Genomic DNA, 72,089 nt, shown 5'->3' on the forward strand with positions numbered 1-72,089 from the left:
ACAGGAACATCCCTTTTAGTGACGTTGTGCTGTCGATAGGGACTTCACCTTATTTAAAATGCAGCGTTAAGCCACTTGGCTTAACGCTGCCCTGTAAATAAGGCCCCCTTTCACGCTGTGCTAAGCGTGCATGGGAGGGTAATCAGTGTTGCGGTGGGCGTTCCACCGCAATACCTATTAATTTTCACGCTTCCCCCTATTTAAAAGGGTGCTGTAAATAGGAGGCAGCGCCAAAATTAAGACCAGGGAAAACCTTGTCATAAACAGGCGAAACAAGGAGAAATGCTCGCAAGTGATCCTTTCTGCAAATAAACAATCGAAAAAGTGATACAAAACACCATTTAAAGGGAGACCTTCCTGCCCATAAACAATCTTCCCCTCAATGCAGACACCCTTGCACTCTGGTGCAAGGGTGCCGGCGTTGGCCCTAGGCTGTTAAATTTAGCGCCAGCGCAGAGCGAAACACAGGGCTGCACCATAGAGTTGCAAATATGGTGCAGCCCTGCATTTCTGAAGTGGTGCAGAGTGGCGTTAATCTATGGAGGCTAATGCCGCGCTCCGCCACTTTGTTTTATATATTCCCCTTTGTGTCATTTGTACAAAATTTCGGATCTAGAGTTACTCGAAACTATAACCAAGGTAAACCCCTCAAATCACTACACTGAGGCAGGGACTGACACATATGTTAGGAACTGGCCAAACATCTGTCACCCCACTGCACCTCTCTGGTGAACCCTACACTTGTGCAAGGTTTGCTCCCAAACTGAAAATTGTTCAATTAGCCACCCTTTTGAAGACATCCTCTACTAGTGCTAATGGCCTAGCAACTTCTGCCCTATCTCAGGGCTACCGTTCCTATGGAAAGTTCTGCAACTCTCATTAAAAAATCTTCTTGACAGCCTTCAATCTGGGTTTAGACAAGGCTGTCGTGCAGAGGCTGCTCATCTTCGGACTGCTGAAGAGGCTGCTCATCTTCAGACTGCTGAAGAGGCTGCTCATCTTCAGACTGCTGAAGAGGCTGCTCATCTTCAGACTGCTGAAGAGACTGCTCATCTTCAGACTGCTGAAGAGGCTGCTCATCTTCAGACTGCTGAAGAGGCTGCTCATCTTCAGACTGCTGAAGAGACTGCTCATCTTCAGACTGCTGAAGAGGCTGCTCATCTTCAGACTGCTGAAGAGGCTGCTCATCTTCAGACTGCTGAAGAGACTGCTCATCTTCAGACTGCTGAAGAGACTGCTCATCTTCAGACTGCTGAAGAGGCTGCTCATCTTCAGACCGCTGGTGGTGCACCCCGCTTCGTTGACTCAGGTAACGCTTGCCTTCTTGTGCTTCTTGACCTCTTAGCTGCCATAGACACAGTCATTTGTCTTTGATTGACATCCCGCCACAATGAATGGGCACAGGAGCTATGGTTCTTAACAGGTTCACCACCAGAACATCTACTTTTCGGGGATTAGGTTTGACTTCTTCCTTGTATGGAATACGAATCGTATTTGTCACCCGTTTTCAACACTGTCCTTCCTTTGTAAAGTGCTCAATCGCCTTTGGGCCATGATCGTACCTCAGTCGTGCAATAGAAAAACATGTATTTAACTAAAATATTTAAAATTCAAGATGCTCCAACTTCTGTCTTTTTACACGTGATGTCCCACCACCATGATGACATTTCTTGGTGTACATCATGGTCTATAAATAAATAAAGAAACACAATTTCTTAATGTTTCTATAATTATTGTTCTGTCTATATGGTTGCGCTTTACTTTGTGTTTGGAAAAGAGTTGGGATGTTAAACATAGTCCATGGAAAATTTGAGGTCCCTGAAAAACGTTATTTGTTTAAAAGCTTCTCTCACAAGACGTTCCGTATGAAAACCGAGGCTGCATGCTTTAAATGCCTGCTTTAAATGGGATATTAACCTGCCTGGAACCGGCGGGATGAACTGGACCATTGATACCGCTTGGGTTCATTTTATGCTGGTCGGAGACTTCGTGAAAATGTATGCTGTCGGATTATTGTGTCGTACAGCTTTAAGAGAGCAGTTATAGCGCGCTGTTTGGAAAGTTCAGACCACGTCTGCGTCTGTGAGTCATGCTTTAGGCAGACTCGAGGAATGCACCGGCACCGAGCCCCTTGCCTGGCGCTCGGAAACAAATGACTCCCGCGGTAATATTCCTTCTAAGTTAAAGCACCAGCCGAGCTGAGAGTTGCCCCTAACTCCGAAAACGAGAAAACTCCAAATGTTTGGATTGGAACGAGATGATGGACAGGAAGACAACCCGTTTGAACATCACTAAATTAGCATAAAAGGAAAAAAACAACACACCTATAGCCAATGCCCGTCACGTAAACAGCTCATTGACAAGAAAAGGGAAACAGAAAATGATACAGCTAATCACGCTGCGGTGACTTGAGAGATACAGGCGCTATAGCATCTTTCTGGCTAGCCTCTGATAAGATGGAACAAGCAGGGCACAAGTCCTAAAACAAGCATTGGCATAGCCAATAGGTCTCGCCTTTGGGACCTGATAGGTGTTGGTTTTAGCAATGTCTTTCAGTTATGATGTTAAATAGTTGTAATAAAAAAGTTTTATAAGCATTTTTATTTTTGTTACCATATATAAAACCAAGAAGACGTTATATACAACTGAACGACCCTATTAACAAACAATGATCATAAAAAATGACTTCTAGCTCTTTTGGTACAGCTTTTTAGGTCTCGCTGAGCCCAGCGCATGCGCTGGCTCGAAGAGACATTTTGTATGTGGGAATTTCAAAGTGCTGCTGGCTGGCCTAACGCTTGCGTTCACGCGATCGTGCACGCGCGCAGCCGCCCGCCAGCAGCACTTTGAAACATGCATACTAAATAACGAACAACCCCTGCCACCTCCCAAATAGCATCGAGCCGTGCCTTGTTATTTAATTCGTAAGGCGCCCGTAATGCTTGCCTGCAAAAACACACCCCTCCCACCTCCCAAACATCACCCAGCAGCGATGCCGTGGCCTTTTAAATAAACTTGTAAGCAAACATGTTTTGCGGCTCCCGGGGTGGCTGGGGACTGTTGGGCCTCCTTTAACTAGCTGAGCTCTAGAAACATGCTTTCAAGGTTAGCCTCCCCTTCAATATTTTATAATCGGTCAAAAATACCTGCTCCGGAGAGGGCTGTTAACTCCGAGATGCCAGCGTGCCCGAGGCAAACAGGGAAGCGCCCGAGGCTCGGTCACACATTTATCTATATTAAGGAGCCTCAGTGCCAACCCCTTTACCTCAGCCCTGACAGGTTCACAGCACTCGGCCACAAAAGCCGACATCTCAGGTTCACAGCACTCGGCCACAAAAGCCGACATCGCATTCCTGTTGTCTATGTTTGATTGGGTGACCAGATTTTAAAAACCAAAAACCGGGACATTTCCCAAAAATAGAAGAAGGACTACAATTTAACATCATCCGGCCTCCACAGAATGCCAGTGCTCATCAACATAGAAATGCAGAACAGGTACTAAGAAAATACATAAAATATTTTTTTTTAGCCCAGTAAGATACCTGTTAATTAAATTGCTTTTGTATAATATTTGCTAACTAGCCCTGCTTTGTAGCACATAAAAATACGTGCATACTAAATAACGAACAACCCCTGCCACCTCCCAAATAGCATCGAGCCGTGCCTTGTTATTTAATTCGTAAGGCGCCCCTAATGCTTGCCTGCAAAAACACACCCTTCCCACCTCCCAAACATCACCCAGCAGCGATGCCGTGGCCTTTTAAATAAACTTGTAAGCAAACATGTTTTGCGGCTCCCGGGGTGGCTGGGGACTGTTGGGCCTCCTTTAACTAGCTGAGCTCTAGAAACATGCCTTCAAGGTTAGCCTCCCCTAAATATTTGATAATCGGTCAAAAATACCTGCTCCGGAGAGGGCTGTTAACTCCGAGATGCCAGCGTGCCCAAGGCAAGCAGGGAAGCGCCCGAGGCTCGGTCACACATTTATCTATATTAAGGAGCCTCAGTGCCAACCCCTTTACCTCAGCCCTGACAGGTTCACAGCACTCGGCCACAAAAGCCGACATCTTTCTTGTTTTTATTTAGAGGGAAGCTTTCTGGGAATGAATTGAGCCATACTTTTGGATCTGTCTTTTTCTGCCTTGCCTGAACCGCACAAACTTATTTATTTTTGCAGATTTGCACTTTTGACCTTCCCTTTGAGCTGGTGTGTACTTCGGCTCCAAACACGCCAACAGAAACCATTCCTTCCAGTTAGCACATACACCATCATAATAAACTGAAGAGGGCAGTCTGACAATGGGAATCCCACACTCCACTCACTGGGTGGTCCTCGGCCTGCACTTAGTTCTGTTGTTGAACTGAACACCCCCATGAGCAGTGTTTACCCCGCGTTGGTGTTTTTGAAGGGCGCAGTACACTGCACATTAAACAAACAGCTCCTCTAATGGCAGTGTACATGGAGTGCCACATCAGGTTGCTGGATTAAAATGCACAAACACAAAACGGCCAGGCGAATGCTTTAAAACATGTTTTCCCTCAGTTTGTGATGGTCTCTATAAAGGATATTTTCAGCTGCAGTGCCCATCAAAGAGTTTCACTTGTGATCCTCTTAAGATGATAAACAGCACTTTAATGACACAGTGCTCTGTTTATTAGGTCGAGCCTGGCCAGTGCATGTGCTGCTGTGCATGCTTTATTAAAAGAAATGAAGCTCCGCCCACTCTCCACACATTTTTCATTGGCTTGTGTCATTGTCCTTTGGAAACTGTGGCTTTTCATTGGTTAATAGGCTTAGTAGTCCCTCCTTAGTACCGCCTTGTCGCATTTTGTAACCTCCCATCAGGACACCCCCTGTTACATGTGCTACTCGGTAGGCTTTAATTACAGCCTCCGAGCACTATTTGGTTAAATGTTTTTCTCCTGCCCAGGACACCTCTATCACTAACGCTTTATTTATTTTTTCCTTGCATGGCACGCTGATGTATTGGTTGCCGTGACTTTCGTTTATTTGCTGCCTGAACGCGGCCGCATATTTTTCGCATTCACTTGACAAACAGATCCTTTTTTAGGTCTCGCCTGACCCAGCGGATGCGCTGGGTCTGGCGAGACATTTAGTAGGTGGGTTTCGAAAGTGCTACCCACATTTTTGTGCTGGCTACAAGCGTCAGTGCGCGATGGCGTGCACGCGCACAGCTGCTCCCCGCATTCCCCCCTCCTTTCTCGCCCAGCCATCTGCCTTTCCTGCGCCAGCCTTCAGCCCCATACCCCTCCCCCGATGCTGCGCGCGCATCCCTAGCATGCGTCATCGTGATCACTTTTGCTTTTAGAGTGATCGCGATGAGGGATTGATAGCTCCTTCACACTGAGACCCACTGTGTCAACCGAAGGCTAACGCTCTGCTCTCCTCTGGAAAAGCACTCTTCCCCCTAACCCTCGAGTCTGCATCAGAGACATTCAATGTCCGCACTTTACAAAAGTCTCAACTTGGGTTATACTACCTGTTTTTGACCATTCACTACATATCGAGCCCTGACCCCTCCCTCTTGGAAGATCTCTTCTGACATGAGGGACCACCTAATGGACTATAGCCAGCCTCACCCTGTTCTCCGTATCTGAAACATTCCTTCATTTGGCCAGACATATCCGCCCCCACTCCCCCCAGCGGGTCCCTGCTGCTCCTTCCGTTTTTTTGTGTGCATCTTTTATATAGCACGAACTCGTCCCGAATGTATTGGAGTGCTGTACATGAGCACCGTATTTACATTACATTGGTCTCTGCCCTGTGTTCCAGCCAACCCGTGGAGAGCCCAATGATTCCAACCTGGCCTGAGGAGGACCCCCAGGCAATGCACCTCTACAGATGTTCACTTGCGCCATTACCGAGGTGCTGCATTTCATCATATTCTTCGCACCCTAGTAAATATGAGCCAATACTCTAATGCGAGATTAGCCCCCGCCTCCAAAGAAACAACAACATTCTCACCCAGTGTTGCTGACTGCAAAGTACATGAATGTCCTTAACTAACATGATGTATTTCGAAGTCGCTCGTAGAATTTTGTCTCACTTCATGTTACGTCATTACTTCAAAGCGTTTTTTGCTACGTTGATGCAGCAAAGTGATTCATATTACGACACTGCCTCAACGTATTTTATTAAGTTCCACTCTTGCAACGCACTTCACATCATTCACTCGCTACTAAGTGCTTAATGGTACTCTGCAGCAAAGTGCTTTTTCTTAACCCTCTGTAGCACAGCACTTTGTTACTCAATTTAAAAGGGGTCAAGTCTGTGGGTATTGTAGAGTGTTGGCTGTTGAGGCTCAAGTAAACACAGGTAATACTGATGATCTTCCCACAGTCAAATCGCACTTTGAACTCAGCACTCCATGTACAAGTTATATCTCGATTGTGTAGCATGCAGGATAAGTTGGTCACGGTGAGAAGGTGAAGGTGATAGCATCTTCTCACCCTCAATCTGTAAGTGTGCACAGTGGCCCAGCTGCACTGACATGCATCAGGCGAGTTTCTTGATAGTGAGTGTAGTTTCAATGTACCCCTCACAGATGTCAACAAACTCATTACTACTTTTATTTTCTGTGGTCAAATCCAGTGGCGACCGGCATCTACGGGGGCAAGCAAATGGGAAGTCTGCAAGCTCTTACAAGCACAACAGACCTCTCCGCTCCAGCCTCAATCCCAGGAAACCCGATACCTTTACGCCCAATTCTTCTGCCTGACAGGAACTGCAATGTAACACATCACGCATTTACGCGAGTTTGAGCAATTGGCAATATAAATGACGATGCCTTTTATTTATGGTTTGGTTTTTGAAACCTAAATAAAAGGCAATGTCATTTACAATGCCAATAGTTTAAACTTCCGTAAATGCGAGACCTATTGCATTGCAAATGCTTGTTGTTGTTGTTGTTGTGATTGGGGTGGAGGAACTTTAACAACGGGAGGAGGAAGGTTGGGAAATAGTACCTGCATTACCACACGAGCAGCATATGGAAACTGGGGGAGAAACAGCAGATTCCAAATTCCGAGGCAGACGGCACCTGTGGCAATTAGAAACTGTGTGTACAGAGTCTGAAATCAGTATGATATATACAGAAGCACTGAGGCCATAGATAGAGAATGAAACACTGAGGTAAGAGGGTGTGTGTAAGGGGAAGACATAAACATGTGATAAACATGAGTTCCTCTCATACTAACTCATGAGTTCGTATTAGAGGAGAGGAACAGATAGAAATAATTATATCCACAGGAAGGCCATGTGGGACACAGAAAGAGAAACGAGAGCAAGACATTGTGTGTGCATGTGCTTGAGAAAGTTAGAGAAAGTGAGAGTTAGAATGAATGAAACAGAGAGGCGAAACAGATATTGCGTGTCAGAATGAGAGCGACCACAGGAGAGATTAAAAGAAATGGAGGATAAGTGCCTGGGTGATGCGCAGACAGAGAAAGAGAAGACTAAAGGCAGAAGACTTGAGTCAGAGAATAAAAAGAGCAACAAAGAGGAGAGGAAAGAGGAGAGGGGAAATGGTGAGAGGAAGAGTGGAAAGAGATAAACAGAGGAGAGAAGGAGGAAGAAGCAAAAGGTGATGCTGCACTGATGCTGAGGGGGTGCTGTTTTGCTGCTGAGGTGGGGCTGCGCTGGTGGTGCTTTGCTGATGCTATGATGGTGCTGTACTGATGAAGTGGTGCTATGCTGGTGCAGAGTTGGTGCTGCACTGATGAGAAGGTGGTGTTGTGCTGATGCGGAGGTGGTGGTGCGCTGTTGCTGAGGTGGTGCTGAGTAAAACTCAGTTGGTGGTGTGCTTGTGCAGAAGTGGTCCTTAGGTGGTCTGAGTGATGCTTTGGTGATGGTCAGGTGGTGCTGAGTGATGCTGAACTGTTACTGAGGTGATGTTGCACTGGTTCTGAGGTGGTGCTGTGCTAATGCTGAGGTTGTACTGCGCTAATGCTGTAGTGGTGTGAGGTAGTGCTGTGCTGATTATGTGGTGGAGCTGCATTGGTGCTGCACTGATGGTGCACTGATGTGGAGGTGGTACTGTGCTGATGCTGCACGGGTGCTAAGGTGGTGCTGAGTGATGCTGTGTTGGTGTGCAGATTCTGAGGTCGTTTTGCCTTGGTAGTGAGGTAGTGCTGCACTGGTGCAGAGGCGGTTCTGTGCTGGGGCTGAGTGATGCTGAGAGGTGCCTGGTGGTGCTCAGGCGCTGTTGAGTGTTGATCAGATGGTGCTGAGGGACGCTGACTGGTGTTTCAGTGCTGAAGTGGTCCTCAGGTGGTTCTGAGTGATGCTTTGGTGGTGCTGTGCTGTTGGTCAGGTGGTGCTGAGTGATGCTGAGCTGGTGCTGTGCTAATGCTGAGGTTGTACTGTGCTAATGTTGAGGTGGTGCTGCATTGGTGCTCAGTTGGTGCTGCACTGATGGTGGTACACTGATGTGGAGGTGGTGCGCTCATGCTGAGGAGATGCTGCGCTGATGCTGAGTGATACTGGGTTAGTGTGTTGATGCTGTGGTGGTGCTACAATCGTAGTGAGGTAGTGTTGCGCTGTTGCTGAGGTGGTATGGCGCTGATGCTGAGGTGGTGCTGTCCTGATGTGGAGATGGTGCTGCACTGATTCTGTGGTGGTGCTAAAGTGGTGCTGTGCTGGTGCTGAATAATTGTGAGGTGGTGCTCAGGTGGTTGTGAACTGGTGCTGAATATTGGTGAGGTGGTGCTCGTGTGGTGCTTTGCTGGTGCTGAGTAATGGTGAGGTGGTGCTCCGGTGGTGCTGAGTAATGGTGAGGTGGTGCTCAGGTTGTGCTGTGCTGGGGCTCAGTTGGTGCTGTGCTGAGGTGTTGCTGCGCTGGTGGTACTGCTGAGGTGCTGCGCTGGTGCTGAGGTGATGCTGCACTGTGCTGAGTTGGACTGAACTGGTGGTGCACTGATGAGGTGGTGCTGTGCTCATGTTGAGATGGTTTTGTGTTGGTGCTAAGGTTGTTCACAGGTGGTGCTGAGTGATTTTCAAGTGGTGCTGTGCTGATGCTGAGTTGGTGCTGAGGTGGTGATGCACTGGTGCTGAGGCGGGTGCTGCGCTGCGGCTGAGGTGGGTGCTCAGGTGGGTGCTGCTCTGGGGCTGAGGTAGGTGCTTCTCTAGGGCTGAAGTGGTGCTGTTGCTCAGGTGCTGCCGAGTGAATGCTCACGTGGTGCTGAGGTATTGTTGCACTGGTGCTGATGTGCTGCGCTTATGCTGCGGTGGTGCTCAAGTGGTGCTGAACTGGTGCTAAGTGTTGCTGAGGTGGTGCAGAGTTATGCTTAGGTGTTGCTCCGGTGAAGCTGTCCTGGTGCTGAGTGATGCTAAGGTGGTGCTCATAAAATACATGCTTAATATTGTGCTAAACGAGTGATCATTTGACATCCACTGCACATGTCCACAAAGAGTTGCCTTGAAAGTCACAATTATTACAACACAGGGACTTGGTTAGAATGTCCATGTGCAGAGTTTATATTCTGAGAAACAAATAATTTGGTTGGTACGAATCTCAAATGAGGATGGAGTGGGCAAAGAAACAGAACCGTTATTTTAATAAAGATTTTAGAGGTGGTTATTTTGACACTTAAACAGTAATATCCCCTTGAATGACCATGCTTAGTGCATGCAACCACTGAAAACATCTCTCACCCCGTCATCACCACATTACCACTCGAAGACAAACTGGTTCTGTGATTCTGACATGCCAGTGATGCGTGCCATAAACAATTTTATGATTCAAATAGCATCATACTGGCACATTTATATCATTTTCAGCTCAGGTTTACAAGCTGTGTGTGTTCAACATGCATTTATATACAATAAATGTAAACAAAATTCATTTACATAGTGGTTGTTCAGAAATTTTGGGTTGAATCCGGCCCTTTTGGACTTGTGTTGGACACCGATCATCCATATGGTCTAACATAATAAGAAACTTTGAAAACAGCTGCAAATCACATGTGCAATTTTACACCATTGGAATGTACACTTAAAATGTTGTTTTGTAGGCTGTATTCAAAAGAAACGTTAAGGCAGGGTATTTGGTTGTTGCATGCGGTTCAGCACTTTATGTAATACCAAGAAAACTCCTCAAAAATGGAACAGCAGTTCTGTATTTACTAAACATGTAGTGTGCGAGGTCCACAAGCAGCCAAAATAGCTTGATCGATCCCATAGGGCTAACTATAATCATATTGTGCTCTATCCTGTGGAACCTTCAAACAAACTCTGAAGACGACAGTAATCCCTAAATCTAGAGTTACCGACTTGAAATGCATTAAAACAAAGCAACACTGCTCACCAACAGCAAGAACTTACCAAAAATCAGCACAACAAAGTTACCTTGACCCTGCTTAGGAGCCTAAAGTACTGTTTTTAAAACTACGCTTTGAACTTTTCGATGCGAGGGAGGGAACATGGAAATGTAAGAGCGTGAAAACAACCTGTCGCTTTTGATCCTACCACTGAGAGGCATTTGCTCACATTCTCTGTGTTTGCCTGAAGTTTATGACTGAAAGAAAACATGCTTGGCATGACAGAAGAAAAGTAATGATTCAGGAATACATGCTTGCCTCAGGAAACATTTACACAGTTGTTATTGCTGTGCAAGTATATGGTAACCAAAGGTGCAGTGTTGGGTCTAGTTGCATCCAGTATATTATATAAATAGTGCAATATTTATAGTTCACGTGTTGGGATGCATTGGTCGCATAAGACAGTTAGTGCAGTATTTTGAGTATGCCTGAATTTATCACGTGACACAAACTTTGTAATGGTTACCCAATGTGTGGGTTGGTCCATACCAACCATGATGCACATAGTGCAGCCTTTTCATTATTCTGGTATGTCTGACTACAAATAAAACATGGTGATAATGTTTAGAGTCTTATGGTATGTAACAAAAAGTGGCCACTTTCTGACTGGGATCAGAGAGGAGCTGCTGTCTTCATGATTACTGCAAAAGGAACAATTGATGGACGGAATGCTTAACAATGCAAACATTCACCCCCAGTTACAAAGATCTGGGTTGAATCCATCATTCTTTTGCTCACCACACCACCCCAGTTTGAACCCAGCCATATGCAAATCAGTCTTGACCCTGTTCCTTGTGGGAACAGTCCACCCCGAACTGCCATGCCAGGTCGTCCCTGGAAGGGAAACAAGCATCCTGGGACCTGGCCTGGCAGTTCGGGCTGGACTGTTCCCATTGGGCGCAGGGTCAAGACTGATTTGCATATGGATGGGTCCAAACTGGAATGGCATGGTGAGCAAAAAAACGATGGATATAGGCCCAGATCTCTGTACTGTGATGAATGTATGACATTGTTCTGCATTCTGTCCATCAACTGTTGTTTTTGCATTTGTCACCCGAGTGGGAAGGGTATGCCCAGACGTGGGTCCCATGCTCTCCATGCCACTGGAGTCAAGCTATCCTGGCTGATGAGGGCTGAAAGCCCGAAACTGGTCCTTGTATGCTTGTTTCCAGTTCAGGGAGGACCTGGCCTGGCAGAGGACCTGGCCTGGCAGTTCGGGCCGGACTGTTCCCATTGAGAGAAGGGTCAAGACTGATTTGCACGTGGCTGGGTCTAAACTAAAATAGCATGGTGAGCAAAAAAACGATGGATTTAGGCCCAGATCTCTGCACTGGGGTGAATGTATGACACTGTTCTGCATTCTGTCCATCAATTGTTCTTTTTGCAGACTGCATGAATACAGCATGTATTGTGGCTGTTTACAAATCCTGGAGTCACGCTGTTTGCTCGTGGCGATTGGGGTAGTATGTGACGAAGAAACAACAGTACAACAGTCTGTTGCACAGCACTGCGACTACCGGCACATTCACAGTGCAGCTCATAAATAGGCATCGGGAATAATGGACTCTAACGAAAATATAGGCAATGGGGAATCTTACTGTAGTAGAAGGCAGCTGCAATCCATGTAAGAAAATCATGCAAACTTGCTTACACCCCTCATGTATGCCAACTTCCCCAAATCCCCCTGGAAATCATAACAGTCTGAAGATGGGTAGCACATCAGCTGTGATTCCACTCGGTTAGCGCTTCCTACGAGGCTGTCTTGCATCAAAGAGCATGTGAAGTCACTTCCGGTATCCCTGGCCAACTTATGACGTGGTCAGGTTGAAGCATAGGTAACTTGCTTCTATAATACTGAAACCCCATTGTGTGTAGCATCGCAGTTCCAATACATTTTTAAATGCACTTCGACCACTGCAGTGTCCCGTCAAGGTGGTTGTGTTGCAAGTGCCCAGAAGCAGCGAGAGCAGCACATGGCGACCCATAGATAAAGAGTAGGATAGGAGGAATAAATTAAATGCCCCCTGCTGCCGTTGTATAATGTGGAAAGAGGGGCACTGGCTGCAAAGATCGAGCCGTGGAGGGGGGGGGGTTATTTGGGAGAGAGGTTGGCACAGATGAGGTGACATCACCAAGGGACAGAGTATGTGCACTCAGTAAGGGTGGCAGTGAACGGTGAGAGGGAGTCCTAGCGATGCCAGGAGTGTACATGGTTGTGAGAAAAAGGCAATTGGCTGGCTGGGTTAAAACGGGAGAGATGTCCGCTATGATTAGGGTGACCAGGCGTCCCGGATTTGCACGGACATTCCCGGTTTGTCCTACCTATGATGGCAGGGAGGAGGTGGTTGGCATGAGCAGAAGGAAGTCGGAGTGTTTGGTCTGTGGACGCCCACCTTTGGGGGACGTATGTACTGGAGTTGGAAGAGGGTTCAAGGGGAGACTGTTGGGCGCTTATTGTGGACTTTGCAGTGAAGAGCTGAGAGTGGTGGCCGAGGAGAAGGGATTTGAAGACGGGCTGGGGAAGAAGGCCTGATGTGTTGATCATATAGGCAGCCAGGAATGTTTTTTATGTTTTGAAATGTAGCACTGCCAGAGCGGGTAAGGAAACAAGTGTGGGACATTTAATTCAGAACAAGGGGCATATCAACAAGGGCTTTATCTCTGCTGTTTTGGCTTTAAAAGCCAAAAAAGCAGAGATAAAACTAGCGCCCTATCAGCAACAGGGTGCTAACATGCAAATTTGCATGTTAGCACCCTTTTACTCTACGCTTCCCCTTGCATCTCTGATGAGATGCAAAGGGGGCGTTCCAGAGTAAAATAATAGGAGAAATGTCGCTAAGCGACATTTCTCCTATTATCAAGGATATCGTTAACCCTGTTAGCGATAAAAAAAGCAGGGCTAACCGTGGTTAACGCTGCTTTTTTACGTCTGGTATTTTTCTGACTTAGCAATGTAAGGTGGATATGATGGTTAAGTATGTCTATCCCTATCAGCAAGCTATCGCCAGACCTTGTGGGATTATTGCTGTATGTCCAGTGATAATCTCACAATTGGCAGCTTGCGCTCTGAATTTAATCACTTTGGAGATAAGCGTTGCTGATAGCACGCTATCTCTGCGATAAAATTCAGAGTTGGCCGGCGATAATTATCCTCACGCTAAGAGCGCTGAGCGATAATTATCGCCGGCCCTTGCTGATATGGGTCCAAGTGTGGGAGGAATGTCAGATCTCACAGTCCCAAAAAGAATTGGCGTTTATCAAATGAATTAGAAGGGAATTGTGCAAAATCATTTGTGCTGTGGTGAAAGTCCCCGGCATTATAAAGGAAAGGGATTCAAATACACGGCCGTTTTGTGGTGTAACTGTGTGCTACAAGTGCGCAGCTTCCGTTGGTGCAGCAGGTGCAGATGCACCGGGGCTCAAAGGCCTGGAGGCTCTCTTACTCCAGGGCCCATGACCCACGCCCTAAGCTACTGCCTCATTATCCGAGTGCCTGTGGGTGCGGGCAGCCGGCTGCCACTATTCTTTCCACATGGCCCGTGTTGTCACTCGTCTTTCTGGCCCAAGGAGTCCGCCAGGACCGTTTAACGACAAGGCGGTGCAATCACACCGCGAGAGTTGAACGAAAATGGACCACTGAAGGATGTCGGCTCTGGTATCCTTTCCACTTTCGCAACGATTTGTAATTTCCTCTTTCTCCCCAGTTTAAATAGTTGCTCCTCGGTTATCTCCTTTACAGCCCAGAGGCAGTTCAAGGGTAAGTGTTCCTGTCTTGTTTCTGGCTTGTATGCGTTTGTGTTTTTTTCGGCTCTGTATATTGTTTTTTGTTGTTCCTAATTTCTAGTTTTAGAAGAAACATTCATAAATGTAAAAAGCCACACTGGCGATGGTTGGTTGTTGGTTGATATAAAAAGCCATGCTTGTATATATTGGCTTCCCTTTGACAAACCATGTGAGCTTCGTCTGATAAGTTATAACCCTTATTACTGGTTGTTTTTGAACACTTCTGAAGTCGGAATAAGGGCAAAGTTCCTTTGGGGGACGGGTATGCTTCGTACAAAATTTCTGAAGAACGTTGCAGAGAGACAGAATAGGTTTTCCACATCACCTTGGACAACTTCATACAGAAGCGGACAGTATGCCATTGCTACTTAGCTAATAAGAGGTAATGCTGCGGCTGGCATTTGTATAGCGTTCCCCATCTTCGCTATGGCATCGTAGCGCTATCTCTGTCTGGGCCCACTTTCGAACAGACCTTGGAGTACCACCAGACGACTGTGTATGTTTCCCGGTGTTTGTTTGTTCAATCCAAAAATGCTAACAGAATAAAACTGTGGCGAGGGAGACGCATGATTCAGAGTACAGCATTCTAAAACCGCTGTCTACAAACATGTTTTAAACCCCTGCGGTTTCACATGGCATGTATTACTCGCACTGAACCAATTCAGCATGCGTAGGCGAAATCTAACAAGCATTTGCAATGCAATAGGTCTCGCATTTACACGAGTTTAAACTTTTGGCATTGTAAATGACAATGCCTTTTATTTATGTTTTAAAAACAAAAGCAAAATAAAAGGCATTGTCATTTGCAATGTCAATAGCTCAAACTTGTGTAAATGCAAGACATATTGCATTGCAAATGCTTGTTTGGGTAAAAGTGCCTGCCTTTCACCACAACAGAACCAAGCCGCGTGTGAAGTGCCTGGCTCAATCCCCGCCTCTGCCCCCACGCAAAAGAAAACAGCAAATTAATTAAATAACCCAGTGTGGCCGCTAAAGTGAGCAGACCGCGCTGCAAATTAATTAAATAAACCAGCGCGGCCACTAAAGTGAAAGCGGACTGCGCAGCAAAGAAAAGAAAATAAACAAAATAGTGCTGTTATCCACCAGTAAAAGGTCCAGTCCTTATGGGCGGTAACAAATGGAGACAAGGCGGTACCAAGGACGGACCAGAAAACCTATTTACCAATCTGAAGCCAGCATTTAAGAAGAACAACACAAAGCCAATGACAAATGTGTGCGGAGAGTGGGCAGGGCTTCCACAGTATACCCTGCTACAGCATGCCTCGCAGAGGGAGCAGCACATGCGCGCTGCCCTTAGGCTCGACCTACAAATTGGGACCAAAGAAGTAAAATAGAAAAAAAAACTTCTCTACTTACTAAATTCCCCTTCTCAGACAGCTGTACCTTTTAACTGCCATAAGGAACAATTATAAGTGCATGGAATTAGTAAGAAACATTTAAATCAAATATCTTGGTCCCAAGTTTGCATATTTCACACACTGAAAAAAACACAGGTTTAGGACATTTGACAGCATTAACTTTGAAAAATAAGTTCTTCTCTCCCTTGAAAGTGTGATTCGCTTTCATGTCCTTCTTCCACCACTCTTGTGAAAATTGTGAGGTTTGGTGTTCCTTCCCGACCTTTCCACTAATCAATCAATCAACCAGAATTTACAAAGTGCGGCTAATCACCTGATAGGGTATCCAGTCGCTAATCACCCCGAAGGCTTTCAGTCACAGCTATTTTTGTACCTTTCAGTTGTAAGTTAAGTTAATTGTGCAGATATGCATGAGAAAAGCATTTATAAAGTTTGATAAATAGCCAGAAAGTTACACCTGAGAGTGTATGAACGACATCGGAATGGAATTTTCCCAAGCTCTTCTCTGATGCACCACTCTGAATGCTCACCCTCAAGGGACTGATAAAAGAAAACTTAAGAGACAATTCCTACCCGTAACCTTCTGCAAATACTGTGCAATTTACACAAGAGTAAGTTAATCCTGCATAAAAGAGTCACTCCTAAATTAACTTTGGACATCGGATCCTGTGCCTTTTATTACAGAAACCACTGATAATATCAATAAATTAACTTTGGACATCGGATCCTGTGATTTTTATTACAGAAACCACTGATAATGACAAAAACCAATTAGTGAATAGCGCCTAGTGATGAAAGCGCCTCACTAGATACCACGGCGCAAAGAAGGCGACTTACAGCCCTTTGCTCTTGACACCAGCTATACAGGGGAAAGTCCCAGAATACCCCTGTGTAAGGTCTAGAAGGATTGCTCCAAGAGATCGCTCCGATCGCATGGCCACTGAAAAGTGGCGCAACCCTAAGCCAAGCTTGTTATTGAGGGGGGCCTCTGACCTGCAAGATGCTGAGGCACCATTAACGCTTTCCAGACAGAAAGTACGCAGGACGTGGGTGTTATTTACAGCACTTTGAGATGACAGAAGGAGAGTGTGAAGCACTACAAAGGCATTAGCATAGCACTGAGAAGCTTCGTTAAATGCAGAGTAATATTGTGACGTAACACCAGGGTGCCAGATATCTGCCCTCCGGGTTTCAGCCTCTCCTAGACACTGTGAGCTCTGCAGAGCCACCAGCGGAATGCCCAGAAGGTGTCGGCATTGTGTACATTTGGGTGTGGAGTGCACGCATGTGAAAGCAAACATTGTGGCTGTCAGGTACGCAGTGGGAGGGCATGCAAATACGGAAGACTGGGGGCGAGGGAAGAGTCTTGGGGCTCCCGGTGACCATGAATGAACGACTGGCCGTCCAGAACCGCTGTTGTATCAAACAAACCTTTTAGTTGTCATTTGGAAGAGGACAGCATTTTGTAGCATGGACGCCTTCAGAGGCTGTTAGGACTCTGCACTCCACAACATAAGCCCCGCAGAGACTGTCGGAACAATGCACCTGGCAGCATAGGCTCTTCAGAAACTCATAGCATAACACAATGCAGCATAGGCCCTTCAAGGACTGTCAGAACATAAGGCAGCATAGGCCCGTCAGAGATTGTCAGAGCATACACATGGCACCATAGGGCCTTCAGAGACTGCCAGACCACAGCTCTTCGCAGAACAGACCCTTAAGAGACTAACACAATGCAGCATAGGCCCTTCAAGGACTGTCAGAACATAAGGCAGCATAGGCCCTTCAGAGACTGTCAGAGCATACACATGGCACCATAGGGCCTTCAGAGACTGCCAGACCACAGCTCTTCGCAGAATAGACCCTTAAGAGACTAACACAATGCAGCATAGGCCCTTCAAGGACTGTCAGAACATAAGGCAGCATAGGCCCTTCAGAGATTGTCAGAGCATACACATGGCACCATAGGGCCTTCAGAGACTGCCAGACCACAGCTCTTCGCAGAACAGACCCTTAAGAGACTAACACAATGCAGCATAGGCCCTTCAAGGATTGTCAGAACATAAGGCAGCATAGGCCCTTCAGAGTCTCACAGCATAACACAAGGCAGCATCGGCCCTTCAGAGATTGTCAGAGCATACACATGGCACCAGAGGGCCTTCAGAGACTGCCAGACCACAGCTCTTCACAGAACAGACCCTTAAGAGACTAACACAATGCAGCATAGGCCCTTCAAGGACTGTCAGAACATAAGGCAGCATAGGCCCTTCAGAGACTGTCAGAGCATACACATGGCACCATAGGGCCTTCAGAGACTGCCAGACCACAGCTCTTCGCAGAACAGACCCTTAAGAGACTAACACAATGCAGCATAGGCCCTTCAAGGATTGTCAGAACATAAGGCAGCATAGGCCCTTCAGAGTCTCACAGCATAACACAAGGCAGCATATGCCCGTCAGAGATTGTCAGAGCATACACATGGCACCAGAGGGCCTTCAGAGACTGCCAGACCACAGCTCTTCACAGAACAGACCCTTAAGAGACTAACACAATGCAGCATAGGCCCTTCAAGGACTGTCAGAACATAAGGCAGCATAGGCCCGTCAGAGATTGTCAGAGCATACACATGGCACCATAGGGCCTTCAGAGACTGCCAGACCACAGCTCTTCGCAGAACAGACCCTTAAGAGACTAACACAATGCAGCATAGGCCCTTCAAGGACTGTCAGAACATAAGGCAGCATAGGCCCTTCAGAGTCTCACAGCATAACTCAAGGCGGCATATGCCCGTCAGAGATTGTCAGAGCATACACATGGCACCATAGGGCCTTCAGAGACTGCCAGACCACAGCTCTTCGCAGAACAGACCCTTAAGAGACTAACACAATGCAGCATAGGCCCTTCAAGGACTGTCAGAACATAAGGCAGCATAGGCCCTTCAGAGTCCCACAGAATAACACAAGGCAACATATGCCCGTCAGAGATTGTCAGAGCATACACATGGCACCAGAGGGCCTTCAGAGACTGCCAGACCACAGCTCTTCGCAGAACAGACCCTTAAGAGACTAACACAATGCAGCATAGGCCCTTCAAGGACTGTCAGAACATAAGGCAGCATAGGCCCGTCAGAGATTGTCAGAGCATACACATGGCACCAGAGGGCCTTCAGAGACTGCCAGACCACAGCTCTTCGCAGAACAGACCCTTAAGAGACTAACACAATGCAGCATAGGCCCTTCAAGGATTGTCAGAACATAAGGCAGCATAGGCCCTTCAGAGTCTCACAGCATAACACAAGGCAGCATATGCCCGTCAGAGATTGTCAGAGCATACACATGGCACCAGAGGGCCTTCAGAGACTGCCAGACCACAGCTCTTCGCAGAACAGACCCTTAAGAGACTAACACAATGCAGCATAGGCCCTTCAAGGACTGTCAGAACATAAGGCAGCATAGGCCCGTCAGAGATTGTCAGAGCATACACATGGCACCAGAGGGCCTTCAGAGACTGCCAGACCACAGCTCTTCGCAGAACAGACCCTTAAGAGACTAACACAATGCAGCATAGGCCCTTCAAGGACTGTCAGAACATAAGGCAGCATAGGCCCTTCAAAGACTGTCAGAGCATGATACGAGGCTGCATAGGCTCATCAGAGACTGTCAGAGCATACAAAGGGCACCATGGGCCTGCAGAGATTGCCAAACCACAGCTCTTCACGTAATGGACCCTTATGAGTATAACACACGGCAGCATTTGCCCTTCAAAGACAGTCAGAGCATAACAAAGCAGCATTGGCCCTTCAGAGACGGGCAGAGCACAGCCCTTCGCAGCATATGCCCTTCGAGACATTCATAGCATAACACAGGGCAACACAAGTCCCCTCAGAGACTGTCAGGGCATAACACATGGCAGCATAAGTCCTTTCAGATACTGTCAGGGCATAACAGATGGTAGCATAGGCCCTTTAGAACCTGTCAGACCACAGCTCTGCATTGCGTAGACCCTTCAGAGACCTATAGAGCACAGCCTGTGGCAGTTCAGGCCTTTCATAGACTGCCAGAGCAAAGCTCTTCAAAGCATAGTCACCTCAGCGGCTTTCAGGGCGCAGCTCTTTATAGCATAGGCCCTCTAGAGATTGTCATAGCAGAACTCTTTGTTGCACAGGGCCTTCAGAGACTGACAGAGTATATACCTCTTCATAGCATATGCAGGGCCACTGGAGTTTGCGATTGTGAGGCCAAAGCATTTTTCACCAGCCACATAATCCTTCATATTCTGCATAATCTGTATATTTTGACAGCTTCTAGCTCAAATGGTTCAAAAGTTACAAAATACACAGCAATGTGCTACTGCGCAGCTGAAGACCCTATGCTAAGGCTGACTGGTACAATTTATGTCGCTTAAATTGCTATATTTGAGTGTTAGACCAGTACTAATGAGGTGCAATCAACGCTTAGACTGTGTTAATAAGTGTAAAATGTTCAAAATAATGAAGAAATACTATCGCAAAATGTATCGCATTATTCTGCATAATTTGACTTTCGGTGCTGCATTATTTACTCAACCCTGCCGCATAATTTGGCCCTCCTCTGCACATAATGCCAGTGTCCCTGAGTATAGGTCCTTCAGAGACTCCCAGCACAGGCAAAGCTCTTGGAGTATTATAACGCAGCAGATGATCCAACATACTGAGGGGATAAATTACTATTTAAAAAATACTTTCCTCTGTGCACTCCTTTTGGTAAAGTATTTCTTCGAAAGTCCTTCTTTTCAATGCGGTAGTTGTTTTCTAGCAGTCATTTCGGTCCATCCTGTCCTTGGTAAACAAAGGCAGGTGTGCTTTGACAGGTCAGCACCTCTTCACAGCCGTTCTTCCGAGTTTTCTCTTCAGACTTGAACAATCTTTGAAACCCAGTTAATGATGAACACAGCGTCCTTTGTGTCCAAGAAATGGAACAACTGACAAAGTGAGAGCTCAGTTAACATATTTGTGACTCATGCAGCTCTTCAGAACATTCTTTACTTTAATTATATAGGCGAGCGATGTTTCCATGTTGGTGACACGATGTTTTGTTAAACAGGAGGAATTAAACCGTATAAATCACTCTAGTGAAAGAACGCAAATGATCGTGTTTGTTTCCATTAAAATTGCAGCTCATTTTTCTGGGACTCCTGCCGGTGGCCTTGGGGCACCTGGGCAGCGCCCTCCCCTCCCCCTCCCCCCGCAACGTGCCAAAGGTACCAGTGCCTACCAATAACAGCGCTGCGCATCTGGACGGAGGCACTGGCACCGAGACTGAGGCATCTGCGCTCTTCCCACTATGGGACAGTGCCCCCAGCGGAGCCACCCTCCCACCGAGCTCACTCCTGCTGACCCTCACAGTAAACACCTCCAAACCGTGAAGAGAAGCGGCAGGACCCCACCTACCCTTGTGGCGGAGGCCCGCTCGCATTTCTAGACATGGTGGTTCCCGCTACTGCCCGCAGCAGTCAGTGCGCCCGGTTTCAGCCTGCAGGGGGGGTAGTAGTGCGTTCCCAGTTCTGAATGACTGTCACACAGAGATCCCGGGCAGGGCACTCTGTGCAAACTGAGTGCATCAGGCTTACTTATTGTCGGCTTTAGATTAATTTAAAGCCTAGTGTCCAGTGGTGATTCACTTCCTACACACGGCAGTGCATGACAGGGAAGTCACACTGGGGCACTGCTCTGCTGCTTGTGACCCCGGACGTGTAACCAGACTCACTCCTGTAACTTTCGGTAGCTGCTGGTGCCTGTTGAGAATCACCGCTTAGATCTGGGTCCCATTGGCCTCAAGTAATAAATGACTCACACGTCAGTCAGGGAGGGGTAAACAGATGGCACTCTGCAGGCAATTAAGGGCCAGGAAGCGGAGGAAAACTGTAGTTAGGCGCCGCTGCCTCGGGACTACAAGGAAGTTACCATAGGCGCAACAGCCAACAGAAAGCAAGAAAACAACAGCAATGCCAGATTCAAACCAATCACAAGGGGCAGGAGAAATTACACAAAGTTGAAGCCAACATACAGATTACTTTAAGTGTCGCTGAGACAGCGCATGCAGCGCATGCGCTGCCAAACACGAGACCTAAAAATAACTGGGGGGACACCGACGTCACGACAGGAAGTGACGTCACGAAACGTGGCTTGCACCATCAGACTCATTGCCTCCCCTCGCGCACCCCTTAAATGTGATTGCATCAGAGAAGCCAGCGCGTGAGCAGGGTTCTGAATGAGCTCCGATCTCGCCCCAGAGAGGCCAAAGAGTGAATGTGTGGCTCCATTTGCTCCAGTTATCGAGCTCCTGGTAAAATAAGTGGGGGTACCCCGACTCAAGCCCTGGGAACAAGCACTTGCAATGCAATAGGTCTCTCATTTACGCGAGTTTAAGCTATTGGCATTGTAAATGACAATGCCTTTTATTTATATTTTGGTTTTCATAACATAGATAAAAGGCATTGTCATTTACAATGCTAATAGCTTAAACTCTCGCAAATGCAAGACGTATTGCATTGCAAAAGCTTGTCTATTCATGCTGTCTTCGGGTTTGAATGGAGAAAACAGGGCTGAGGTGCGGGCCACAGAAGCACACACCTTAGAGTGGAGCTCAAGGCTAGAATGTAGGTTTGATACAAAGACGTCTACTGCCGGGTCCAAAGACTATGGCCGGGGCTTGCTCGCTGTCGTGTGACGCAATTCAAGCACATTCCTGTTAATGAATTTCCCCTAGAAGTTGACAAACAGTTGCTTTTTCTGGTTAAAGTGCCCCATGTTGTGTTTTCACTTTAATGTAGGCCATGCCCCTTTCTTTCGACGGGGCTCGTGTAAAGAAAGGTGCGTGGCTGATATTAAAGTGAAAGCGCTGCATGGGGCGCTTAAAAAAAAATGATGAAGCATTTGTTAAGCAAGACAGTGCGTGCAAAAGTGCTGCGCTGTGCAGGGGGCATTTTTTAAATAAAGCGCAACGTCCATGATCGAGCACTGTGCTCTCAGAAAACAGGGTAGGTTATGGACAGCCTGTCATGGCTGCTAGAATAGACATTAAAGAAAATAGTGCTCACAAACTAGATAAAGCAGACCGTGTAAGACCACAAGTAAAAAGTCCAGTCATTATGGGAGCTTACAAATGCAATATCAACAAAGAAGGAACAGGTCCGAATGCAAATTTACTGCATCAGACGACACTGAAATGCTACAAGAAAATAATATTATTTTTAAAAAGAACCGTCACCCACCAACCTAGTTGGTGATATGCTTCATCATCGGGTTCCCACCTGGGACGCCGAGTGCCTTCTAGGTGTGCTTCAACGCCTGGATTACAGCAGAGCGGGTTTTTTTGGGCAGTGCAAGAAAGTGAAAAAGTGACTAAAGTTAAAAATGCCATTAGGATCTTCCTCCTCACTAGGATAACCTGGATCATTTATTAATGGGGTTGTAGGGCAAAATTTAAAACAAATAAGAATGGATGTTGTGTGTGATTAGATTGATCTCAAACATCCGTCTACATGTTTCAGCCTAATTAGCTCAATGGCTAGTCTTTCTTCAGGACCAGGGAAAACAAGTGCACTCGCTAAGGTGCACTTATTAGTAAAATGTGAACTGAAAACTTACGGTTCTTCTAGATGCGACAATTTAGTGGTCGCGACTGTGCGATATGTCATGGATCCTAGCGGGGGCGGTACCTATTGTTTCCTATTGAAAGGATTGTAACAGAAAACAATTGAAAAGATGGGCGGGAAATGGGATGAGCTTTTATTCCATTCCTCAATACAACATGCCTTGAAGCGCAGCACATACGCTGCCCAGGCTCGACCTAAAAATGGCAAAGAACAAATAAACAAATACCAATTTTGAAACAAAATCAACAACATGAAATTATGCATCTGGACCAAAAAAGCATTTTTTTTTAATTTTCTCTGAACTTCTTCTCAAAGTGAATTTCTAAGAAGATGCAGTCTGACTAATTATACGCAAAAAGAAACTGACCATTACACATACTGTACAGTGAGTCACTAACAATGGTTTCTCCCCATGATTGAACATCTTGCCATTTGATTCTCACTCATTAAAACTCCATTATTGCAAGATCTAGGGATATATATACTAGGAAATGGTGCGGCGCTGCATGTAATTTTGCAGTGTGGCGCTGCATCATTTAAACAACGCAAGGATGCACAGTATTTCAAGAATACAGCTCACCCCTGTGTTTTCCCATGTGCTGGCGCTAAAAAAACGCTGCCTAGCACCAACAAAGATGCCCTTGAGCGATAGTGCAAGGATGCCTAGGTTGCAGGGATGATTCCTTTATGCGCAGGAAGGTTTTCCTTCCTGCACATAAACAATCAATAATGGTGATTTGCTACGTCTATATTTGCTCATGAATGCACACATAGAAAGAGCAAACAAGGAGTAGAAATAAAAGTATTTCTCCTCGTTGTGTCAATCTAATGCCTGCTATTCAGTGGTGTTAGATTTTGGCGCTACCTCAAATTTTACAGAAACTTGTTACTTGCAGTGGAATGCTCACTTCAAGACCCATTGCACCCCCCTTTCGTGCAGAAAACTGCATGAAAGGGTATCATATTTACAAAGTAGTGTTAGGACACGCAAAGTGGCTTACTGCCACTTTGTAAATAGGGTGCAGGATATTGTCCCATCAGAACGTCAAAAAAGTGGTGTTCTGGTGGCACAATGCCCTTGTAAATATGCCCCCCTAGTGCGTTAGTTATCAATTAATCTAAAAGCTACCTATTATGGGTGACTCTTTTAGCTACATGCCAGTGCCTTAGCAACTATTATTGAATATCTTGCTGTTTACCACCTCATGTGCAAAGGGTGGGGTGTCATCAATAAGCCCGTTTATTTCTGTGTGAAAAGAGGCGGATGTACGGCCTACAGAATCGTATCTGCCTAACAGAGTTGCTTTTCCGTTGAGTCTGAATGAATGTACTTATACTGGTTAAAGTGCGGTATTTGTTGCCTTTCGTCAACTCCATGGGCCAGAGGCATCAAGCGTTTTTGTATTCAAGAACAGCCCGATTCGATACTACCAGAAAAATGCCTTTCCTTGTGTAGGAGACTAAATTTAGGTTTGCGCCTCAATAAAGATTAAAGGGCAAATTTACAAGCTCCTTGCACCACTTTTGCGTCACTTTTAACATATGAAAAGTGATGCAAAAGTGACGCAAGGGGCTTGTAAATCTGCCTCTCAGTATTTTAAAGGCCCATATTTAGAGTGTCCCTTCCAAATGGCAAATCAGATCGGTATGTATTAATGTTTTGCAACCTAATTCTGGTCATAAAGCATTATTCTTTTACAGACTCAGAAAGGTAGGGGTAAGCCATTCGCAAACAGGAAGGGGTCCTCAAAGGACCTCTTCCCCTTGGTGAATGTTGAAAAAATATTTTTAGAGTAGGCAATGTTCCCATGAACCACTGACTACTCTTGTTACTTAAACTTTTAATTTTTTTCCTTTAAGGAAAACGAGTTGAATTTAAGCAAACAAAATGTTTTATCTAAAAGCAATCACAGTCATTTATGGTCTGCTGACCTCAGCAGGCCACCATCCCTGAGATAGTAGCGATTTCTAGTGGGCTGCAATTTTTGACCTACCAAATTAATATTCATTATGCAGGTAGAATTGTGACCTACTAGGAATTGGTAATTTGTGAACCGACCTATTAACACTGGTCGTAAAAATACTGGTCGCAAATTGCGACCTGTATTTTAAAACTAATGCTACGTACATCTGGACTCATGTCTCACCTTTTGGCGCTCCAAGGAGAAATCAAGTAGTTTTGGAGGATGATTAAATTAGCATTAATTGCGATGACATGTTTTTAGGAGTGACAAAAGTCACTGCTTGGAGGATGAAGTTGAGTCCAAGGAGGCTGAAACCCTCCAAGTGAGGGTGAGTTGCAAGGAATGTATGCATGTCAACCAGAAAAGTAATGAGTTCAGACTAGGAATTTGAGCCACTTTTGATGTTTAATGTCACAAGATGAGCTCAATTGGTAGGTAAAAAAGATATTTTCTATGCCTGGGTATCCTTGCACACACTTGGGTATCCTTGCACACACTTGATACGGAAATGAAACTTCACTGCTTACCTATCTCATGGAAGACATTTCCCAGGAGAAGACGTCTTCCCATGCCCTGTTAATGTTTCACCCCTCCCACTGTGCTCATCCTTCGCCTCACTCTGCCACTGATTGGCTGTCCAATACAATAAGCATTTGTGTGCTCAATACTCAGGTGCCAGGCTGGTTTACACTGCGCGTGCCCGGTTATTTTGCTATAACATTCCTGTGACTACAAAGGGCATGTACAGTCTGTCAGCCTTTCTGCTTTTGTGGTGTGTTGCGTTCCTACTGCATGTGTTCTTGGATTGCAGTGGAAGGCACACAGCTATTGCCTTAACTGACATTCCTCATTGTTTTTCTTTCCATTGATTTGTGTCAAATCCAGGAGGCCAGGAGACAAGTTTCTTGGTCCACTAAAACTTTAAGAAGGGGGGGTCGTTCAATAGGATATAAAGAAATGCACAGTGTAAACTGCAAACAAGACAAATCCTAATTTTAAGCAGGCCTCTGTTGGAGGCAAACGGTGGCATCTTCTGGTGGTAGGTATGCATTGCTTATACCAATTCCATATGGAGACCCTTACATTTTCTTTTGAGTTAAAAAATGGAAAATTAAGTCCATTTTGGGAACAGCAAAAACATCAGCACAAAGAATATATACAAGATGAGAACACAATTTAGTCAAATTTCCCAATAACTTGTGTGTACTTCATCTCTGTAGTATCCTGCGTCTACTCTCACACACTTCAGTCCCTTGTTTGTTCTTTATCGTTTTGTTTTCTTTTTTTTCTTTTTCATTTTGTTGTCCTTCACACCCTTGTTTGCTATACATATTTTTATGACAGGTTTGTACATCCTGCATTTTGTGCTTGTTTTTACAAAATACCTTTCTGTGATGCTTGTTTCTTAACAATCGTCCTCTAAAATAGGGGTCTCCAAACCTTTCTGTAAGAAGAGGTACTTATGATCAATGAAAATCTTCCCTAGCTACTAATATTATTAGTGCTGTAATATGCAACATATTAAGGAAGATTACATTACTATCCACACTATTCACAATTACTGACCATGATCACCTAAGTGCATCAGACAGGGTAGCCAGCAGTAATGTTAAAAAGCCTGTCAGTTTAGCTATTGCTGAAATGGCCCTGGCACCAAGATTATGCTACTACTAGGCTTTAAATATGCATTGGGAATCCAACCATTTTTCCCCAAACATCAGCTCATGAGTTCTGAAAGTACACTCATTTTCGTCTCGAAGACACAATTTACAATTTTGGTACACATATATAAATTTAGCCAAGCAAAAGCTGCTAATTTAGAAGCCTAGGCTGGACATAGGAGATCTACTTCCAGGTAGGTGAAGAGCTACCTGTAGCTCGCGAACAACCCATTCAAGAAGCCTGCTCTAGAAGATTTTACCTTTCGGCAACTTACCACTGTACTTAGATGTGTCTTGGTGGCAGGGTGACATTGAGAGAGCACCCCCTCTATCACAGTTTCTTAAAAAATCAGGTAATAGAGAAGGGAAGAAGTGCAACCAGCCCTTAGCATGCACCTATAGAATGGGAATGTTCAATGCAATTTTGTTTGCTAGTTCATTTAGAAGTAAGTCTAAGTTTAAAGGTTTTAATTGGAAACTCGCACATAACACAACATTCCCACATAAAGAAAATTATCACAGCAGGTCCACATTCAAAGCAAGAGTGCCTAAAAGCTATTAAATGGTATAAAGCGTATCTATCTCTTTTCCATGCATCTCCACCATTAAAGTCACACAATCTCAATCTTTAAAAGTGTTTGTTCAATGATTAGAGGTACATTGAAAGATGGCCCCTATTCATTGATGCATGTATGGTGGCCATCTTTCAATGAATTAATTTGTAATGTTTGTTGATATTGCAGTGGGTAAGCTAGCTAAAAGTGCACAATAAGGGTCTTTCGCTCCTCACCATTTTATCTCTTATCATTTTGCAAATTTAGGAATGTCTGGTCAGGAAGGAGAGCCAATCAAAGTAAAAGTCGGGTTGGCTTATTTACATAGGAGCACCTCTTAGAAAGTAAAAATAAAGGTGTAGTAACTGTAAAGTTACAAGATGAGTTTACATATAGCACATTGCACTTTCTATTGATCTCCCTTTACCTAATGCTGGTAAATATATATATTTTTTTTTTTAAAGGGCTATAAGTTTTCCAGCAGGCCATTCCGTTGAAATTGATTTCATTTGCCTTCTAAATGAGATAGCTTATAGAATATAGCATGAACAACATTTAGAGGGAACTGGATACATCGCGGGATACAGTGAAAACACTAGGTGAAATAAGTCCCTCGTAATCGCAATTAGGTAGTACATGCCTAGGCGGTTTTAAATAATGAATTAATTGTTTTAAATTTTGGATCAATTTGAAATGTTTTAATATTGTGCTTTTATGTTGTTATTGTGTGACTTTATGTATGATATGAGAAAGATGTGCTAAATTGTAAATTTTTATTAACTGAAGAATAAAAAAAGTCTTCTTTTCATTGTAATGTTTGAAAAAACCCGTTCAAATATAGCTGAATTATTTTGCGCTGGAAAGGTGCCCTATTGTCAGTGATAAAAGCGCTTTGCACTGCTTTGTTCCACTTTGTGTCAAGGGGCGTTACTCTTGCATTACATGGGCAGATGGGCGAGAACTCCAATAATTTTATTGCAAGCTTGATCTACAAAGATAACCAGAAAGGGCTTTACATCAAAAACTGATGCCTCCATCAAGCAGGTGCTAATCATGAGAAATGTTTTCATTTTCCAAAATATCCCACATATTTCATGTGTGTTGCACTGCACTGCACACATACAATGTGCAGAATGTTTCAGAATTTGGGCATAGGAGTTTGCATTGTCCACTTACGGGACAAATCTTATGCTAAAGAACATTCACATACCTCTGCAACACGGTGCAAACCAGTGGTGGCTGCTGACTTTAACAAGCATTTGCAATGCAATAGGTCTCGCATTTGTGAGATTTAGAGCTATTGGCATTGTAAATGACAATGACTTTTATTTATATGTTTAAAAAATCCTGCACTATTAAAAGTCATTGTCATTTACAATACCAATAGGTCAAAGTATTAACATGTGAGTCCTATTGCATTACAATGCTTATTTTACAAGGGGGGATATTCATAAGAACGTGTGATAACTACCGCAAGAGTAGCGCAACGCAACTTCTAATATCGCAGCCCATCGCGGGAAAATAACCCTGTGTCAACGTGGAATTCAGAAGAAGGCGGTACCATGCGATAGTCCGCCGACACCCGGACAATGTCCATCATACAACCACCACGACGGAGATAAAAACACAAACCACAACACCAAAAAACACGCGATGGGCCAAAGTGCGATGAGGAAATCAGCGATAAACAGCACCAGGCCTGCAACACACACCTGGCAGGCCGAAAAAATCACCATAAAAGTAGAAAAAACACCCACCCAAGCACCATGGAGGCAGCCGGAGCAGGCGAAGTGGACGAGCGCAAACCCACAAGCACCCCGGACGACCAGCCCGGGACATCGGGGACAGGGAAGGGCAAGGACAAGAAGACGAGGAAGACGAAGTTCAGTCCACAGACGAACAGGATCATAGTCATGGAGGTGATGGAACACCATCAACAACTCTTCCATCACCTCCAACGTGTCATTGGGCACCAAAACTGGAATATGGCGGGACATCGTCGACAAGGTGAATGCCATCGGAGAGCACAAGCGGACAAGAGGCGATGGAATGACATGAAGCGGAAGACAAAGGAGAAACTCTCTGCCAACCAGAAGGCAGCAATGCAGACCGGAGGTGGGGGCCCAGCGCCACAGCTGGAGCTGGATGACATGGAGGAGCTGGTGTCGACAGTCATCAGTGTGGATACTGTGGTCGGAGTCGGGGGACCGGACACTGCTCGACAGGACACAACACAACCGCAACAGGGTGAGTGACCACCAGGTACTGGGGGGATGGGTGGAGATGGCCACGATGGCACACGTGCACAATCAAGCAGGGCACAGTACACACCCACAATGACCCTGGCTCTCTCGCACAGACCCACAGACTGTCACAATGTACAATGCCATGCTGTCAGAATGTCAACCTGTACCATGTGGCTACATACATGTGGACACATTGTAATACACCATTTCCCCTTCACATTGCAGGGGCATCGTCAACACCTCCTGCAGAGCAGTCCCAACCACTCTTCACTGATGACGAGGAGGACAACACCAGCATCAACGCACAAGCCCTCCTAGACATCATTGACCTCATCCGCGACTCACCTCCAGGATCAGGGCAGCCCAGCTAAATCAAGGACACCCCACCCACCACCCAAACCACCCAGCAGGAGGCACCCACAGCCCAGCACCCACCCAAGTCCCCCAGGAACAGCAAATGAGCTTCTAACGCTGTGTGCTGGAGGGCCAGAGGGAGACGGCTGAGCAGGTGCGGGTGGGGTTCGAACTCATGGCTGCCAAACTGGACCCCATCCTTGGGTGTCTATGTCCGCCCCATGGTCTCCAACGAGCCCTGACTGACATCGCTGGAGTCATGACGCGGAGAGTAGAACAGCTGCCAGGCCTCAGATGCCACCAACACTGTGCGCAACAACTCATGGGCCCTTTATGAATGAGAAGTTTGGAGCGGCCATCATCCAGTCACCACCGGAAGAGGAGAATTTTACGTCTTTGGCCCCTTATGTTGGCGGAGTCACATGGCCAGTGACACCTGTGCCGGGTGTGTGTGGTGTGTGTGCAAACCTGTCCTCAGGGAGGGATGTATGATAGTACATCGCACACCATTTCAACGCGTGCTTTTACCACGCGGCTCCCACATCGCAAAGACTGTAACATCACAAGTTTTCCCAACGCACGCTGTTTCAACGCCAATGCTGTTTACCCAATTGCGAAATCCATTCGATCGCACACTGAAATATCGCACGCCATTACAACGCGTATTTTTTTCTCTATGGTGCTCGTAAACTCCCTGGAATGTGGCTACAGCGCAAACCAGGGCTTTGTGTGTGGCGGGTTCATATTCTAATAGAAGTACCTGAGTATGGTTAAAAGTACAACGGGATTGGTCGAGAAATGAAGAAACTGTTAAGTGTTAATTGCAGTGAATGTTTTATCGTCACACATAATGACATGTACTGTAATAATACCATTCAAAGCCCACATAGTGTCCTTGAATCCCGCAAAGCAGATATACTACAGTCCTACCACACTTTCTATGAAGGCATCATCAGCTGTTGTTTTACAAAACGGCGGATCCCGCACCCCCACCCCACACCCGCCCCCTCACACCACTCTAAATCTTTTCTATTTTTAATTTCCAAGTCAAATTATTTTTTTTGTGACCATAAAGGCAACATTTCAAAATGCTACATTACATATATATTCCCTTAAATTGCCACAAAAACTTTATGGGGGGTATAAAAGGTGTCGCCCACCGTGTCTCCAGCCATTTGTGAGTTGACTGTACGGCAGACCAGATGTGACTACAACGTTGACCAGACATCCGCCCAAAGCAGTACTTTTTCAAAAGCAATGACTGTGCTTCAATCCGCTCTTTGCAATCGGTCATTGTACTGAAAGTATTCCTTTTTAGGTCTCGGCTCACGAAGGCTGCGTTTGCGCATTTTCGCTCACGAGATTTAATATTTTTCAGAAGAGGGGCTTGAACCCGCCCCTCTTCTCTCCTCTTCTCCATTGGCTGGCCTCTTAAATGCTGGTCAGCCATTGGAGAAGAGCTTTGTCTCTCCAAACAAGCCCCGTCTTTTTTTTGGATTCGGGGGCGTGTTTTTTACTTTCTTTCTCTCCTCTGGAATGTAAACATTCCAGCCAAAGGCAAGAGGAGAGAAAGAAAAACACGGCCCCGAATCTGAAAATGCCGCTGCGTTACTCTGAGGCATTTCTGCTTGACCTCGGAGGAAGGTGACGGTGTTCATGGCTCTCGCCAGGTAAGGCGCTGGGACTGATTTCTTTATGTTTTAATTTTTTTCTTTAAACAGTCCTAGAGGCCCCCAAGGTTATCGCGTTATAAATGTCAAAACTTACAACCTCCAAAACTAATATTTAAGGGTCCACTGCCCCCTACTAAGGCGAGCTTTTAATACGAAACCGGGGTAGGAGGGCGGCATCTTCCTTGAATGTATTAGACCGATGGCACCATTGCTAAGCAACTGCTCCAGATAATAATGCAGTAGACCCCACACCGAAACGGCCAACCAGTGCCCTACCAAAACAGAGGGACTACTTCCTCGTAGATGCAGAAATCTGGGACTAATGAAGTGGGGATTTATTGAAGAAAAAAAACAGGAAAAATGTATTTGCTCATTACCTATCACACCAGCTGCCTTGGCTATATTCTACGCATGAGCTGCCGACCAGGAAGTGTATTCGGCAATCCATTTACTTCCGTCCTCTGAACACAGTTCCAATAAACAACTAGAACGCTAAATGGGGTTTTGGTAAATGAGTAGCGGCCGCCATGCTGCAGGACAAAACAGATTTCCCAATTCCTTCCATTCAAGACAGTGGAGGAGGCTGAGTTAGTCTTAAAAAATCGCTCGTCACTAGTCCTGTCAGAAACAGAAGCTGGGGAGACCAGAAGCGTTTTTTCATGCGTCGTACATTTTAAAATCGATTTTAGTTTCCAGTTTCCTCGCATTTTCAAACTAAGGAATTCATTAGTCTTTTCTTTCAAGTTTACAGTTTGATATAGCGCGAACTTGGCCCAAAAACACCACATCGATTTACATGAGCATCTAATTACATTACACACGATCAGCCGACATTGGAAGATGTGATTTGCCCAAAATCACATGGGTTGAACCGACGCCATGACTTTAATCTGAATCACTAGCCCCAAAGTTGGCAGCTGTGGTCATTAGGTCAAGGGGTTTAAGTGGGATGAAAAAAATGGGGCATCTCTCATAGCGGCGTGGCCAATGTAATTAAGGGCGTGGCTTAAAACACATAAACTAAAAATCTTTGCTTAGCATAGTGTGCTGCCCCATTGGTATTTTGCTGCTTCTGTCATTGCATCCACAGATATAATACTACTCTTGTTTTATGGGGAATGTCCTTGACATTTTCTTACTACTAAGTACATATCTGATGACAGCAGCTAACAGACCTCTGTGTGGTTAACATTACAATATATCCAACCCAAGGTTCTGCTTGCACAGATGTATGTCTCAGAGACATTGAAAGACACTCTTTTGAATTGTAAGGATACCACTCCTCTGAAATCAACAGGATAGATTGCATCCCTCCCTCACTCACCAAGTGGACAGGCCTGGGCCAGATGAAGTGTCTTTGAACTAGCTGAACAAGGTCAGAACTGTCAGTGTCTCTCACAACAGACTTGTGCACAATGTTTCAGTTGTTTTCGCGTGGCCTTTATTACCTAGGAGGATCACTAAGAGTATTTTTCTAAAACTGTATACTTATGATTGATGTTTAATGTTCTTCCTAGAGAGAGATCGGAGCTTTGTCTAGTGGAAGTTTTGACTCCTGGAAAGGTAGCACATAGGGTTAATGTGCCTGCAGCAAAGAACATGTACCATGCAGATCACAAAGTGCACATAATGTAAATAGGTCAGTGGGCTACTGCGTGTGTGTGTGGAGGTGGCTCTATTTCTGTGTGGGTTGGTCTATGTGAGTGGCTCTGTGGGTTTAAATAAACAGAAAATTAACCCGTGGCCGTTTTTGTAAATGTATCTAATACTAAGCCATCGGTCACTCATGTCACAACGTTATTCACTTTTTTGGGGGGGGGCGGCCAGGGCCTGCCGGAAAAATACCTGCTCAGTGCAAGTCGATCCAGCCAACAGTGCTGCTGATTCTTTGTAAAATTGGAGCCATCGCAAAATGTGAGCGAGATAGAGTGGGGTAAAGACAGAGAGATGTAACAGCCTGCGAGAAATAACTAATAGCACGAACGCCCATGAGAGACACTGTACCCATCCCAGGCCAGAGACTGACATTTTATACACTCCAATGCCTGAGCCAGTGATGTTGTAAGCATCCCAGGCTTGAAAATGATGTTAAACCATCCCAACGCCTAAAAGCGATGATAACTCATAAAAAACTAACTCGCTGTATCTCCCCAAGGCGCGAGAAACCGAGAGAAGACAAAGAGAGATCAAATCTGCCCCGCCTAATGTGCGAATTCACAAATCATAGGCATCGAAACAGAACCTTCCCAACAAATATGCACAGAGACATAAAATGCTTCAACGATGCCTTGTGGGTCTTCTGGAACTGCCCGCATAAACTGCCAAAGTGAGGGATCCATACAGACAAACTGGGCAAACAATGGGTGCAGAACCGGACAGCTGAAACAATATTGGCAATGCAAAAATAAAGCGGAGGTGTCCCAACCAGTGTTCCAGAGTCAGGAATGCTCCAACCAGAGGTACAGTCATTGACTACAAAAATCTGTGGTTTTGGGCCAGAAAAAGCTGTACCAGGGGCAAATAGGCCGGAATGAGACCTGCCAAGGGAGCGGGACCAAAAGCAGGCAAATCTCAGGTGCAAACTTAGAAACTGCCCACATGGGTGCAGATCCACCAATTTCCCCAAAATGGAAGGCAGAACCAGACACTATTGAATGTAAAAAAAACTTTGCATAAGTCTAGAGATACTACAAATTACCATAAATGCTTCCATAATTGCTAATACCCCTGGCTAACAAGCATTGGCAAAGCCAATCTATCTCACCTATGTGAGAGCTACTGGCTATGCCAATGCGATGTTAACACACACAAAACTGACTAGCTGTATCTTCCCAAGGCCCGAGAAAGACAGTGTAACTGTACCAATGCCAGGGGACAATGATAACCATCCCAGTCCTAAATGTGTAAACTGTCTAATGACCAGAGATAGAAATGTATCCAAAGACTTAATACGTTGTAACCAATTGACAAATCTTTCCAAGTTCAGTGAAAAGACCCAACCTTTTTAACTACAGCACTGAATAAAAATTGGCAAATGGTCTAGCTTTAATTCAAAGAGAGTCAATCACAAATGAGGTTTAACAGAGGCGGTCTCTTGTGCATTCCAGTGGAACCAAACATTAGAAGGCAGAGTGATAAAATAAATAGTCAACAAAATAAAGCAAGGGAGAAATGCCCCTCTATTACAATTTTCATTCTAAATAGTCATCCGCTCCTTATCTTACGATCATCTACAATGCACCGTTGCAGTAACTTAAAATTGGGCTTAACATGCTACACTCGTTTTTCTCATTGAATACATCTGCAATTGTAACCCTTATTATAAATTAGTGCTAGCAAGATTGTTTTTTTCATTACCAAGTACGACTTGCCTGACCTTTTATTTGTTATTCAAACATAATGAGACGTAAGGAAATGAACTCCTCACTCCAATGACTTAGTGCTCTCCTCTTCATAAAGACGTGTATTTGATCCTCGATTCCTACAACCAGTGTTTAACGTGTGAACGCTAAAAGTGGCAGGTCTCTACCCTGTGTAATTAAGGGTGTTGCTTAAACAAGTAAACTACATTCCTGTGATGCCTATAGTATGCTATCTGACAGGTATTTTGGTGCAAGATTATCTAAAACCTGAAAAATATAAAAAAAGAACTACGTCACTGTTTTTTAAAAAAAGTTTTCTAAGATATGCCAGTAAAGTTAAGGACTTGAAAATAGGGCCCGACAAGACTTGTTTTAATGTCAGTATAAACAAATGCAACATTCCCTACAAATCTTTAAGGTGAAATGTTTATATATTTTTTCCACCAAACATATACCATCCAATTACATTTCCTATTTATATATTATAATATTAGCATTTAACAGTATGTGCATACATTTTTTTTTATTCCAGCTGAATTAGTCAACTTGTCTGTGTATTTAAAGTAATATTGCTTTTGTTTGTCCTTTTTCCCCCAGCTAATGTCTGGATCAAAGATGGCGAAATACATCACCTCCAGCAGAGGGAACTGCCTACTAGAACATAGGGGTTATGTGTATTGCAAGAGCGCAATTCCGAGCCTATGTGTCATTGGAGGTGTGTGCAATACTACTCCACCAATTGCAGAGGCAGAGCGGTTACTCTGGGTGACTCTGTTTTAAGAAGCACAGACCATAGCCACTCTGCCTCTACAACAGCGATTCAAGTGAGAGAATCTTTTAATGAAATTAAAGAAATTGCAGTCAACTCTAATGAACCGTGCGGTTCAGTTTGAAGGGAGGTAGCCCAACACATACCTGAACATGTTGCAACGAGTATGCCTAGTATCCCACTCCTGTGGAGAATTATACAACGTTAAAAACAGGCATGCAACCCTAAACGAGTTACCCCTCAAACATTTGCCGATATATGTATTCCTCTGCAACTGTCTGTCACTGTTTGTAATGAACCTTTCCTATTATATGACAACGAAAACGACCAAAAGCAAATTTTAATCTTTAGCACCCCCAGAAATCTTGTTAGGTTGGAGAACAGTGAGGTGTGGATGATGGATGGTACATTTAAAAGCACGCCCCCCCTTTCACCCAAATATATACAATTCATGGCTACTGTAACAAAACAGTTGTCCCCTTGGTGTACAGTTTGCTCCCAGACAAACAATCGTCCACGTATAGTGAGCTTTTATCAGTTGTAAAATCCAAAACTTCTGGCAAAAGTCCGAGAAAAGTTATAATGGACTTTGAATTGCCAATGATGAATACTATAACTAAATTGTACACAGAGACGAAACTTCAAAGGTGTTTTTTTCCTCTTTTCTCAGGCCTGTTGGCGCAAAATTCAAAAAACCTCTCTAATTGCGGATTATGCGTCTGACAGCAAACTGCAGTTTGAGCTAAAAAAATTAACAGCCCTTTGCTTTGTTCCTCCTGAAATTGTAGACGAGTACTACACATCTATTACTGAGTCTGATTACTATACGTCAATTATTTTGAAGACACATGGATTGGCCATCTAAGCACGTCAGGTCGCAGGAGGAAGCCACGTTTTCTTGTGGACTGGTGGAACTGCTACTCGACCTGCTTAGAGGGAGGAGCAAAGACAAATAATGCCTTCAAGGGATGGTACAACTCCTTAAACCACTCAATAGGCAAACCGCACCCTAATTTGTAAAAAAAAATTAGAAATTTCGATTGAGGAGCAAAGTTTCCAAGAAATGCACAGGTCTTAATCTTCCACAGGTAGTGTTAACCCACGTATTTCCCATAGAACTAAGGAAATGTCGGCAAGACAATTGGCAGCATTACAACTCTTTAAGTTGTCTGTGGCTTCAGACTTCCTTTGTAGCCTTGCCCACATACTGAATTGCTATGTCTAACTATACTAGTACTTCCCTTGTAACATACACAATGTAACACTTTCAGTTGTGTATAATAATAGAAAAATGGGTTCAGCTTACCTTATGAAGCATCCTGCCAGCGCAGAAAACCATTGTCCATTGACCCTTCTGTTGACTGGGAACGTAGGCCTCCAAACCCTGCGACTCAATCCCAACCCGTCTGGTAGTTGCTTGCTTGGCCTCCATTCCAAATAGTTGTATTTCTGTATCCAGCCTTGAGTAGTAATGCCAATCCCATGAACCAAACATAGCAGCAAAGTCCATGTAAACACAAAGCCGCCAACAAATCCAACGTTGCTATTGCAACAAATAAACTCCAATAACCCCATTCCCTGCAGCTTCTGCAGCAAAGTCCTTTTAAGGAAAAAGTCCTTGTTGTAACCGAAAAGGCCCACTCCCAAACACGCCAAAGAACCCAACGATGGTATCAATCGACTTCCCAAATCATATACCCAGACGATTCAGCAGCAAAGATTGCACAAAAATCTGTGATTGCAGCAAACTCCTTTTAAACCAAAAGTCAATGTTGTAATCAAAACCCCCCTCCCAAACACGCCACAAAACCCAACAGGCCCCGAATCGAGTTTGTACACTCTTCGTAACCGGACAATGTCCAGCAAATGTGTTCCAGAATTATATGCAATATGTATCAACATTTCTGTAGCATTTCCTTCTAAGGTGTAACCAGTGTAACCATAATGTGAATAAAGCAAAGGCTAAAAAACGATGGCACTAAAGTATAATTCCTTGTAACTAAAGGTCATAAGTATAATAAATGAAGTACAATTCCTTCAAATTCAAGCTTGTCATTATTATTGCCATGGAATACAGTGAACAAGACGTTTCTCCGAAACAGTGTAATCAACATGTAAATAAAACATTTAGTAATGGAAACATTGGTCTTGCATTTCCTGTCGAAGTGTATGTAGTGTAACCAACATGTACATGAAGCAACTAGTAATAACTATTTGTAAATCAGACGTGGCATATTACCTCCCCCTATTGATATATCTTTATATATCAATATTTTATATTCCAATATATAGCAAAAGGATAGAGATCTGTATGCGGCTGTCTAGCAGTCCCTTATATCATTCCCAAATAATCTATTGCTATCTATTGATATATCTTTATATATGAATATTTTATATTTCAATATATAGCAAGTGGATTGAGATCCGTATGAGCGTGTCTAGCATGAAATAATATGCGTGTCTCCAGCAATGTACCGCTCCCGTCCCTTTTTTTGGAAAATTAACACACGTAACCACAAATCTATTGTTATCTTTTGATATATCTTTATATATCAATATTTGATATATCAATATATAGCAAGTGGATGATGATCCTTATGCGCGTGGCTAGCATGAAATAATATGTAACTATCCCATCTCTTTTTTTGGTAATTAACGTACGCAACAAAAGAACGATCAATGTACCTCTCCCGCCCCTTTAAAAATAATATGTACCTCTCCCATTGCTTTTTTTGGTAATTAACGTACGCAACCAACCAATGACACAATGTACCTCTCCCGTCCCTTTTTTTTTTTAAAGTAAAAAATATGTGCCTTACCTTAAGGTATCGCACAGCTAGGTTCTCCTGCTCGCGACGACCGAAGGAATGACACAAAATACGCATGCCGTCTGATGTCACCATATGTCACATCAGCAAACGTCACAGCTGTGTACGTCACCATACGTAACGCCAGCAAACATCTTGGCTGTGTGTTATACATAAAAAATGCCATTCATCATAAAAATTGTTCTTTTTATTAGTAATATATTAACTCTAGGTAATTGGGCAGACTTGCGCAAAACGACACTGCGATGCAAGGGCTTGCGTCACCATACGTCACACGAGCAAATGTCACGGCTGTGTGTGATAAATAAAAAATCCCAATCGGCACAAAAATTGTTCACTGCGATGCAAGGTCTTGCATTGTTAAGCCTTACAATGTAAGGGTTCTGGCGTGAAAACCGTCGTAATAGCATGCTACGTGAATGTCACCGCTGTGCGTGATAAATAAAAAATGGCAATCATCACAAAAATTGTTCACTGCAATGCAAGGGCTTGCGTTGTTATGCCTTATGATGTAAGGGTTCCGGCGTGAAAATCGTCATAATAGCATGCTGTGTGAATGACACTGCGATGCAAGGGCTTGCGTTGCTATGCCTTACGATGTAAAAGTTCTTGCAAAGTAAAAATTGCATTGTGATGTCCCCGCGAAGTAAGCACATCGTTGTAATGGGTGTTTGCCTCAGGGAGTGGCTGTGACATGCTAATGACTAGACCAGTGATCTTCACACCACCAGCGAGTACACCTGCGATGGGTAGCAATGATGGCCCCCCCCCTCGGTGCATCATTGGAGTGGTCTGGCCTGCCGTATGCTGGACCAGCACAGGGCTTGCCACAATGACTTGTGGGCTAGGGGCGTGGTCCAGTCCATGTCCGGACAAGGAAGTGACTGATGCGTGTGTCCCTGTTGTAGTGTTCACGGGACCAGATACACAAAATGCAATGTCGCACCCTCTGACTCGCATCCCACAGGATGAACATCATTGACGCAAGGGAAGGCACTGTCCCCACATTCATCCACACATCCATTCCTGAATGATGTAAGACATGACACAGCAGTGCATCACTGGATGTTTATTTGCACATCCCGTGCAGTTCTGCAGCTGAAGCGGTACAGGGCAATGCCGAGCACACTACACAATATGGCCAGCCAGAGTCCATCCGGGGATGACATGTACTGCGGAAGAGGAAGGGTACAGTCCGGAATCTGTCCGCGTGTCATTGGTCGTCGAACGGGATGTGGCAGTCCATGTTGCTGTCCAAGGTGAGTGCATCGGATTGTATCTGGGGTCATTGGAAGGCCATGTGTGGCACCGAGCAGAAACAGGCCAGGTGGCGGAAATGAATGCTAGTGCCTCCTGATCACAAACCCATCCACGTTCTCGTCCCCAGATGTGTGCCCTGCCACCCCCGTGGGTGTTGCGATCCTGGCTGCGGCTCTGTGTGCCACTGACACATCAGGGGACTGGGGGAATACGTCTGCCGCACTGTGAGGCACTGACACACCAGGAGGCGGGGATGTGGATGGTGTGGGGCAGCAGCATTCATCAGCTCCACGCCTTGTGATGGCAATGCCATGATGGAGGTCTGCAGGGCATGATAGATCCCAGCTACAATCCAATGATGTGCAACTGTGGCAGCCATCCTTTCCACCTCCATATGCGCCATGTCTTCCATGAGCCTCAACATGTGTGCCAGCTCACAGCTGGTATCGCTGGAGCCACTCTGATGGTGTTCATTTTTATAAAGTTTCATTTGTTTCTTCAAAAGTGAATGTGTGCTGCTCTTTTCTGTGTCGACACATGCATGTCACCAGTTGTGATTGTGCGACGTCAGGCGGATTATTTTGTGAATGTTTGGGTGTAGCTCATGTGGCATGTCTTTGGTCGGGGGTGCCAGGGAGTGGTGGTCCTGGGGGTGGTGTCGGTGGGTGTTGTGGCCCTCTTGGGTGTCCGCATGATGGGTGGCTCCATGGCTTCTGTTGCCCTTCGGGCGTGGCCCTGGGCTGGTCTCCCTTTTGTGGTGCAGGCTGCCGTCCGACTTTACACCAGATCAGAGCAGGTGTGGATTTCCTGGTGCTAACGCGCCTTATCGCCTGTTTTTTTTTTAATTGCAGTTCTTTTTGTCTCTATTGCGAGGTTTTTTGCGGCTGCTATCGCTGGTAAACTGGTGCTGTGGGCTGTTAACACCAGCTCATGAATGGGGCGATGGATTTATCGCAACTTTGGCTGCGATAAAGTGCAGTTGACTCGGTGATAGTTTCTTGTGAATATGCCCCACGGATGAACGATCATTATATTGACATAAACGGGTGCACACATGCAATTTGTGCATTCTGTAACGTATGCTGCGCTGTGCAGCTAAACCGATGAACCTGCGGGATGCCGCGCACACTAACACTGAAAAGAGCGAGCACAACTACTCCAATGACGTATGCACAGCTTCATTTTCGGCACCTTTGATTGCTAATATTAAGCTGTCTTCTTGTTCCGTTAATAAATGCAGCTGAAGTGTTTATTCCACTCACAATTTTCGTACCACTGCGCCATCGTTATCTATTTCAGGGCATTTATGGCTATCACAATGCAGCAGTCTGCAGTGGGACGTTTTTCTTTGGCTTGTTTTAAAACTTCCCATCAAGCAGAGAAGAAACGCATTGTACTATGACATAGTAGATTTACAGGTCATACACGACTGAGGAGATGAACTAGCTAACAAAACATCTTCTTCTTTATGTCTCCAAGCACTGATTTTTAGGTCTCGCCTGCTTTGCAGCGCATGCGCTGCTTCGCCTTGGCGAGAGCTATTGTCGTTGGTTTTGTGTCTGTTTTCTTTGGAAGCAGGGTTGGTGTCTGCCCTGTCTCCCTTAGGCCCCGCCCACTCACCTAGTATTGCAGTGCATATGCGCTTCGTCTCTTCACGTTGTCACGCTCGAGCCCCCCTTCTCTGAGAGGCTTGCATTGTGTCCCCTCGGCCACGCATGTTTATTTATCTATCCACGAGTGGCAAAAGGGAGCTTCGTGCCTTATGCTCGCACAGAAGGAGGTTGTGCAGCTGAATATAGGATAGGCACTCGTTAAATATGGCTTTCATTCTCTACTCTGGTCGCCTGTACATGGTAATCTTTTGTGGTGATCTGATGTGTGATCTCGAGCGTGCCCCCCCTGTGCGCCCATGCTGTCATGCTTGACTCCTTTGCATGCGGTGGTCTTTTCTGTCTCCTTAGTACTGCTACCGGGCCCTGAGCTCCAGGGCCGTCAAGTGTAAGCGAATGCGCCCAATCTTTAGCCCTGAGCAGCTCTCCAGGCTCGAGCAGGAGTTCACCCGCCAGCAGTACATGGTAGGTAGCAAGAGGTTCCTGCTGGTGTCGTCCCTGCGGCTGACCGAAGCGCAGGTGAGTGGTGTCAGGTGCGGCCCGGGCACGCACACACGTGCTTACACGTATACACACACACACACACCTGTCAACCCCGCCCATAAACTCACTGACACACGTGCAATCATTGAAACATACAAACACCAGTCAACCCCGCCCGTGAACCCACTGGCACATGCATACATGTATATACTCACACACAGCTGTCAACACTGCCCTTGAACCCACTGACACCAGTGCAGTCATTGAAACATACAACCACCAGTCAACCCCACCCATGAACCCACTGACACATGCATACATGTATCTAATGTATATACTCACACACAGCTGTCAACCCTGCTCATGCACCCACTGACACACGTGCACACAAGTGCAAACATTCATACACACAAACACCTGTCAACCGCTCCCCATACACCTACTAACTCAGGGTCACTGCGTTGAGCAATAATTTAAGATTTAAATGCACCTGCTGCAGAGTTACAAACTTGTGCGTCTAGCTTTCAGGCAGCAATAAAAATGCTATGATAACTCTAGTGATTAATTGTCCTGTTAGAAAGCCCGGCAGGGCCTCTCAGGCTTTCATCCTTCCAAGGTCGATGACATGAGCACAGTTGGGTTGGGTAACAAACACATTAGTTTTTTCTGTCAGTGCCATGATACGCCTACGGGGTGAATTCAAGCGTAGACCCGTACCCTGAGAAAGGTTTGTTTTCTTAAGACACACATGGCCTTTCAGAAGTATCTGTGGCAGAGCAACGAGGGATGTCACCTTCGCTGAGACGGAGTGAGTCACGGCGCCCTGATGATAACGCGGACTTCGCCTCATCAAACAGTCCATCGCTGTCACAGTTTGCACAAGGCTTGTGTACGCAATTAGCGACACCAAAAAAAAAGCTGGGCAGGTTCATCTCAGGTCTCTCTGTTCCTCCCACTGTCTGCAAAAAAATTCTATTCAATAAAAAATCGCAGCGCACAAGTCTAGTGAGGTGACTCGGGGGAGGCGGGGTTTAATAGGCCTGCTATTGAAATGTGTGCATATCAGGGGTTCTTGAAGGTTTACTGCGCCAGCGAAGTTTTACAAAATTCCCGAATATTGGCCTTCCTAAGCAGCGTTTCTACTCTCACTTTGAGTTCGCCTATCAAAAGCAAGAGCTACTTTTATGCTGAAACTGCAGTTGAGCAGGTATTCTCAAGCGTATAACGGTGAACTCTGCCTTTCGTCCATTCAAAATGATACAAAATGTGTCATGGACTTGGGCATTCAAGTGCCAGGGGCCATGTTATGCAAGATGTAACACAGCACACCAGCCCTCCTAACCGGGTTATTGCACCTGTTCCTGTCACAGAGGCGTGCATGTGGCGGCCATGCTCCTGAAGGAAGTCATCCTTTGCATTACACCGTTTAATTAATACGTCACAAAGGGAAAAAAAGCAATAACATTTACAATGCCAATAGCTCAAAACAATGTCATTGCGAGACCTATTGCATTATAAATGCTTGTTATAACCAGACAATAACTAGGCAAAGGGATCGCTCATGCTCTACAGGCAGAAGAGACTGTTAGACCAGGTATTTTAGGCTGTGGTGTGAAAGGCTACGGATAGACGACATTTTACCGAAACATAATACTCCGGCGGGGAGTGAAGAGTAAAATTCAATTCTCACTTTGGCCGGCTGAATGGTAAAATAAGCACAGCATCCCTTTACAAGATGAGTAATGGAGGACAAGGCCTGTGAAAAAACGGCGAAGCAAGCCGAGACCACATCACAAGAATGAGAGGGGATACAACCAAGAAAATGAACTTAAAGTGGCACTGTACTGAAACATGAAGGGCGGGCCTCATCGCCCCCACCCCACATAGCTTAGTGTCCTGTTAATGTACATTTACAGTGACAGGAAAGCCTGAGCAGAAAGGACCCAGGCCGGGGAAGGCAAAGCCGGACCCGATAGAGGCCTAGGGTAGAACGCCGGCCGGCGGCGGGACCCCTCCACGCCACGCCCCCACAATTAGGAAAACCCGGCTAGGCCGGGGAGGGCATGATAGGCCCACAAACAATGGAAGCTCCCCCCCCCCAATCAGGGGGCGAGAGAGGTAGGCAAGGGGGAGGTTAAAAGGGGCCAACGGCCCAGGAAAATTCAATTTCAAGGCTCCCCCTCGCCGCGTAAGAAGAAGAAGAAAAGTGGACCGGACGTACCTGCGGAGATCATCGAGCTTTCGCGCCAAACACCGGCAGAACAAAGAACACCGGCAGGCTCCAGGCGACTTTCCGGCCGACGGGGGCCCGCTCCCACGCGAGGGGGACTGCAGAGCGGCGGGGGAAACCGGGCGCGAGCACGAACCGGCGACGGGAAGTGTAGAGCGGCAAAAGAATGGAAGCAGCGGGTTCAGGAGCCTCCACACCGGCCAGCATGGTCCGAGCAGAAGAGGCAGGGTCATCGGGCTTCGCGGCTGATGCAAGTGAGGTGTCCAGAGGGCCTCGCAGGGAATCGCGGAGTCAGACGCATGGCTCCAAGAGTGCGCTAGTCCTTTTTCCCGCACAGTGCCGCTCCGCTCTGAATCCGAGCCTCCGTATGCACGGCAGCAGGACCTCAAGACCTCCGTCGTAAGGGCGGAATAATGAAAGGAACAACGGTCAGGAGGGAAGACGGAAAGGAAGGCCACGCCATCGCATGGAAGGCACGAAGGAAGGCCGGGGAAGCCGACCTGACCGGAGAAGAGGACGCAAGGACGCTACAGGGCATTTCGCGCCGTGGGTCGGAAGAAAAAGATGCGGCGATCACCCCCGCCCCATCTGTCGTCGAGGGACGGGCAGGGTCCACCACAGTTTCAGGTCTCACGGCCACTTGGGGCCAATACGGTGGTGTCCGGAGCAGCAGGAGCAACGACCTTGGCGAGGAGCTGGATCGAAGCTGGGCAGAATGCCGGTACCGCCACCCGGAGGCACCAGGAGCAAATGGCAGCGGGCTCACGTACACCCACCACGGGGCAGTTGGCAAACCTCGAGCAAGCAACTGGCGAAAAATCACGGCAGGACACGAACCACGCGGGGGCCGGTGCGGGCGGCGGTGCCCCCGAAAAGGCGGAAGACTGGTGCGGGCGGCGGTGCCCCCTTAACGAGCCCGGAAGTGAAATTAAGCGAAAGAGGTAAGGAGCGGGGCTGCGCAAAGCTAGGGTACGGCCAAAGCAATCTGGTAAAACAGGGTCGAGGCCAGCCACAGTAACCTCTTTTTGTGTCAGTAATGAAGTGCGGTATATAGGCAGTTCCGGGATGAAAGTTATGAGCTCATCACTATTATAATGAAGGTTCTAATAATTGTATAGTTTGCGGTATATAGGCAGTTCCGGGATGGAAGTTAAGAGCTCATTATTCTATATAGGAGATTTAAATTATAAACCCAAGTAACGAAAGATGGCTCTTTTTGAATGCAGTAGTCCGCTGGTCGGTCTACATCATAGGCAGTCTGTAATATACTCGGGACACGTCTTTGCAGCAGGCATAGTAACCACCTGCACTAACTTCGCCTAAGTCGAAACCTCAACTTTACAAAGCAGTGAGCTCTCTCCAGGAGGTTAATTAATCAAACGAGCTTTCTTGACAATTATGTGAGGCCTGGGAATTGCCGGCGGGACGAAACGCCGCAGCAGATGCTCAAAGAGCGTCAGAAACTTTCAAACACGGCGCCTTAGGGAAGCCATCAACCGGTGCGGTAGCACCGGTCGCACCGCTCTCCCATACCAAGATATGGGTCCGAGCACTTCCCATTGCACACGTCTTATGAGGAATGGAGATGTTGTAGCAGTTGGGAAGAAAACAGGGCTGGCTTTTATTACTGGGGCGCCCTGTGCAGCAATGTTGGTGGGCGCCCCCGCCCCAACGACCAACTCCACCACGCACTCGCGTACTAGCACCCGTAACAGTGACCAAGCCACCATAACCACACGCCCGCAGAGGCATTGAATTAGTTATATAGCGCCTTCATATCAGTGTGGGGGCCCGGCCGCATGGCATCACACAGGCACGACACAAAGTCAATCAAGCATAGGTGTAAATCCGTGTATAGGAAATGATAATAAGCCAAAGGACGGAAAGCGTAGAAGTCACAGGTCATCCAGACTGGTAGGCAATATAGGGTACGAGTGCTGGGTGTGGTGAAGCACGCACGCGGAGTCGAAAAGAAACAGCATAGTAAGGGGAACGTATGCTTGCCGGAGGGGAATGGGTCCATCTCAAGAGTGGTAACATCTACATTAGGGGAAGTGGCCTAACGGCTAGGGCGGTGGATCCCGCTTCGGGGAATCCCCAGTTGGAAACATTCCTGATGTTGGATGAGGTCCCAAGAGTTCAATCCTTGTGAGGAATGCAGCCGATGGTCGTGAGGGGAAAGCATGTGCCATGTGCCCGCTTCACGTGGCCCCTTCTTTGTGGGTATGCTTGCAGTTCTGCTGTTTCCAAGTGTTGACCCGCCATCACTCTCTGACACCTCTCTACCTCCCTCGCTTATGGCGTGGACGGCGCCCCCCCTTCACCCCACTCGCACGCTGAATTGGAAACCTGTCTCTTGCGTGTGTTTGTTTAAACTCAGGTCGGTGCCCCTCGCCCGGGTCCATTTGAATGAGCTGTATGTTGTCCGTGGGCTGAAAACGAGCTAATCCTGCTTAGGAAATGAGAATCGCCCGGCTTTTAAGTGGTCCTGAGCTGTGTGGAAAGCCCTCTGATGGCAGCTCCCCAGGGCAGGGCGCAGAAAGGCCCTTCCATACTTTCAGGGCATGTTCCAGGGTGTGTAATTTGTTTAGCCCCTGAACTCGCTATGATTCAGCACCGGGTGCTGACTTGGCTTGGGGGGCGCCTGTGTTGCAATTTATATTGTGATAAAAAGCCCGGCTGCCATTCCCGTGCTCCAGCTATTTTCAGGGAACGGTAATAAACGTTCTTCCTGGCGGGAGCAGAGTCTGGCACTTTACAAACCTGGCAATGTAGTTGCTAGGAGGCGAGTCAGATACGTAAACCTGTTGTTAACAACGCTCACCAGACGAAGTTTCCCCACTTCTAAAAGCCAACAGTATAACCCAGGTTTTTAAAAACACTGATTTCAAAACATGCCTATTTGTTGTGCTTGCCTTTCCCACACGCGAGGGGCGGCTAGGGGTAGGCAAGCTTGGAAAGTCACAGCCAGAGCTATGCATTGGCTTTGCTTTCGGAGTCAAAAGCATGCAGATTGCAAGGCATGGAGTAGAGCATAGGTATGGTAATCCCCGGACTTTCATTATTCTAATGTCGCAAAATAGGTTCACTTGGGTTACATGTTAAAATCAGGCTTTGGGCTGGTTCAGACCAAGCACTCTTCAACCATACGGGCTGCCTGTATGGACAACACGCGAATTCACCCCTTGTTGTCCTGTGTGTAAGGTAACATTTTGTATATGCTGATTTACACACCTAGGAAAGTCGGAAGGCCCGGTTACAAGGCAATTGGTTGTTGAAATTTTGTAAGCTAGTTGGTGCGAATGGCTCCCATCAGAGTACGTTTAATGGCTGTCAGACAATACACCTGGTTTATTCACAATGCAGCAGTCCCAGGCACAGCTTCATGATCCCTTTGTTCAGGCTACAAGAGCACTTTCGTTTCTAGTGCTTGGCAGTACTGGTAATAGGAGAGGTAGGGCAAGGTCCTTAAAAACAGTCTGTCTAAATACGGATGGCCTTTTGCTTAGTTTAAAGGTCAGGTTTAGAGGAGCCCAGCTTAGACACTGGGCAGAGAAATGTTGTGTTACGGTTGTGTTAATATTTCAGGCAGCACCCAAGAAAAGGTTTCTTTTGGGGTCAAAACAGGGCCCCAATTGTGATTATTGGAGGGGTGTCACCGAGAGTATTGGCAATAATAGTAGTGAACTGCTGCAGTGTTTCACCTCACAAGTCCCAATACCTTACAAAGTACCATTCAGAAAAGTCTCAACCTGCACCACCATATTACAGCGATAAACTCAATTACATGGAGTACACAGGGAGATTTAGCTCTGAAGAGACCTTCCCCAGCTAGAACAAACCAGATGTATAGCGTCCAGTGATGTACAGCTGCACTTCCTATACGAAACGAAGACCTGTGAGTTAAAAGACATGTTGGTAAGAAAAAACTGAGCAAAAAAAAAAAAAAAGACGCATAGCGGTGGTACCAGTAATATTGGGGCATAAACGAAATGATAGATATGTGTCCCCGAGGGTGTAGGACAACCCAAGTGTTGTTGTCATATTGCATATTATAATTTTCGAAAAGAGCACAACCCGGACAGGGCAGTGCAAAAGCCACCCGTGGTCAGGGCGATGGTCAAGTCCAGGCCCTGGGGAATCCGTGTTTTCGGCTAGGGGAGGGCCCCCCCCCACCCCCCCCCCAATTTCCTCAATGTCAATTACGAAAATTTAGCCCAGTATACCTGCGCCACGCAGCAAGCATAGTTAGAGGAGGCGAAGCCAGAGAGCAAAAAAAAAAAAAATCCTGAAGAGAGCTGAACAACACCGGGGACAAAGCTTACAAGGCCCAGGGGTGGATGTCAAGCAGCACGGGTGCATAAAACTGGTGGTAGTCAGGGCAGACCACGCGAGGACAGGAAGAGACAAGTTCAGGCGGTACATCGTGGGCATATTCGAGCTAGGAGGTGGCGAGTAGGTAGCGAGGTTAGGCCGAGCTAAGGGGGGAGCTCCCTCCGATCGAAAAACCGTAGAGAGCGTGGCGGAGCTGACACGAGGAACCTAGTAGAGAACGAAAGTACTAGGAGATAGATGAAAGGCTCACACAGTGTCCTTGGATGCCTCACGCCAGGGGCACTGGGGGAGCCATTGGGCGGCGTGCCGCCAGAGAAAGAACAGAGATGACACTCCTGCAGGACCCCGGGGATGCCTTACGGCAGGGGTACAGACGGAGAAGATGACAAGGACCCAGCCGCAAGAAAATAGAGTAGAGGCTCAAGTAAGGTCCTTGGGATGCCAAACGGCAGAGACCCCTGGGAGAAGGGAGGGCCCCGAAAGGATACAGGACGAGCGGGACGGCACTTGCAGCCCGGGCATGCCCAGAAAGGGACACCCTCCTAATCGGTAGCAAGTTGAAGCCTAGACCCGTGAATCGAAACACAGGGATTGGGGCCCCTCCCTCCTCTCCCAGGCAATTGGGGCGGCTGGGTCCAGAATGGGAACAGAGAAAATAATGAACAATAGATAAAAGTGAAACATGGTCGTTGAAGGACTATAGTAAGACCATGAATGTTGAAATTTGAAATATGAAGATTTCATGTTACAAAAATGTTTGTTGTAAAAATAAAACTGCGACCTTTTCAGGCACCAAGAAGTGGTCAAGTGGTACTTAAGGGAAAAGCGCGCAGAGATGGCAACAACCAGGGGGGAGCGGGGAGGGAGCGCTCGCCGCCTGGACGGGGTTAGGACCCAGGCCGGGGAAGGCAAAGCCGGACCCGATAGAGGCCTAGGGTAGAACGCCGGCCGGCGGCGGGACCCCTCCACGCCACGCCCCCACAATTAGGAAAACCCGGCTAGGCCGGGGAGGGCATGATAGGCCCACAAACAATGGAAGCTCCCCCCCCCCAATCAGGGGGCGAGAGAGGTAGGCAAGGGGGAGGTTAAAAGGGGCCACCGGCCCAGGAAAATTCAATTTCAAGGCTCCCCCTCGCCGCGTAAGAAGAAGAAGAAAAGCCCACCCACCCACACCTATGGATACGGGCGTCGCAGCCGTAGGGGCGGAAGGGTAGCGGAGCTGACACGAGGGACCTAGTAGAGAACGAAAGTACTAGGAGATAGATGAAAGGCTCACACAGTGTCCTTGGATGCCTCACGCCAGGGGCACTGGGGGAGCCATTGGGCGGCGTGCCGCCAGAGAAAGAACAGAGATGACACTCCTGCAGGACCCAGGGGTTGCCTTACGGCAGGGGTACAGACGGAGAAGATGACAAGGACCCAGCCGCAAGAAAATAGAGTAGAGGCTCAAGTAAGGTCCTTGGGATGCCAAACGGCAGAGACCCCTGGGAGAAGGGAGGGCCCCGAAAGGATACAGGACGAGCGGGACGGCACTTGCAGCCCGGGCATGCCCAGAAAGGGACACCCTCCTAATCGGTAGCAAGTTGAAGCCTAGACCCGTGAATCGAAACACAGGGATTGGGGCCCCTCCCTCCTCTCCCAGGCAATTGGGGTGGCTGGGTCCAGAATGGGAACAGAGAAAATAATGAACAATAGATAAAAGTGAAACATGGTCGTTGAAGGACTATAGTAAGACCATGAATGTTGAAATTTGAAATATGAAGATTTCATGTTACAAAAATGTTTGTTGTAAAAATAAAACTGCGACCTTTTCAGGCACCAAGAAGTGGTCAAGTGGTACTTAAGGGAAAAGCGCGCAGAGATGGCAACAACCAGGGGGGAGCGGGGAGGGAGCGCTCGCCGCCTGGACGGGGTTAGAACTGCAGTCGCAAAGCTAAATAAGCAACCAGGGTAAAAGGCCCAAAATGAGAACATGTGTCTGGCTTCATGGGGCAAAGAGTGACTGACACATGCTTTTTCCAAGGAGTGAAACCTGGAAGGCCGTAGACGCTCTAGGTCAAAGGAGAAAGCAGCGACAGAGAAGCTGTTCTGGGGCATGACTAAACAGACAGAGACAAAGGACAAATAACAAGCAACACCGGCGCAGCTCAATCAGTGAAGCGGGAGAGAGTTTGGGGACATGCCAGCAAAACCGAGAAATCCTCTCTTTGGAGGCAGAGTAGAAAATAAACATGAGCTCGAAAACAGCATCTGCCATCCGACCTCAGCCTTTGAATGCACAGCAAATATGACTAGATAACAAGATGTACAGGCCTGGTTACAAAAACAGAGGGACCGGGTGAAAACAGCACCAATCCTGTGAATTGCTTTTCAAGAAGGAAGAAAGGAGTTCCTGAACAGATGTTAAAAAGGTGACCAGAGTATTTATATTGTGCTTAGTTCCTGCTCTGGGGGATGGATAATCACTGGAAGAGGCATGACAAATGCATGCCATGGACAAATGGGGAGAAAGAATATGAGAGTGACAATGGAGCCAAACAAATTGGAAGCCAAGGGTGGGCTGTAAGCCCAGTATATACTAAAGTATATAAGAAGTATATACTAAAGTATACACAAGAGGTCTCGAATGTTCGACCTGAAAATGGTGGGGTGTAAATGTGAATACAATTAAGAAACTTACCTCGACAATCTTATACTGCAAGCACGCCTAGTCCAAAGTTAAGCCTCCCACGTTGCGCTGCCTGCTTTGAAAGATGTGTTTCCAATCCTGGCCAGGAAAAATAAGACCAAGCTCCCCAGCCAATCCAAGCACTGCTCTTATGCTGCATATAATACTAAGCAGCATAAGAAGTGCTAAGATTGGCAGGATCATGCATGCACAACCCTCCATTTAAGACCGATGGGGCTATGCCTTCTCTGACTCAGCTCCATAATAGCCTTCAAGGTGGAAGCTTGAACTGTGCGTGTGAGGTTGGCCACAGTAAAAATAAACGGCCAATCTCAAATGTGCAGCTCAGTTTCAGTCTCAGCTGCTCGTCCCTCTCACTGAGAGTTCCGTAGCTCTTCCCCATTAGGAAACACAATTGAATGGAGGTACGGTCATACTGGGCTATTTTCATTTATCAAAATGAGCCTGGGATGTAGTGGCTTGCAGCAGTAGGGTGTCAACACCCCTGCGCCCCTATGAAGAAATTGCTGCTCGTGCAAACTTTATGTGAGTGGTGCTAGATAGCCTTTATAGAGCACCAGCGCAGGGAAATGTAAGATTAGATTTTTCTATCCCATTACCACTCTGAATATATATTTGTGCTGGACGGGATCCAAAAGTGATCCCTCTCCAGAATTTGACCATGTATGGCCTGAGGATGGTAGCCTGACTCTATTGCCCAAAATAATTGGCACAGAGACGTCAGCCTTGAGAATATCCTAATTGAAAAATCTCTGTATCTCCTGGTAAATGTTGCCCATCTCAGAAAGTAATAGGGTCCTCAAGACACTAATCTGGGAAGCCTGTGCACATTTCCTAAAATATACATTTTTACTTCCATATGTGCTAATGGGTGACCACAAATTCCTCCAAATATTTTTGTGCCTAAATCTCTATTTGTATTTCCTGTATAACCAACTCCAGAGCGATGACCCTCTGTGTAGTACGATTAATCTGTTCACTGTTCGTCACCTAACCTTAAACTTACTCTAGTAACTGCACCATAGAGGAGTTTGGGGTTTCTATGTTCAGATTTGATTTCTGAAGGATAAACAGCAAAGGCATCATTAATGTTTAGTCCTGGGCCTGTAAGGGACGCTCTTTGTCTCAGTAAGCAGGGCCATTGATATGTGTCTCTTATGGCGTAGAGGAGATGGGTTCCCTTTGAGACACAGACTGATATCTTGTCGATAAAATAGGAAGTGGTAAACTGATTTGTTCATTAAATCGAGTGATCACAACATCTTCCTACACGTAAAAGCTTTCACACCAAATCAATTACTGAAAATGTACAATACAGTTAATTTGTGAGAATTGTATTGGATCAGATAAGTACATTGTACAAGAAAAGAGAACATTACAAATATTAAAGGAAAGATGAAATAAACATGATTTCTGTTGGAGTTTGCCATCTCCCTGAAGGGTCACTCTCAAACCTTTCTGCCTTCACCCCTCCTATTTTTACTGACTTTGTTTTTGTTGCCCTTAGGACAGTGTGCATTTTACCACTGCTTACCAGTGTAAAGTGTATGGCTCACTTACAAAAACATGGTCGACTTGGCTTACACCCACTTGGTATATTTAATTTACTCATAAGTCCCTAGCAAAGTAGTGTACCATATACTCAGGGCTGGTAAATTAATAAACAAAATAGCATATATCCCCAAAACTGCCCTCCCCCCTAAACACTGCAGAGTGCCTAAAACAGGAGGGGGCAATTGTCACCTAAAGCAATCCCCGCCAGCCACCTCCCCCCAGAAAAGGTCCTTCGTGCTACTGAATGCCATCAGCACAGTCTGTTGCCAGCAAATGTCCTCGGCTGCCAGTGCAGTCCACGCCTATGTAGGGGAAGTTGCACCATCATAGTGTGCATTTGCAGAACCAACACAGTCTAAGGAGGCCCCAAGTTCACTCAGTGCTATCAAACCAGTCTCTTGTATTGTTGGACTGACGTATCTGAACTCAACTGCTGCAGCGATCTTTGGGACTGTTGTGTTTCTTTGTTGTCGTCACTGCGATCCAAGGGGTCAGTGTCCGTCTGTGACAGCAAACTTGGCTACATGCACATGCTCCACCAACCAGCCTCAAGCCTTCCAGGCAGTCCCATGTTGCCCTCTGGGTTGTGAAGTGCCAGTTCTTTCCTTTTGCCACTATTCTTAATGTCAGCTGGGAACATCATTGAATATTTCAGAATCTGTTCTCACGGGGCATGTTTCACTTCTGTGAAACTGCAATGCAGTTTTTGTACCCAAAGCATGAAGTCTGGATAAAAATGAATGACTGCAATGTCATTTTTGATCAGTTGGGGAGAGTGAGCCAGCTGGAGGATTATATCCTGATCTCTGAAATTGAAAATTCATGCTATGGTTGTACATAGTGATGCTCCAGGAGGGATTCCTGGATTTCTATGAGTGAGTTCAACAGAAAAATAATTAGATAGGCCTCGGGGTTGCAGGTCTTCCAGGAGAAGATCCTCCACAAAGAGGTCCACTACAGGGCCCAATGCCTTCTCAGGGACCTCGACTTTACAATTGTTATTTCTTCTCAACCTCACTTCGTAGTCCTCCAAATTGGCCCCCATAGTCTCTGTGGTAATGCGCAGAGCTCTGACTTGCTATTTAAGTGTTGCAGTTGAAGATTGAAGAGTTTTGATTGTGTCCTCTGCATCTTTTAGTCGTGTATTCATATTGTGAATGTCTGTCCAGACTAATGTGACCTTGGTGGAGACCCTATGGGCCCGATTCACAGAACTAACTTAAGACAAAATCCTAAACTTACTACCATTTTGGTATTCACAGAAGGCACTTACTCATTTTGGTATTCACAGAAGGCACTTACTCATTTCGGTATTCACAGAAGTTAGTAGTCCTAAGTTTAGGACTCCTAAATGCCTTCTGTGAATACCGAAAGTCTTAAAATTAGGATTTTTCGCAGTTTAGTAGTAGTATAGTTAGGACTCCTAACTTTAGGACTCCTAAATGCCTTCTGTGAATACCGAAAGTCTTAAAATTAGGATTTTTCTCAATTTAGTAGTCCTAAATTTAGACTTAGGACTACTAAATTGAGAAAAATCCTAATTTTAAGACTTTCGGTATTCACAGAAGGCATTTAGGAGTCCTAAAGTTAGGAGTCCTAACTATACTACTACTAAACTGCGAAAAATCCTAATTTTAAGACTTTCGGTAGTCACAGAAGGCATTTAGGAGTCCTAAAGTTAGGAGTCCTAAATTTAGGACTACTAAATTGAGAAAAATCCTAATTTTAAGACTTTCGGTATTCACAGAAGGCATTTAGGAGTCCTAAAGTTAGGAGTCCTAACTATACTACTACTAAACTGCGAAAAATCCTAATTTTAAGACTTTCGGTATTCACAGAAGGCATTTAGGAGTCCTAAACTTAGGACTACTAACTTCTGTGAATACCGAAATGAGTAAGTGCCTTCTGTGAATACCAAAATGAGTAAGTGCCTTCTGTGAATACCAAAATGGTAGTAAGTTTAGGATTTTGTCTTAAGTTAGTTCTGTGAATCGGGCCCTATCTATTTTTGCTTCCAAGGAGCCTCTGACCCCTTGGATCGCTGCCATGATGTCCTTAAGCGTGAGGGCAGCTCTCTCATTCAAGAGTTGCTCAAAGAGGATTTGAACATCCATTGTCCCTGTTTTTTGCACTTTTCCCCTCGCAGCATGCATTTATCCAGTTTTGTCTGTTGTGTTTCTGGGGTGCCTCTGCATCCAGTCATGGTCGCGGTCATCCAAGGTCTTCCTCACCATGAGAGAGGCACAGAGGTAGTCGCCAACGTTAGCCAGAGGAACTCACCGCACCAGTCTTGAGTGGCCTGCTGGTTTTCTGTCGTTCATGCTTCCTCTCAATTGCAAGAGACACTTCTCAGGGCCAGAGGTGGGTTATGGCCAGCGCAGGCCTCACCACTTTTGTGGCTTTTAAGTCTGTTAGAATCACTGGGGGTCTTCAAAAGCCCAGTCATGGGAGGCAGTCCTCAGTGTGAGGAGACAGCTTCTCCCATTTGGTCTTGTGCACTGCTCAGCTCATGCAGGATGACGCGCATGTCTTGAAGGTGGTGGGGAAAAGAGGGGGAGGTAAAACCCCTCGAGGTATCACCAAAGTCATGTTCAGTTAGGTATGCCAGGTCACTACCGGCTCCAGACTGTAACTTAGTCTAGATATCACATGGGAAGTTGCTGCCAGGCATGGTAATTGACCAGTTTTTGATGATGGGCCCTCCGATGTGGGGTGACCCTTCGTACACTGTAGGCACATCTTGTCCTTATTTCAGGTGTGGTGGGTGAGTCTGTGTGCAAGACTGGTGGCCAGGGGCAACAACCAGGCTGGATTCCCAAACAAGTGCAGTCAGAATAACAAGTTATGGGCAGGGACCATTGGCCTCTGCCCCTTGTCATGTTTCAGGACTCTTCATCAACCCTGGGGATGGGGCAGAAACACGGCAGTCTATACAATTTGGCATTTGGTTGGGAATGGCTTTTATCTTCCCCTCAGTACCAATTGTCTTTATTCAATTTGTCTGCTGTTTAGACTGTGGAGAATGGTGCTGTTCCTCTGTTCCAGCTGCATGCCACCAGCTCTCTAGAGACAGCTTTGCACATTCCCCTCCACTCACTCACCACCTCCGGATGGGTCTCTGTGTAGTTTTCCGGTGTGTCCCAGGTCTGCAGTCTGGGCCTCACGCGCTGAATAAAAAAGCACTTTTTCACAAGCAGCTCCACCTCTGTCTCACTGCATGCTTCAGATTGCCATCAAGCCTTGGGGTCGGGTGGGCTCTAATTGGGCAAGATGCTCGTTGCCTCCACTGTTATCAAGAGGCCGTGCACTGCTGTTGTGGAAAACAGATTATGGAGCGGATCACTGGGGATTCGGCTGGTGGATATCAGGAATCACCCTAGTAAGCGACCATCTTGTGTGACGATCGGCCAATCCCTAAGTAGCTGCATTATTGCAAATGCAGACCCCAACGGTCAATGCAAGGAGGCATTATTGCCTTTGGATTGCCAAAACAAGTCAACAATGCTTGATGATCGGTCAAAAGGGTGGACTTCCCATGCAAGAAAATATGGAAATGTTCACAAGCCCACACCACTGCTAAGTTTTCATTCTCAGGTTGTGAATAAGCAAGTTTAGTTTGGGACAAACTTGGACTTGCATGTGCCACACAATGTGTCTTCAAGCAATTTGGGTGTCTGCTGTGCTATGCAAGGATGGGGCTTAACCCAACAGGGCTAGCGTCAACAACAACCTCAGTATGAAGCTATGGATCAAAGTATGTAATTTCAGTAGCGTTCTTAATAGCTTGTTAGATTTTCTGGAAGCTTTGCTCATATTCATGTGACCAAAGAAATGAAACATTATTTTTTGTCAAGTCTCTTAATGGCGCACTGACATTGGCAAAGTCTCAAATGTATCTAGAGCAATAATTGGCCATGCCCAGAAATGTATGTAACATGGAAACATCTTGTGGGGGACTGACGGTCGACAGTGCTTGCACTTTAGCTGAATCAGCTCTCAAACCCACATTAGGAAAGATATGGCCAAATAATTTTTACTTTGTCTTATGGAACTCATATTTCTCAGCATTCAAAGTTAAACCGGCATCAGCGAGCAACTGACACACTTACATGAGAGAATTGCCGTGTTCCTTCTGTGTAGCTCCGAAAACAAATATGTCATCACTATAATTGAAAGCGTTCATGACAGGCTGTATGATATGTCAAATGACATCTTGGAATAGCTCCTCAGCTGATGACACATCAAAACCTAGGGACTTTGGCACAGTTGTGCCGGCTCTCCTCCGGCACGACTGCGCCAAAGCTGCGCAAGGACGGCTGACCTGATTGAAGGCAACCCGTTCTTTTGCCTTTCCCACGGCGCTGCCCTGAATAAGGGCACCTCAATGGGAACGGCAAAAATGTTCCAGCAAGGCTTGGCCTGTAAAGTTCATGCTGTGCTGGAACTGGGGTGCACGCAGACAGGGGGAACATAGTGTGCCCCCACTGAATGCATCCCCATAGCAGGTGTTAGAACTGGGGGTCTCTAGTTGACAGAAGTAGGTACCTTTGACCAAATAGGGACCCTTGCTTCTAAGTCAGGGAAAGGGGATTACACTACTGGATAACCCCTACTCACCCCCTTGGTAGCTTGGCACGAGCAGACAGGCTTATCTCAGAGGCAGTGTGTTAAGCATTTGTGAACACATACAGTAATACAGTGAAAACACTACAGATGGACACCAGACAGGTTTTATAAAAAATAAGTATTCTTTATATAGACTTAAAACAAGACCACAAATGACAAACATCCACAATACTGTACGCAAAATTGACCTAAAGATGGTAGGAGTAACTTAGTTCAAGTTGATGGTAAATGCGACAAAGTTCTCACAAAAGTACCTGGATGCGTAACGCAAAAAACCCAAAAAGTTCGCAGGGATGGAGATGCGTTGGTTCCTTGCTTTGGGGGAGACGATGCATTGCGCCTCAATGCTTGCGCAGAGTAGGGGATGCATCTTGATCCTTACCGGAGAGGGGGTGATGTGTAGATTCTTGTACTGCGGCCCGGTTGCGATGCGGCAAGATGGCGCCTTGATGCGATGCGACAATCCGGTGCGATGCGATAAGATGGCGCCCTTGATGCGATGACGTGTAGACGATGTGTGCATGCCCGGCGGCCGTGCTGCGACTCTGTAACTTTGGAGCCACAACAGGCCCTGCGACATGCTTCTCCGGTGATGCGACGGCGACCTCTGCGGCGGCATCACGCTTCTCCGATGATGCGTCGGGTAACAGCTTTGACGAAGACACGCTTCTCTGGTGATGCGTTGGCGACCTCTGTGGCAGCGACACGCTTCTCCAGTGATGTGACGGCAACAGCTGCGACTGCGACACGCTTCTTTTCATTGAGTCGCTCTTCCAGCTCCCAGCAACACGCTGGCTTCTGCAGACAGAATTCCCAGCAAGGAAATTCAGAGGGGAGCTTTTAGTGAAGTCTTTTGTCCCTGAGACTTCAGCAGGAGGCAAGCACAAGTTCAAGCCCTTGGAGTAATATTCTGCAAGATGATGAAAGTTCTGTAATAGTTCCTTCTCCTTTCCTTGGCAATGAAGACACCCCTGCAGGCCAACCCAGCAAACAGCACACTGGCAGAGGGGCAGTCCAAACTCCTGCAGCTTCCTTGGTTCTTCTCTTCGGCAAAAGGTTGGTATTGGTATTGGTATTGGTAGGGGTTTTTTATAGAGCGCACAACTCACCCTGGGGCATCTAGGCGCTTAACTGGAAGAATGCGGGAGAGAAAAAGTAACCACAGTGATCGGGAACCGATTAGAACAGGAAAGTTTTTAATTTCTTCCTGAAAGTAGTCAGTGACTGAGTATTGCAGACTGCTAACGGAAGTTTGTTCCAATAGTTAGGGGCTAAGAATGAGAAGGATCTACCTCCCGTGCGTGTGAGGCGGATTCTGGGAACTTGAAGGAGGTCCAGAGAATTGGATCTAAGATTTCTCTGGGAGGAGTATTTGACCAATTTCTTTCGAAGATAGTGAGGCCCACTTCCCCTTAGGGCATTATAAGTCAGACTGCAGATCTTAAAGATAGATCGATTTCTGACATTCAGCCAATGCAGTTCTCTCAGCAAAGGTATTGAGGCTGAGCCTGGAGGGCGATTCAAAACAAGCCGTGCTGCCGTATTTTGGATAACCTGAAGTTTAGCCAGGTGGATTTGGCTCACTTCAGCCAGCATCGCATTTCCATAATCTAAGCGACTGATAACCATTGCCTGGACTAAGGTTCTGCGCTGAGAAATAGGGAGAAATGGGAAGATTTTCCTAAGCAACCTTAGCCCATAATAGCAAGAGCTGGTTGTTGCCGCTACCTGATCTTTCATAGATAGGGTCTGGTCCAAATAGATCCCAAGGTTCTTTACCAACTTCTGGGGAGTGGGGGGGGACCAAGTTGATTGGGCCACCACTCATCCGACCAGCTGTTATTCGCTTTACCTAAAAGCATAACCTCCGTTTTACCAGGGTTAAGCTGGAGGCAGTTTCTCGACATCCAGTCAAAGATGGCCAGCATACCGGAGGCGAAGCGGGGTTTGTCGAGTTCTGGGTCCGTACCAATTGTGAACATTAGCTGGGTGTCATCAGCATATGACACAATTTCGAAACCCAGATGCTCGACTACTTTTGCCAGAGGAGCCATATATAAATTGAAGAGAGTAGGGCTCAAGCAAGAGCCCTGAGGGACTCCCCTGTCCAGCAGCATTTTTTTTTAGACGAACGGTCCCAGCATAACAGTTTGCGTGCGACCCAATAGGTACTGTTCTAGCCATTTCCAGGCTTGACCTTTAATGCCACAATCCTGGAGTCTCTCCAACAGCTTCGAATGGGAGATCGTATCGAAGGCTGCGGAGAGATCAAGGAGAATCAGAATGACTGATCCTCCTTTATCAACAGTTAGCCTCAGAGAGTCGGTAACGGCCAGCACAGCCGTCTCTGTACTGAAACCGGGACGAAAACCGGACTGTGATGGATCTAAAAGATGGTTTTCCTCTAAGTACAGGCTTAGTTGGCTGTTAATGCAACTTTCCAAGATTTTCCCTAGGAGAGGTAGCAGGGAAATGGGGCGATAGTTAGCTAAGATCAAAGGGTCAGCCGATGATTTCTTCAGTATGGGACAGACGACCGCCTCTTTCCAAGCAGTCGGAATTGTGGCCGAGGTGATGGAATTATTAAATAAATCTCGGATTGCAGGGGCACAGCTTAAGGCCAGATCTGCCATGATTTTGGGAGGACAGGTATCCCATGGTGACCCCGATTTCGCTCTCAAGAGAGCTTTAATCACCTGTTCAACTGTAACCAACGAAAAGCAGTTGAGGGAACATGCGTTTGTGTTATTTTGTTTCCGGGGCGATTGAGAGGAAGCCATCAGAGAGTTAGTAGTGGTGGGGAAATTGGCATAGATGTTCAGAATTTTTTCCCGAAAGAAGGAGGCCAGGGAGTCACATAGCTCTTGTGTTTCTGGGGGCCGCTGTCTGCAGGCTTTTGGTGAGACAAAGTCCCGTACAACCTTAAATAGGGTTTTCTGGGAGTTGCTCGCATTATCAATTTGATCAATAATATAGTGCTGTCTGGCAACCTTTAAGTTCAGGTGGTATTTGGACAAAGCCCGCTTGTATAGTGTTCTATTTTCCTCTGATTTGTCCGAGCGCCATCTCCTTTCCAGGTGCCGGCAGCTAGACCTTTCTAGCTTCAATGTACCTGAGAACCAGGGAGTAGAATCTCTCTGGGGCCTTGATTTCACTAACTTCTTTGGGACAGTTTTGTCCAAAGCTCCTTCCAGTGCAGTATTGAAGATTTCCAATTGTTCACTAATATCTCTAGTGTTGTCTGACTTGTACATGGAAAAGGTCTCATTAAATACCGCCGGGGAAAGATTGTCCCATCTTCTACGAAGCCTTAGGGATTGTTTAGTGGGCTGTATTGTACTTAATTCAACCAGGCAAGTTATGTGGACCGTGATCATATAATGATCGGTCCATGGAAGGGGATAGGGAGGGTCGCAATGGATCCGATCCGAGTTGGAGAAAAGTAGGTCTAATAGATGCCCAGCATTGTGGGTAGGACCCTCTATTCGTTGAGTAAGATCTAAAAGTTTAAGAGAAGCCAGTAATTTAATGACTTCAGGGTCCTCTACTTTCTCTCCATGAAAAATTGAAATCCCCCAACAAAAGGAAGATGTTTGCTGCAAGTATATGAAGTGCAAGATATTCTACTAGCACATCAGCAAAACTTCCTTTGGTACCTGGTGGGCGATATACTAAAGCTCCATGCCAGGTGTCAGAAGGAGAGACAGTGATTTTAAAAATGCCTAGTTCTAATTGTTCATTACATATTGAGGAGACCCATTTTGCCTCCAAATCTTTTTTAAAAGCAATGACAATACCGCCAACTTTCTTTTTTCCCCGGTCCACGTGAATAAACTTGTAATTCTCTGGAATTGCGAGCGTGATCATCGCATGATTTGAGGGGTTTAACCAGGTCTCGGTAAAGAAACACACCATAGGGTCCTGAGAAGTCAGCATGTCCCAAATTTCAAATGGGTGTTTAGCTAGAGATCTCGTGTTACACAGAATAATTCTATGGGATCTGGTGGCCGAACTATCTAGTTTTTTTTTCCACGTCAGAATTGTGATTGGGTTCCTCAACTATGCTGAGCTGGTATTTACAATGGAGACAGGATACTGGGCCTTCCAACATGGATAACTTGGCCTGCAAACAATTATTGGAAGGACATTTTTGTGCTTGGGCACACTTGTTTATAAGGTTTAAAGCCTCCGCCGAGTAGCTTACTACGGGGGCCTGGATCCGGGGGGGGGCAGCACGACTGGCCCCTGGCCGCGTCAGGACGCGGACGGGCGCAGACGGGCGCAGACGGGCGCAGACGGGCGCAGACGGGCTTGCCTTTGGCGCGCCGCCGGCGCGCCCGCTGCGCTCGTCCGCTGCGCGGCCGCGTGAGCATGCTCAGTTATAGGAAGAGGGAGAGAGACACTAGAGCGCAACCCCCAAAATCCTCCCAAGATGTCCGCTTAATTAGCCCTCGCACCACACAAGACGAAGCACGAGCTATAGCAGGGAATCACTATGCCTCCAAAAAGACAGCCTGAAATGGCGCCAGGTAAGTGAGTGATACTAGCAAGCAGAAAAGGTTTTAATAAAAGTTACACGAGAGCAAAGCACAATTTTATAAAGTTTAAAAACAAAGGTTACAATCCTAATACGTGCAGTTAGCTAATCTCCCGGCTTCCACCTCAGGAGAGCAAACATCCAGTGTAGCGCGGCCGCGTGAGCATGCTCAGTTATAGGAAGAGGGAGAGAGACACTAGAGCGCAACCCCCAAAATCCTCCCAAGATGTCCGCTTAATTAGCCCTCGCACCACACAAGACGAAGCACGAGCTATAGCAGGGAATCACTATGCCTCCAAGAAGACAGCCTGAAATGGCGCCAGGTAAGTGAGTGATACTAGCAAGCAGAAAAGGTTTTAATAAAAGTTACACGAGAGCAAAGCACAATTTTATAAAGTTTAAAAACAATGGTTACAATCCTAATACGTGCAGTTAGCTAATCTCCTGGCTTCCGCCTCAGGAGAGCAAACATCCAGTGTAGCGCGGCCGCGTGAGCATGCTCAGTTATAGGAAGAGGGAGAGAGACACTAGAGCGCAACCCCCAAAATCCTCCCAAGATGTCCGCTTAATTAGCCCTCGCACCACACAAGACGAAGCACGAGCTATAGCAGGGAATCACTATGCCTCCAAAAAGACAGCCTGAAATGGCGCCAGGTAAGTGAGTGATACTAGCAAGCAGAAAAGGTTTTAATAAAAGTTACACGAGAGCAAAGCACAATTTTATAAAGTTTAAAAACAAAGGTTACAATCCTAATACGTGCAGTTAGCTAATCTCCCGGCTTCCGCCTCAGGAGAGCAAACATCCAGCAAACAAGGTTTGTCTTGTTGTTCAAGAAGTGATCTACAGTCTTGGGTTCTGGGTCCCCATATTTATACTACTATTCTCTTTGTTCTCTGAAGGCAGAGAGGCCTGGGCCTAGTCCAAGCCAGTTCTGGTCAGTCTTGGAGCACTTAGTTTACAGGACTCCTTCTTTCCTTTGACAGTGGAGGCCAGGGACGTCAGACGCAACACAGGAGGTGGAACCAGCATTGCGGAGGGAAGGCACAGCCCTATTCAGACCCAGGTGTAACTTCTCCCATCACTCTACATGCAGATCTCTCTATTCAGGTAGCCTTGCAATAGTGAAAAACGAAAATGGCTGTAATTCACTATTAGGACATGCCACACACACCAGGGCATGTCCTACCTTATACATACAATGCACCATGCCCTTGGGCCCACCTTAGGGGTGTCTGATATGCAGATAAGGGAAGGTTTAGGGACTGGGAAGTAGGTGCACTTGCCAAGTCGACATGGCAGTCAGAGCCTGCACACAGGCTCTGCAATGGCAGGCCTGAGACACATTTTACAAGCTGCTTCTGTGGGTGGCACAACCAGTGCTGCAAGCCCACCAGCAGCATTTGATTTACAAGCCATGGGCACACATGGTGCACTCTACTAGGTTCTGACAAGTAAATCAAATAACCCAATCATGGAGTCACTAATCAATACATCAATTTAACATAAGGAGCACTTGCACTGTGGCACTGAATAGCAAAGGCACGTGCCCAAAGCATCTAAAACCAGCAAACAGATCAAAAACAGAGGAGGCAATCAGAAAAAAATGGAAGGGAGACTCACGCCAATGGTACCAGGTCTAACAGGGGGGACCATGGGGGCCTTGTAGGGCCCCCTTTGTTCCCCTACCACCAGCCTTTTTGCAGTGGGCTCCCTGTCATGAAAAGGAAGGCGGATAGGAGAACTTGTAATATATTTGTTAGACTTAGCATCTTTTGGTGTGTTTCCCCTGAGTTTTTTGCTTTCTGACCTCCCGGTTTTGACTCTGTTTTTGCTGGTGTAATGATTCTGCTCACTTTCTTCACTGCTTTCCAGTGGTAACGTGCAAGTGCTCCTGTTATAAAATGTGTTATGGATTGGTGTTTCCATGATTGGCCTATTTGATTTATGTGTCAGTCCTTAGTAAAGTGCACTGCGAGTGCCAGGGCCTATAAATCAAAGGCTGTTGGTGGGCTGCAGCACTGGATTGTGCCAACCACACAAACAGCCCGTAAAGTGTAACTCTGGCCTGCCATTGCAGAGCCTGTGTGCAGCCTGGGGCTGTCATGTCGACTTGGCAAGTGCGCACCCTTTCCAGTCCTTAAACCTTCCCTTTTCTACCTGTTAGTCACCCCTAAGGTAGGCCCAAGGTACCCCTGTGGGCAGGGTGCATTGTATGTGAAAGGTAGGACATGCCCTGGTGTGTGTGGCATGTCCTGATAGTGAATTACAGCTTACTTCGTTTTGCACTATTGCAAGGCTACCTGTTCCCCATAGGCCAGAATGGGTAGTTTGATTATAACATCCTATAATCCTAACTGACCCAGGGAACATGGTAGAAATTCGAGCTTAGTATGCCTGAACTCAGAATGATAAAATACATCTTTTAGTGAAGTTGGTTTTAACATTCTGTGTTTGAAAATACCACTTTTAGAAAGTAGGTATTTTCTGACCTAACCATCCATCCACCTAACCATGCTAGCTTGTGTATTGTCTGTCTGGTTTGTGAGTGGCTGGGGGAGACTACAGGAGACAGGGTGAGTCAGCACAGGGCTGAATAGACCTATCTGCACATAGATGGGTGGGAGGAGTAGCACCTGGGTCTGAATAGGGCCGTGCCTGCCTTCCACAATGCTGACTCCACCTCCTGTGGTGCATCTGATGACCCTGGCCCACACTGACAAAGGATGAAGGTACCCACTGGCAGAATGCACCCAAAACTGGTTTGAACTAGGTACAGGCCCCTCTACCTTCAGAGGACAAAGGATTTGCTAGTATAAATATTGGGGCCCAATCTCCAAGACTTTAGAACTCACTGGAATCAAGGAACCTCCCAAGAAGAAGAGCTGGAAGAGCTGCCAGGAGGAGTACTGCCCCTTTGCTGTGTTGTTGCTTTGTTGGCTTGGCCTGCAGCTGCCGCTTCTGCCTTGGGCAGTGAAAGGACTGGAATGAACTTTCACTACTTGTGCTGAGTATCTCCAAGTGCCTGAAATTGAGCTGGCCTCCTGTTCAGAAGTCTCATGGACTGCAAAGACTTTACCAACCTCTGGGTACTTCTCCTGGAACTGTTGTTTCAATTGCCACAGAGAAGGGAACCGCGACTAACTCTGTCACCGACTCCGTCGCTGGCCCTGTGTCCTGAGGGCACCGCAGACTGCACCGTCCGCATCTCAGACTGCAACCCAGGTCTCACTGACGGCAGCCGGCACTGCCACCGAGCCGCTACTTGCACCGTGACCTGTGGACACCGCTGCCCGCACCCCCTCGGTTCACTTTACCGGCCTGGTCTCACCGACACAGTCGTCGACCAACGCCAATTCCGGCCAACCGGCTCTGTCGCCTGCATCGCAACCTGCCAGCACCGCATCGAGCACCGTCTCACCCTGCACCGCACGCCTTGGTCTCACTGACACCGTCTGGACGATCGTCATCGAGCCATAGCCTGCACCGCATCGAGAGGACACCGCGCATTGCAGCGCTTCCACTTTGCACCGCGACAGACGCCACGACCGGCTCGCACCTCAGTATAAGCTGCAATAAGAAAGGTACTGTTACCGAGTCTGTTCACACTGTTGCTAGCCCGTACCATCACTGGCCCTGTGCCCTGTGTCCTGAGGCACAGACTGCACCGTCCGCATCTCGCACTGCAACCCTGGTCTCACCGATGACGACGACCGCTGCTTGCACCGTGACCTGTGGACACCGCAGCCCGCACCGCCTCGCTTCAATTCGCCGGCCTGGTCTCACCTACACGGTTGCCTCTGGCTCAACACCCGTGACCGCCTCATCCTGCACAGCCGTCTGGGTCAATCAACGTCAATCGCCTGCATTGCAACCTACCAGCACCGCATCAAGCATCATCTTACCCTGCACCGCACGCCTTGGTCTCACCGACGCCGTCTGGACAATCGTCACAGAGCCGCTGCCTGCAACGCATCGAGAGGACACCGCACCCTGCACCGCTTCCACTTTGCACCGCAACCGCGACGGACGCCACGACCGCCTCACACCTCCGTGTAAGCCACAATAAGAAAGGTACTGTTACCGAGTTTGTTCACACTGTTGCTGGCCTGTAGCGACGTGGTCAGCTAGAACTGCGAGACTCCGTTGTTTTCAGCATCGCGGTAGGCTCGGACCGAGCTACCGACTCGTACGAACTGTGTTTTAAACGTATTTTTGCAATTTAAAAACATCTTGCAAACTATCTATTTTTAAAGTACTGTATTCTGGATTTTTACTCGTATTTGGAATTGTCTTAAGTACATAAAAATATTGGACAATTTTCTAAACTGGGGTGGTGTCCTTTTGTAGTGCTTACACTGTATTACTGTTGGTTATGTGCAAATGCTTTACACACTGCCTCTAAGATAAGCCTGACTGCTCGTGCCAAGCTACCAAGGGGGTGAGCAGGGGTTATTTTATGAGTGTAACTCCCTTATCCTGACTAGGAAGAAGGGTCCCTATTTGGGCAAAGGTGCAAGCCCTTGCCAACCAGAGACCCCCATTTCTAACAATATTCAAGGAGACTGAGCCAGTCCCGCTCATCATATTATATTGCCCCTCCACTGCGCCACTGCCAGGGAGCTGCAGTACCCTGGCATAGCCAGCAGTCCACCACCGGAACGATTGAGATAGGCATAATCAGGCGGAGGGAACACGGCTACCATGAGTCTGGCACTCCGTGGAGCGCCAAACTGGTAATTAGGCCCTTAGTCTTTTGTAACGGAACAGACAAACATGTGTAGAAAAGTTTGTAAGGTACCTGCAATTCTCTGGTTTCAACTGATGATATCCTTTATTCAGATCAAGGCGAGAGAATACATTTGCACCATTTAACTGTATTATCATGTCGAGACCAGGGTTTGTTCTATTTCAATTGCCTTGTTTGCTTGACGCATATCCATGCAGATGTGTACAGCTTCTTCACATGTTCTTGGATTCTGTGGGTACCACCACTGGGGAAGAAATCCATGGAGTTGGACCAATGGAACGCTCAAAGGTAACGTGCTTGAATAGGGATTCAAGAACTTATCAAAAGCTTCCTGCAAGCAATTCACCTATGTATTTGAGCAGCAGAATGGACATCCTCATTAATGTGTAATTGTACTTTCATAAGCCTGTGAAAGGAGCACATATTTTTTCAGCAGACCGAAAGAAAAGGCAGAACGGGCGCCAAAAGTACATTACATTTTCCAGTATATTTGTAGTCATAGCTTTTTCTTGCAACCATGGTTCATAAGCAATATATTTTTAAGAAATAAGGTATTTATTTAAAGAGTTTTACATAGCGTGGCAAGACCCGGGGGGGTCTTGCTTTTGGGACCTTTTAAGCAAGACCTATTGGCTCACCCAGATGTATTCTGGGAATTGCAGTGCGCGTTCATTTAATGCCTCCATACCTTTTAAGTATTTAGTTATGCAGCACAATATCCTTGGTACAACAAAATCAACTGTTGCATGGCTAAACACTTATAAGGTACAAGGTTTACCAATGCAACAGCTGATGTTGTTGCACCAAGGATATTGTGCTGCATAACTAAATAATTATAAGGTCCCAAAAGCGAGACCTATTGGCTATGGCGCTCCACCAAGAAGAAGGGAAGAGCCCGAAACGCGTCGTGGAGCCAAGCGCCATACCCCTATATTGACTCCTGGTTTCATTAGCAGTTTGTCCTGAATAAAGGTTTTCCTCGAACCTACGCTGGTCTGAGTGCGCTTCAGTGCATGGGCACACTTGTTTTCTGATGTTTATACACGGCTGCCCAGCCGCGGGAAGTCGCACCACCCCATGATTGAAGGGGGCCAGGGGCTCGGGATTGTCAGAGTCCTCTGGAAGCAGCGTGATGGATGGATTTCAAACTGCGGTGTTCTGGTGAGGCCCATCCAGGGCCGAATGGGGAGAATTTTAGCAGCAAAAATATGGAGGCATTAAATGAACGCGCACTGCAATTCCCAGAATACATATGGGTGAGTCCACTTACCGGATTGGCCCATTGGAGGGCGTATTTGACTTAAGGCATGCAGAGGCGCATAGCTGCAATATGGCGCTCCACCAATAAGAAGGGAAGAGCCCGAAACGCGTCGTGGAGCCAAGCGCCACACCCCTACATTGACTCCTGGTTTCATTAGCAGTTTGTCCTGAATAAAGGTTTTCCTCGAACCTACGCTGGTCTGAGTGCGCTTCAGTGCATGGGCACACTTGTTTTCTGATGTTTATACGCGGCTGCCCAGCCGCAGGATGTCGCACCACCCCGTAATTGAAGGGAGCCAGGGGCTCGGGATTGTCGGAGTCCTCTGGAAGCAGTGTGACGGATGGATTACAAACTGCGGTGTTCTGGTGAGGCCCATCCAGGGCCGAATGGGGAGAATTTTAGCAGCGAAAGGATGGAGGCATTAAATGAACGCGCACTGCAATTCCCAGAATGCATCTGGGTGAGTCCACTTACCTGATTGGCACATTGGAGGGCGTATTTGACTTAAGGCATGCAGAGGCGCATAGCTGCAATATGGCGCTCCACCAAGAAGAAGGGAAGAGCCCGAAACGCGTCATGGAGCCAAGCGCCACACCCCTTCATTGACTCCTGGTTTAATTAGCAATTTGTCCTGAATAAATGTTTTCCTCGAACCTACGCTAGTCTGAGTGCGCTTCAGTGCATGGGCACACTTGTTTTCTGATGTTTATACGCGGCTGCCCAGCCGCGGGAAGTCGCACCACCCCATGATTGAAGGGGGCCAGGGGCGCGGGATTGTCGGAGTCCTCTGGAAGCAGCGTGATGGATGGATTTCAAACTGCGGTGTTCTGGTGAGGCCCATCCAGGGCCGAATGGGGAGAATTTTAGCAGCGAAAATATGGAGGCATTAAATGAACGCGCACTGCAATTCCCAGAATACATCTGTGTGAGTCCACTTACCTGATTGGCCCATTGGAGGGCGTATTTGACTTAAGGCATGCAGAGGCGCATAGCTGCAATATGACGCTCCACCAAGAAGAAGGGAAGAGCCCGAAACGCGTCGTGGAGCCAAGCGCCACACCCCAACATTGACTCCTGGTTTCATTAGCAGTTTGTCCTGAATAAAGGTTTTCCTCGAACCTACGCTGGTCTGAGTGCGCTTCAGTGCATGGGCACACTTGTTTTCTGATGTTTATACGCGGCTGCCCAGCCGCAGGATGTCGCACCACCCCGTAATTGAAGGGAGCCAGGGGCTCGGGATTGTCGGAGTCCTCTGGAAGCAGCGTGACGGATGGATTACAAACTGCGGTGTTCTGGTGAGGCCCATCCAGGGCCGAATGGGGAGAATTTTAGCAGCGAAAGGATGGAGGCATTAAATGAACGCGCACTGCAATTCCCAGAATACATCTGGGTGAGTCCACTTACCTGATTGGCCCATTGGAGGGCGTATTTGACTTAAGGCATGCAGAGGCGCATAGCTGCAATATGGCACTCCACCAAGAAGAAGGGAAGAGCCCGAAACGCGTCATGGAGCCAAGCGCCACACCCCTTCATTGACTCCTGGTTTCATTAGCAATTTGTCCTGAATAAATGTTTTCTTCGAACCTACGCTGGTCTGAGTGCGCTTCAGTGCATGGGCACACTTGTTTTCTGATGTTTATACGCGGCTGCCCAGCCGCGGGAAGTCGCACCACCCCATGATTGAAGGGGGCCAGGGGCTCGGGATTGTCGGAGTCCTCTGGAAGCAGCGTGATGGATGGATTTCAAACTGCGGTGTTCTGGTGAGGCCCATCCAGGGCCGAATGGGGAGAATTTTAGCAGCGAAAATATGGAGGCATTAAATGAACGCGCACTGCAATTCCCAGAATACATCTGTGTGAGTCCACTTACCTGATTGGCCCATTGGAGGGCGTATTTGACTTAAGGCATGCAGAGGCGCATAGCTGCAATATGGCGCTCCACCAAAAAGAAGGGAAGAGCCCGAAACGTGTCGTGGAGCCAAGCGCCACACCCCTACATTGACTCCTGGTTTCATTAGCAGTTTGTCCTGAATAAAGGTTTTCCTCTAACATACGCTGGTCTGAGTGCGCTTCAGTGCATGGGCACACTTGTTTTCTGATTGATATATATATATATATATATATATATATATATATATATATATATATATATATATATATATACATATATGTATATATATATATATATATTACCTACTGGCGATCTCCAGTAGATAGTTATAGTTAGGACCGTGTTTCCATAGGAAATCCGCAACATTCTATTTGGAATAACTTTGGCGCCGGTTGACGAATCCTCGCGAAATTGTCAAAATAGGTGGGGCGCTCCGCTCCGCTCCTACCCTGAAAGTCACGGGGGGATTCGTCAAGCGGGGGCTGAGAAAAAAGGGGGGTCCCAAAACACGTTTTCCCCATGCAATTTTCCATAGGGACCTTTAGTCCAAGGTACAGCCCGAACGGCTGAACAGAATTACTTGAAATTTGGCAAAGAGGTAGTCCTCAGGTCAGGCATGTGCCTTTTGCATATATGGTGTCAATCTGTTCAGTAGTTCCTGAGAAAATCAAAAGTAAAATCACATACATATCTGGGCGGAGCCTAACCACACATGTCATCGTGAGATCTGATTGGCTGTCAGTACTTCATCCAAGAAGTGTTGGCAGCCATCTTGGGACCAATATGCATGATAGAACCTCATTAAAAAGCATTGCAGTTAATAGAAGGTTTTAAGACTTTAGTTACATTATAAATCATTTGTTGATGGTACCATACTCATTTTAGGAATTGTGGTGTGTTCTAAGGTGATTTTACCATGTGAAAAAGCCTTCTGCTGTGATATCACAAACCATGTTTGAGAGAAAACTATTTTCTCATACTTTTCCCACAGAGGTTTGGAAGGTGATCTATAAGCTAAACTGAGAGCATATTTTCTGTAAATTCACATTATCTTTCTCAGTCATGTAAGAATTAAGTCTGACATTCTCAGTAAAACATGTACATCCAACAAGGGCAGAGACTGTCAGTTGATTCCTTTGTGTTCTACTGCAGCTTCCCAGAGTGCTCTAAAGAACAACTAGAGCGCTAACAGTCTTACTTATGACAAAAGTATGGCACACCTGAAGCCATCTTGATTGGACTAAAGTGGTAACACTTAAAACATTTAATTTAAAAAGGAACAAAATGAGGGGGTTCATTTTGCCATATAAATTATGATTAGTGCTGCAGAAAGAAAAACTAGGGCACATTTTGACTTCTGAAATCCTCTTTTATTTCATAAAAACATTCTGACATGCAGACTGAAACATGCACTTTGAATACCAGCAGCAGACTTGCCTGGTGAGCAGTAGCTTTACTACAGTGATCTAATGAGCAACTAGAGTGCTAACATTCAGAATTTATGGAAAATGTGTGACACATCCGAATGCCTTCTTGATGAAATCAAAGTAAAAAACTGAAAGTATTTCCTACTGAGCAGACTGCAGTAAATGAGGAAATTAGGAAACTTCATAACAAATTAATCTCCCAAGATGGCCACCAGAGACAAAAGAGCCCAAATGTAGCCCAAATATCACCCAGATGTAGCCCAAGTATAGCCCAATGAAAGAATGTCCCAGAGTGTTCTTAAGAACAACTAGAGCGCTTACTGTCTTACTTATGACAAAGGTATGGCACACCTGAAGCCATCTTGATTGGAATAAACTGGTAAAACTTAAAACATTTTATTTAAAAAGGAACACAATGAGGGGGTTCATTTTGCCATAGAAATTATGATTAGTGCTGAAGAAAGAAAAATTAGGGCACATTTTGAGTGACTTCTCAAATCCTCTTCTATTTCATTAAAAAATTCTGATATGCAGACTGAAACATGCACTTCTAATACTAGCAGCAGACTTCCGTGGTGAGCAGTAGCTTTACTACAGTGATCTAATGAGCAACTAGAGTGCTAACATTCAGAATTTATGGCAAATGTGTGACATATCTGAATACCGTCTTGATGGAATCAAAGTAAAAAACTGAAAGCATTTCCTACTGAGGAGACTGCAGTAAATGAGGAAATTAGGAAACTTCATAACAAATAAATCTCCTAAAATGGCCACCAGAGACAAAAGAGCCCAAATGTAGCCCAAATATCACCCAGATGTAGCCCAAATGTAGCCCAATGACAGAAGTGTGCAAAACACTTATTTTTTGTGTATTTGCAGTTTTATATAGTGCAGAC

The sequence above is a fragment of the Triturus cristatus genome, chromosome 10 (assembly GCF_964204655.1).
Source record: "Triturus cristatus chromosome 10, aTriCri1.1, whole genome shotgun sequence".
NCBI classification, from domain to species: Eukaryota; Metazoa; Chordata; class Amphibia; order Caudata; family Salamandridae; genus Triturus; species Triturus cristatus.